The following is a 72,089-nucleotide window of genomic DNA, read 5'->3' as shown; positions in this document are numbered from 1 at the left end:
CCTCTCTGGGAAGATTAGAATACAATCGATATCTCCCACTCATAAATAGGAGAGACTAATACTGTAAGTCACTGTCAAAAAATGGACCAGATGAGCAGGGAAGAGACACAGGCAACATAAAACATAGGTACTGTTCCTGACAAGAAGCAGAAAACAGAGTCGCTAGGAGGGCATTTTGATTTTTATTCAACACCGCATCAGTCTGCGACTGAAAGCAATCAACATGTGAATACTAACTAATCGTTATTGCAGGCATACACAGGAACATAAACCTCAAGTAATACCATCAAAGTGATTAACCGCTTGACGAACATATTAAAGAGATTCTCCAGTTCAAATGGCCAACAGCAACATGTCCTAGAATGTGAGTAGGATTGGTTGCCTCCACTTGCAGAGCTGCTTAGGGGGTTGCGGGGAGGGTCTCACTACACTACTCTACAATAGATGGTAATGATGCAATCCTGCCAATGATATGCCGGTCTTTTATTCCCATCTGTGCATGCGCCTTGTCATAAATTATCTCTTCTTTTTCTATATTTTTTTTTATTCAAATATATGTACAGAAACTGAAAACTGTCAATTATCTTCTGAGATAACTGAAAAAATATATATATAGCAAAATGTAATAATAATAATATAAAAAAGATATAATACAGACAGATGATAGGACTTAGTGCTAAATACCCTTTCCAAAAAATAACCACTATCAAAATAAAACCCCACTTCTGGGTTTTACATACAGTCAGGTCCATAAATATTGGGACATCTACACAATTCTAACATTTTTGGCTCTATACACCACCACAATGGATTTGAAATGAAACAAACACGATGTGCTTTAACTGCAGACTGTCAGCTTTAATTTGAGGGTATTTACATCCAAATCAGGTGAACGGTGTAGGAATTACAACAGTTTGCATATGTGCCTCCCACTTGTTAAGGGACCAAAAGTAATGGGACAGAATAATCATCATAAATCAAACTTTCACTTTTTAATACTTGGTTGCAAATCCTTTGCAGTCAATTACAGCCTGAAGTCTGGAATGCATAGACATCACCAGACGCTGGGTTTCATACCTGGTGATGCTCTGCCAGGCCTCTACTGCAACTGTCTTCAGTTCCTGCTTGTTCTTGGGGCATTTTCCCTTCAGTTTTGTCTTCAGCAAGTGAAATGCATGTTCAATCGGATTCAGGTCAGGTGATTGACTTGGCCATTGCATAACATTCCACTTCTTTCCCTTAAAAAAACTCTTTGGTTGCTTTTGCAGTATGCTTTGGCTCATTGTCCATCTGCACTGTGAAGCGCCATCCAATGAGTTCTGAAGCATTTGGCTGAATATGAGCAGATAATATTGCCCAAAACACTTCAGAATTCATCCTGCTGCTTTTGTCAGCAGTCACATCATCAATAAATACAAGAGAACCTGTTCCATTGGCAGCCATACATGCCCATGCCATGACACTACCACCACCATGCTTCACTGATGAGGTGGTATGCTTAGGATCATGAGCAGTTCCTTTCCTTCTCCATACTCTTCTCTTCCCATCACTCTAGTACAAGTTGATCTTGGTCTCATCTGTCCACAGGATGTTGTTCCAGAACTGTGAAGGCTTTTTTAGATGTCGTTTGGCAAACTCTAATCTGGACTTCCTGTTTTTGAGGCTCACCAATGGTTTGCATCTTGGGGTGAACCCTCTGTATTCACTCTGGTGAAGTCTTCTCTTGATTGTTGACTTTGACACACATATACCTACCTCCTGGGGAGTGTTCTTGATCTGGCTGACTGTTGTGAAGGGTGTTTTCTTCACCAGGGAAAGAATTCTTCGGTCATCCACCACAGTTGTATTCCGTGGTCTTCCGGGTCTTTTGGTGTTGCTGAGCTCACCGGTGCATTCCTTCTTTTTAAGGATGTTCCAAACAGTTGTTTTGGCCATGCCTAATATTTTTGCTATCTCTCTGATGGGTTTGTTTTGTTTTTTCAGCCTAATGATGGCTTGCTTCACTGATAGTGACAGCTCTTTGGATCTCATCTTAAGAGTTGACAGCAACAGATTCCAAATGCAAATAGCACACTTGAAATGAACTCTGGACCTTTTATCTGCTCATTGTAATTGGGATAATGAGGGAATAACACACACCTGGCCATGGAACAGCTGAGAAGCCAATTGTCCCATTACTTTTGGTCTCTTAACAAGTGGGAGGCACATATGCAAACTGTTGTAATTCCTGCACCGTTCACCTGATTTGGATGTAAATACCCTCAAATTAAAGCTGACAGTCTGCAGTTAAAGCACATCTTGTTAATTTCATATCAAATCCATTGTGGTGGTGTATAGAGCCAAAAATGTTAGAATTGTGTCGATGTCCCAATATTTATGGACCTGACTGTATATAGCTATAGACAAGATCCCAGGAATAATGTTAAAATGACTAAGTGTCAAGACATGCACAAGGAAAAGAGAAACTCAAAGTGCCGACATGTGCAGTGAGAAGAGAAAGAAAAATTATAAAGACCAAACATATGCGCAATGGATAGAAGGAAGAGCGATTATTTTTCCAAGTTTCTAACGCAAGCACCAGGTAAGACAATGAATAGGGCAACAAAAGAAATGTCGTCAAATTATCATACCACTGTGACATGATGTTGGAATGAAAAAATGACAAAAGCTAATAAAGATTATATATAAAAAAAAAAAAAGAAATGTCACTGATGCCCACAGCCTCCCATTGGATGAGGAACAAGAAGGGTGAACATCACTGTCAGTAGAAAGATCAGGCGTCCTCAAGTGGCTGCTTAAGAAAGAGGCGGGGAAATCCCCCTTGTAAAACTGGAACTGTAACCCTTGTGTTAGAAGTTCCAATACCCCTGAGGATGCCACATAAGTGGCGAAACATGTTGGGGGAGCTCCGTTCTCTCCATTTTTAAACTAAACGGCAGCATTTAGTGTGTGGATCGTCAGGGCGCACTGCAGTCGTCCCGTAAAACTGATCTAGGCAGGGAAAATATGAAAGACATTGTACAGTGGAGGAAATAATTATTTGACCCCTCACTGATTTTGTAAGTTTGTCCAATGACAAAGAAATGAAAAGTCTCAGAACAGTATCATTTCAATGGTAGGTTTATTGTAACAGTGGCAGATAGCACATCAAAAGGAAAATCGAAAAAATAACTTTAAATAAAAGATAGCAACTGATTTGCATTTCATTGAGTGAAATAAGTATTTGAACCCCTACCAACCATTAAGAGTTCTGGCTCCCACAGAGTGGTTAGACACTTCTACTCAATTAGTCACCCTCATTAAGGACACCTGTCTTAACTAGTCACCTGTATAAAAGACACCTGTCCACAGAATCAATCAATCAAGCAGACTCCAAACTCTCCAACATGGGAAAGACCAAAGAGCTGTCCAAGGATGTCAGAGACAAAATTGTAGACCTGCACAAGGCTGGAATGGGCTACAAAACCATTAGCAAGAAGCTGGGAGAGAAGGTGACAACTGTTGGTGCGATTGTTCGAAAATGGAAGGAGCACAAAATGACCATCAATCGACCTCGCTCTGGGGCTCCACGCAAGATCTCACCTCGTGGGGTGTCAATGGTTCTGAGAAAGGTGAAAAAGCATCCTAGAACTACACGGGAGGAGTTAGTTAATGACCTCAAATTAGCAGGGACCACAGTCACCAAGAAAACCATTGGAAACACATTACACCGCAATGGATTAAAATCCTGCAGGGCTCGCAAGGTCCCCCTGCTCAGGAAGGCACATGTGCAGGCCCGTCTGAAGTTTGCCAATGAACACCTGAATGATTCAGAGAGTGACTGGGAGAAGGTGCTGTGGTCTGATGAGACCAAAATAGAGCTCTTTGCCATTAACTCAACTCGCTGTGTTTGGAGGAAGAAAAATGCTGCCTATGACCCCCAAAACACCGTCCCCACCGTCAAGCATGGGGGTGGAAACATTTTGCTTTGGGGGTGTTTTTCTGCTAAGGGCACAGGACAACTTATTCGCATTAACGGGAAAATGGACGGAGCCATGTATCGTGAAATCCTGAGCGACAACCTCCTTCCCTCTGCCAGGAAACTGAAAATGGGTCGTGGATGGGTGTTCCAGCACGACAATGACCCAAAACATACAGCAAAGGCAACAAAGGAGTGGCTCAAGAAGAAGCACATTAAGGTCATGGAGTGGCCTAGTCAGTCTCCGGACCTTAATCCAATTGAAAACCTATGGAGGGAGCTCAAGCTCAGAGTTGCACAGAGACAGCCTCGAAACCTTAGGGATTTAGAGATGATCTGCAAAGAGGAGTGGACCAACATTCCTCCTAAAATGTGCGCAAACTTGGTCATCAATTACAAGAAACGTTTGACCTCTGTGCTTGCAAACAAGGGTTTTTCCACCAAGTATTAAGTCTTTTTTTGTTAGAGGGTTCAAATACTTATTTCACTCAATGAAATGCAAATCAGTTGCTATCTTTTATTTAAAGTTATTTTTTCGATTTTCCTTTTGATGTGCTATCTGCCACTGTTACAATAAACCTACCATTGAAATGATACTGTTCTGAGACTTTTCATTTCTTTGTCATTGGACAAACTTACAAAATCAGTGAGGGGTCAAATAATTATTTCCTCCACTGTATATACAGACTGATAGATAGGAAAACAGCAGCATGATAAACATATGCTAATGGACAATAAGAGCTGAGCTGATCAGGAAGCCCTACACTCCTATTGTAGCAAAGGATACAGCACTAAGATTAAGCAAAGCCCCAGTAAAAGGAAATAGCGCTGGGGCAGACAAGTTTTAAATGTTAGTAATAGACCTGAGATAGGTCATTTGTATCAGAGTAAATATAAGTTAACTTATTAGCTACTCAGGAATAAATGGCTTCTATGAAGACTATAAACAAGTAAAGTGAAAAAATACAAGTTGCGGTTCAAATAGGCAGAGATAGTGTGAAAACTAATACATCTACTGCCAAAAAACAGTGGAATTAGTATCAGCATCTGAAAAATATATGATAATTACAAAATACTACACTAATGCAGTTGTTTTTTTTTAAATAGTATTTAGGGCTTTATAGATATATATATATTTTTGGGGGGGATTTTAAGAGAAGAGATGTAAGATCACCTGTCTCGCACACCAGTGTGAACAAAAAGGGTCCTCGTGGAGTTGCGGGACAGGTTACGCGTGTTTCCATTGATACACCAGCTCCGACCCCTTTGCGAACCGATGCGGGGATGCGTTCGCATGTGCGCCGGAGGGGAAGACCCAATGGCTTTCGGGGACAGCTTGGCCGGGCTAGTGGCAGTACGCTGCAGGCGAGCTTGTCTCCGGTGCCTATTGCGGATTCCATTTCACGGCCAAATCCAGGGGCCACCAAGCCAGCAGAAGAGCCAATGGAGGTTGGGTCCTCCCATCTTACACAAGCGGAACGAGCTTGTCACCAACAGAAAGGTCTGTGCCTGTTTTGAGGAAAGCAGGACATCTTGTCAAGACCTGTCCCCTCCTGTCGGCGGGAAACAAATGTACCTAGGGGGCATAGAGGAGAACCTCCTAGGTGCTATTATCCCTCCTCCAACTTGAGTGATGGTACCCATTTCACTACAGTGGCAAGACAAAGTCCATGTGTTTTCTGCCCTGATTGATTCTGGAGCAGCAGGGAATTTTATGGACTCAGTCTTGGTGCATCGACTTGGCATCCCGCTTATCCAACCAAAGACCACCCTGTCGGTGACCGCTATTGATGGATCTCCTCTCCAGGATGGTCGTGCCGTGTGGATGACACCCGGGATGCAGGTAACAGTGGGGGCTGATCATCGGGAGACCTTAAGCCTTTTTGTCCTGGACATGCCATCCACTCCTGTGATTTAGGGTCTCCCTTGGTTGAGACTACATAATCCGATAGTGGACTGGCGCTCAGGTCAGATTTGCCGGTGGAGTACTGAATGCCTCACTCGGTGCATATGTCCTGAGTTGCCACTAGCCTCCACGGAAGTATTAAGTACATTACCCCAGTATTACCAGCACTTCCAGGACATGTTCAGTCCACAGGGGGCTGATGTGTTACCTCTCCATAGGTCATATGATTGTCCCATAGATCTGTTGCCAGGTACCATGCCACCCCGGGGACATCTATATAATCTCACTGGGCCTGAGATTCAGGCCCAGCATGATTATATTAAAGAGAATCTCGAGAAGGGTTTCATTCGTTCATCCACTTCCCCCATTGGAGCCGGGTTCTTCTTCGTGGAGAAGAAGGATGGAGGCCCGGATCTTCACCAAACTCGATTTGAGGGGTGCATATAACTTGGTACGCGTCAGAGAAGGTGATGAATGGAACAACGTATTCAACACCAGGGATGGGCATTACGAGTATCTCGTTATGCCTTTTGGTCTCTGTATTGCTCCTGCGGTCTTCCAGAAGTTCATCAATGATGTCCTCAGGGATTTCTTAGGTAGATTTGCATCTGGTGTCTCATCAGAGACACGTGTGTCAGGTTTTCCAGAAACTGAGGGAGAACAGCCTCTTTGCCAAACTAGAGAAGTGTCTGTTTGAGGTAACGGAATTGCCTTTTCTGGGGTACATTAATTCAGAATGGGGACTGGCTATGGATCCATCCAAACTTTCTGCTGTCTTGGATTGGCCTCGGCCTAATGATCTGAAGGGACTGCAGCGATCTGAAGGGACTGCCAACTTCTGCCGCAAGTTTATTAAGAATTTCTCTGCGATAGTGGTACCTCTCATTAACCTCACTAAGAATGGAGCTAATCCTTCAAAGTGCATGAGAGAGGCAGACAGAGCCTTTGAAACGCTAAAGCAGGCCTTTTGCACTGCGCCAATCCTTACTCATCCAGACACTTCCCAACCTTTTGTCCTCGAGGTCAACGCCTCCGAGGTTGGTGTTGGGGCAGTTCTTTCACAGTATTCTGGGGTCCCTGAAAGGTTACATCCCTGTGCCTTCTTCTCTCAGAAGCTCTCTCCAGCCGAGTGTAATTATGACATCGGCAATAGAGAGCTTCTGGAAGTAAAATTGTATTTTCAAGAGTGGGCGACATTGGCTAAAGGGTGGGAAACATCCCATGACGGTTTACGCTGACCACAAAAATTTAGACTACCTAAAGACTGCCAAGAGACTCAACTCCCGACAAGCTCGGTGGGCATTGTTTTTCACCTGCTTCAATTTTCGCCTCATGTATAAGCCAGGTTCTAAAAATGTGAATGCAATAAAATTAAATAAAATGAGTCACTAGGTTTCAACGGTACTTGCGCTGCTGGTCTCCCGAAATGAAGTGACAAAGCTTTATGTGAAACCCGGGTCGGGCTGTGCGGAAAGAATATTATCATATTGATATGCTGAATAACCTTTTTACTTCTGTGAGTATAATAAAACAGAAAGTTTTTACTATGCCGGAGGTACTCTCACTATTGTGTGATTTATGACATCTTGCAGAAAAGCCTTTAACGATCCAGCATAGATTTGCTGAGCTTCAATCTGGGTTGAAGCACACCACTATCCAACTGAAGGGTGTCTGTCTTGAGCCAGAGAAAGTGATTACCTGCATTCCTGGAAAAACGCCTTGTGTGAACAAGGAGCAGCGCGGTCCCACTATATTAACTCTAAAAATGTGAAGGCAGATGCTCTGTCCTGCTGCTTCCCTGAGGCTGCTTCCATCCCGAGCTCTGAGCCAGAGACTATTCTTCCCACTAAATGTTTTCTGGCCGCCCTCGGGACCGCAGAGTTAAAGGGGTTATCCGAGTTAATAAAAAAATAAAAAAAACTCTTAAAACCCATCTGGATATACATATAATTTGGTTAAGCTAGATTTCATCAAGTTAAAACCCATATTTACACCTTTTCATGGTTCTGTCATTGTTTGTTTACATGCTGAAGTACATGCTGAGGGGGCGTATAACAACAAAGCCTGAGCTCTGCCTCATGAATATTTGTGGGCGTGAACAATCTGACCTTCCCCTCACCCTGCTCTGCACATCCAAACTTTGCATAAACCAGTCACATGATCATCTCCTAGCTCACAGAGACAGATCATCCTGTCACATTGCAGAAACACAGGCTCTATGTATCTAAGCTCTATGGCAGCTCTGTGTATCTAAGCTCTATGGCAGCTCTGTGTATCTAAGCTCTATGTATCTAATCTATATGGCAGCTTTATGTATCTAAGCTATATGGCAGCTCTGTGTATCTAAGCTCTATGGCAGCTCTGTGTATCTAAGCTCTATGGCAGCTCTGTGTATCTAAGCTCTATGGCAGCTCTGTGTATCTAAGCTCCATGGCAGCTCTGTGTATCTAAGCTCCATGGCAGCTCTGTGTATCTAAGCTCCATGGCAGCTCTGTGTATCTAAGCTCCATTGCAGCTCTGTGTATCTAAGCTCCATGGCAGCTCTGTGTATCTAAGCTCCATGGCAGCTCTGTGTATCTAAGCTCCATGGCAGCTCTGTGTATCTAAGCTCCATGGCAGCTCTGTGTATCTAAGCTCCGTGGCAGCTCTGTGTATCTAAGCTCTGTGGCAGCTCTGTGTATCTAAGCTCTATGGCAGCTCTATGTATCTAAGCTCTATGGCAGCTCTGTGTATCTAAACTCTATGGCAGCTCTGTGTATCTAAGCTCTATGGCAGCTCTGTGTATCTAAGCTCTATGGCAGCTCTGTGTATCTAAGCTCTATGGCAGCTCTGTGTATCTAAGCTCTATGGCAGCTCTGTGTATGTAAGCTCTATGGCAGCTCTGTGTATCTAAGCTCTATGTATCTAATCTATATGGCAGCTCTATGTATCTAAGCTATATGGCAGCTCTGTGTATCTAAGCTCTATGGCAGCTCTGTGTATCTAAGCTCTATGGAAGCTCTGTGTATCTAAGCTCTTTGGCAGCTCTGTGTATCTAAGCTCTATGGCAGCTCTGTGTATCTAAGCTCTATGGAAGCTCTGTGTATCTAAGCTCTATGGCAGCTATGTGTATCTAAGCTCTAGGGAAGCTCTGTGTATCTAAGCTCTATGGCAGCTCTGTGTATCTAAGCTCTATGTATCTAATCTATATGGCAGCTCTATGTATCTAAGCTATATGGCAGTTCTATGTATCTAAGCTCTATGGCAGCTCTGTGTATCTAAGCTCTATGGCAGCTCTGTGTATCTAAGCTCTATGTATCTAATCTATATGGCAACTCTATGTATCTAAGCTATATGGAAGTTCTGTGTATCTAAGCTCTATGGCAGCTCTGTGTATCTAAGCTCTGTGGCAGCTCTGTGTATCTAAGCTCTATGACAGCTCTGTGTATCTAAGCTCTATGGCAGCTCTGTGTATCTAAACTCTATGGCAGCTCTGTGTATCTAAGCTCTATGGCAGCTCTGTGTATCTAAGCTCTATGGCAGCTCTGTGTATCTAAGCTCTATGTATTTAATCTATATGGCAGCTCTATGTATCTAAGCTATATGGCAGTTCTGTGTATCTAAGCTCTATGGCAGCTCTGTGTATCTAAGCTCTATGGCAGCTCTGTGTATCTAAGCTCTATGGCAGCTATGTGTATCTAAGCTCTATGTATCTAATCTATATGGCAGCTCTATGTATCTAAGCTATATGGCAGTTCTGTGTATCTAAGCTCTATGGTAGCTCTGTGTATCTAAGCTCTGAGGCAGCTCTGTGTATCTAAGCTCTGAGGCAGCTCTGTGTATCTAAGCTCTGAGGCAGCTCTGTGTATCTAAGCTCTGAGACAGCTCTGTGTATCTAAGCTCTATGGCAGCTCTGTGTATCTAAGCTCTATGGCAGCTCTGTGTATCTAAGCTCTATGGCAGCTCTGTGTATCTAAGCTCTATGTATCTAATCTATATGGCAGCTCTATGTATCTAAGCTATATGGCAGTTCTGTGTATCTAAGCTCTATGGCAGCTCTGTGTATCTAAGCTCTATGTATCGAATCTATATGGCAACTCTATGTATCTAAGCTATATGGCAGTTCTGTGTATCTAAGCTCTATGGCAGCTCTGTGTATCTAAGCTCTGAGGCAGCTCTGTGTATCTAAGCTCTTAGGCAGCTCTGTGTATCTAAGCTATGAGGCAGCTCTGTGTATCTAAGCTATGAGGCAGCTCTGTGTATCTAAGCTCTATATATCTAATATAGCTTAGATAGATATAGGTGTCATATATGACACCTATATCTATCTAAGCTATATTACAGCCATATCTATGTTGACTATATACTATGTAGTTACTGTCCCCCCTCCCCCCATACACAATGCAGTGTCCCCCACCCCTCCATACACACAATATACACAATGCAGTGTCCCCCTCCCCCACCCCATACACACAATGCAGTGTCCCGCACCCCTCCATACACACACAATATACACAATGCAGTGTCCCCCACCCCTCCATACACACAATGCAGTGTCCCCCACCCCTCCATACACACAATACACACAATGCAGTGTCCCCCTCCCCCACCCCATACACACAATGCAGTGTCCCCCTCCCCCACCCCATACACACAATGCAGTGTCCCCCCTCCCCCACCCCATACACACAATGCAGTGTCCCCCCTCCCCCACCCCATACACACAATGCAGTGTCCCCCACCTTCCTCTCCCCGGGAAACCTAAGAGCCCAGGCAGAAGCACATGTCTTTACTCTCCAGGGTAAACAGCAGGGAGGGCGGGTCTTTCATCTGATTGGCTGTCCTGACTTGCCTTCTCCCTTTTATTGGCTGAGATGCTTGTCCTTCATTCCTGCTCCTGGATCACAGCAATACAGCGACTGGCAGCACCTGGTAACCCTTTCCTTATCAGAGCTCTCCTGTACACTCTTTCAGTGCAACACAGGAGCTTCTGTTTTGCACAGTAATGACAGCCCTGCTGCTCTATTGATATGCTAATGAGATTGCGGCAGCCAGGGAGAGAGGGGGCGGGCACCAAAGGCTCTGACGTTTCGTTTACAGAGCTGGGCCACTCCCTCAAGCAGAGAGAAGCTTGTAAACGAGACGTCAGCACCAGAGAAGGGTTGATGACGTAGGGGGTCACATGACCCAAATCAGCAGTGTGGAAACAGAGCAAAATCAATAAAGTGAGTACATTAGAAATGTATCTTTAATGATGTATAAAGCACCCCTAACACATATTTTTTTAAGTCGGATAACCCCTTTAATGGAGGACTTGTCCTCTCTTCTCGAGCCTTCACAGGCAGAGAGTCCGCCTAACAAGCCTGAAGGGCGATGGTTTGTAACAGTTAACCTTCGGTTAAAGGTTATCCAACAGCTTCACGACTCCAAGTCTGCAGGGCATCTGGGTGTTAAGAAAACACTTGACCTTGTTAAACGTCATGTTTGGTGGCCCAGTATGTCCGTGGATATTAAGGCCTACATCCAGGCATGTAGTGTGTGTGCTCAATGTAAACCGCCTCGGTCCGCCCCATCTGGTACTTTGCTCCCATTGCCTATTCCTCAGGCTCCATGGACTCACATCTCCATGGACTTCATCACAGATTTGCCAAGGTCCTCTGGAAGTACGGTAATCTGGGTAGTGGTGGACCGTTTTAGTAAAATGCCCATTTTATCCCACTTCCCGGATTGCCCTCGGCCAGAGAATTGGCAGATCTGTTTTTGAATCATGTCTTTCGATTGCACAGAGCGCTGGATGATATTGTTTCAGATAGAGGTGTTCAATTCATTGGTTCTGGCGTTCTTTCTGCTCCCGGTTGGGTATAAATTTGTCTTTCTCTTCCGGTTTTCACCCAGAGACCAACGGTCAGACTGAAAGGACTAACCAGACCCTGGAGCAATATCTCCGGTGCTTCGTGTCAGACTGCCAGGAGGAATGGGCCGCGCATCTACCCTTCACGGAGGTGGCTTATAACAACTCTGAGCATGCTTCCACTAAGATGTCTCCATTCAGGTGCGTGGGGGGCAGGGATCCAAGACTCTCTTCTCTGGCCTGGCCCTCCACTGATTCACCGGTGGTGGATCAATGGTTCGAGGATAGATGTCCCATTTGGTAGTCGGTTCAGCGGAATCTCGGCAGTGCGGTGGCGTAAACAGAAGAAATTTGCTGATCGTCATCGCACTGTAGAGAAAAAGTTTAAGGTGGGAGATCAGGTGTGGGTCTCCACCAGGAACATTCAGCTGCGTCAGCCATCTTCCAAGTTGGGTCCTCGATTCATTGGTCCATGCCCGGTGATGCAGAATATCAACCGAGTTACGTACAAGGTTGCTCTTCCACCGTCGATTCGAGGAGTGAACACCTTTCATGTATTACTTCTCAAATCGGCGGATGACTCCACCCCCGTTGGAGGTCCAAGGGGTGTCAGAGTTCGAGGTGAACAGGATTTTGGGCTCTCGTTTTGTCCAGAGGTCTCTACAATACTTGGTAGACTGGAAGGGTTTTGGTCCAGAGGAGAGATGTTGGGTACCTGCTCGTCAGGTGCATGCGGATGAGTTGATGGCAGCCTTCCACCGGGATAATCTGGGGAAAGCTCCAACCCCTTTGCGAACCATTGCGGGGATGCGTTTGCATGTGCGCCGGAGGGGAAGACCGCGTGGCTTTCGGGGACAGCTTGGCCAAGCTAGTGGCAGTACGCTGCGGGCGATCTTGTCTCCGATGCTTATTGCGGATTCCATTCCGATGTCCATGTCGACGCGCTTGCGCACTCTCGCAGAGCCTGTCGTGCATCCGCATTTACGTTCGAAAACAGGTTCGCAAGGGGATACGCGGTCGCGCTTCTTATGTGCTTCGCCGACCAGCCGAAGGTAATAGCACCTGGCCGCAAGTTCAAAGCAGAATAGGGGGCTGGCGTTGGTCTAATTGACTAATGACCGATCAAAGCCTTGTACACAGGTGTAGGGCAGGATCATGACCTATGGGCAGTGGACACTTGGCGCCCTGGGATTTGTTAGCAGGCACATAAAAGGTGGCCTCCCAGGTCGGTCAGTGCCCACTGTTATCCTTCCTTATCCAGGTGCAGGTCAGTACTGCTAGCTACTGACTGAAGTTTGCTGGGACTCCGTCCATTCCAGTGGGACCCATTACCCGGGACTTTCCGTGACGCATCCGTTTACCTGGCAAGTTGCACAGAGACACGGATCGGGACTACTCCTGGCTTTCCTTAGTTTTTTGTTTGCCTGATGTTGCCCAGTGAAGTTTTCCTGGACTTTGTTTATTTTGTTAATAAACCTCTTTTACTTCATCCTCACTTGTCTGTTTCGTTGGTGCCTTGCATTACAAGAGATAATAAAAGTTATGTCTAAAAAAATTAGGCCAAAAACAGAATCATCATAGCCTATGGCTATTCATTTTCTTTATTATGAATACATTCTGGGCCACTTAGGGTCACTTTTTTTTAATAAAGATTATTATAAATTAGGCACATCTACAGCAATCCATGCATCTGGAGTAAAAAAGAAGTTTATTGCCGTTTCCTAGCATAAATGTTACTAAATTTGCCGGGCCTGGTTCCAGCCTCCTGAACTCCCAAGTGGCAAGGACCGCATAAAAACATCCATAAGACAAAACATTTTTGCACAGGCATTTAAAAAGGTCTTGCTACTTTTTTTTTTTACGACAAAAAATTGGGCTAGGGATGTTAGTAAATGACCCCATCCAGTCTACTGATGAGGGTCAAGTTGTTTATGTTGCTCAGAGACCGACCAAGACAGGACATATAATATCACCCAATATGTTCCACTATAAGCAGGTCCAACAGACTACATAATCAGGGTTCATATAAATATGGTTCTGGGCCTTCATTTTGAAATAAAAGGAAGTCATTTCATGCAGCACAGCACAGAATTAACTCTTTCATTAACTTCTCTACTGACCATATGGTTTATATTATACAATGCAGCAGTTATAATATACAGTATGTGGCATGCATGAGACCACTTGGAAAAAGAATAGGTGAACATATTTCTGACATAACTGGTGCAGGTACACGTAACATGTCTGCAGCATCCAGTCACTTTAATTCATCACATTAAGAAAACATGAACACTATGCAAGTTATAGGTTTGAAGAGGATCTCCAGACCCCCACTAGGTGGCAACTGGGAACACAAATTACATGCAAGGGAGAATTTTTTGATATTGCACCTAAATACTATGGTAGGTCTTCCCTCAAGGTATGAATAGAAGGTGTGATTTCATGTATTTGTATAAAATTTTTGCAATATTCTCTATCACATATATTTCTCTGTCATGGTGCTATCTGATTGATTTATTCATGAGGCTATAGTATTGACATTGTTATCCAAGCCCAATATTGGTCTGTTCTGGATTGTTTTGGGGTAATCTTGTGAAAGCAATCATGCAACCCTTGGTAGCCAAGATTGGTTGTACATTGTTGCGTACTATATTGAGAGCTACGCCACGACTAACAATGACTCCTCGTTTGAAGTGCACAGGTGTCTTTTTTTATTGCTACCATTTGATTTTTGAAGAGGTTTTTAATCATATTGAATGAATAAAGCCCTGGAGAAACTTGCAAATCCTATATGGCTCGCATTTTATGTACTGTAATCTGCTGCCGACGTTAATGAATATGGTTATTCATATGGCCGTATAATTTCTGTCAGTATTTGAAGCCCGCAGAATGTCCAAATTTTATGCATATTTGCTTCCAAATACAGACACTACAGGTGAAACTCAAAAAATTAGAATATCGTGCGAAGTTCATTTATTTCAGTAATGCGACTTAAAAGTAGAAACTAACATATGAGATAGACTCATTACATCCAAAGCGAGATATTTCAAGCCTTTATTTGTTATAATTCGGATGATTATGGCGTATAGCTTATGAAAACCCAAAGTCACAATCTCAGGTACCCTTTGCTCAGGGGGTATGTATTAATTAGCTGACAAGAGTGTGACACTTTGAGCCTAGAATAATGAACCTTTTCACAAAATTCTAATTTTAAGTTGCATTGCTGAAATCAATGAACTTTTGCACAATATTCTAATTTTTCGAGTTTCACCTGTATAGTCTATGGGAGTGCATAAAAATGCAGGAATGAAGGAATGTAAATCCAGATGAATACTGATGACAGTCTGGATGATATATCATCCAGAGTCCGTGTGTATTCCATAGGCAGAATACACACGGATTTCCAAACTCTTGTGTGAAAGCGGCCTTTATTGGAGTATTCCCACCTCCTCCCTGCGTCCATTGCTGAATACAAATGCATGAGGTGAGCTGATTGGGATTTTTTGTAACTTCTGCTGATTTTAAACCTGGACAGAAAAGACAAAATACATACAATACAGGACATATGAATTTTATTTTATACATCAGAAACAAGAATTATTTATTGTATGTAAGATGCTTTAAGACACAAAGTGATTAAACAAAACTATACAATGTAGAGAAAAGGGAGTTGTTATTAACCCCTTAAGGACATAGGACGTACCGGTACGCCCTATTTCCCGAGTCCTTAAGGACCAAGGACGTACCGGTACGTCCTAACTTTTAAATCGGGATTCCGGCGCCCGAGGGGTTAAACGGAACGGGATTTCGGCTGAAATCCTTCAGCCGGCATCCTGTGACAACGCCAGGGGGGGTGATGTGACCCCCCCGTGTCGGCGATCGCAGCAAACCGCAGGTCAATTCAGACCTGCGGTTTGCTGCGCTTTTTGCAGTTTCTGATGCCCGCGGTCCCTGACCGCGGGGATCAGAAACTTTAGAGTGGCTAAAATCTATATTTTTCACCCCCCCCTGCACCCCTGCATGATTTGATGCCGGCGGGTGGTGCGGGGGGGGGGTGTCGCAGGCGGTGGGGGCGTTGCGGGAGGCGGGCGGTGCGGCAGGCGGGATCGCGATCCCCCGCCCGCCTCCCCATGAACGATCGTTGGCTTCTAGTGGGTATACCAGGGTGCCAGCACATTGCTGGCACCCTGGTATAAACGGCTGACATCTGTGCAGATGTCAGCCGTTTAACCCTTTCCATACCGCGGTCCGTACGGACCGCTGTATGGAAAAAGTTAACTGTCATCGGTCAGGGAGCTCCCTCCCTCTCCATCGGGGGGCTGCTGTGCCTTTGCAGCCCCCCGATGGAGAGGGAGAGAGCCCCCAGAGAGCCCCCCCTCAGCCCCGTGCTTACCCTTCCCCGTCTGCGAAGTTCTGAGCAGACGGGGAGGGTTCCCATGGCAACAGGACGCCTGCTCAGGCGTCCTGCTGTCCATGGTGCTGAACAGATCTATGCTGAACAGATCTATGCTGGTCATGTTACTTTCCCCGCACGGTGAACGCCATAAAAATAAAAAAATAAAAACTATGAGAAAATTGAAATTTTGCCCACCTTACTTCCCAAAAAAGGTAATAAAAGTGATCAAAAAAGTCGCATGTACGCCAAAATAGTACCAATCAAACCGTCATCTCATCCCGCAAAAAATGAGACCCTACTCAAGATAATCGCCCAAAAGCTGAAAAAACTATGGCTCTTAGACTATGGAGACACTAAAACATGATTTTTTTTTTGTTTCAAAAATGAAATCATTGTGTAAAACTTACATAAATAAAAAAAAAGTATACATATTAGGTATCGCCGCGTCCGTATCGACTGGCTCTATAAAAATATCACATGACCTAACCCCTCAGATGACCACCGTAAAAAAATAAAAATAAAAACAGTGTAAAAAAAGCCATTTTTTGCCATCTTACGTCACAAAAAGTGTAATAGCAAGCGATCAAAAAGTCATATGCACCCCAAAATAGTGCCAATCAAACCGTCATCTCATCCCGCAAAAAATGAGACCCTACTCAAGATAATCGCCCAAAAACTGAAAAAACTATGGCTCTTAGACTATGGAGACACTAAAACATTTTTTTGGTTTTAAAAATGAAGTTATTGTATAAAACTTACATAAATAAAAAAAAATGTATACATATTAGGTATCGCCGCATCCGCGACAACCTGCTCTATAAAATTACCCCATGATCTAACCTGTCAGATGAATGTTGTAAATAACAAAAAAAAAAAAACGTGCCAAAAAAGCTATTTCTTGTTACCTTGCTGCACAAAAAGTGTAATATAGAGCAACCAAAAATCCTATGTACCCTAAACTAGTACCAACAAAACTGCCACCCTATCCCGTAGTTTCTAAAATGGAGTCACTTTTTTGGAGTTTCCACTCTAGGGGTGCATCAGGGGGGCTTCAAATGGGACATGGTGTCAAAAAAACCAGTCCAGCAAAATCTGCCTTCCAAAAACCGTATGGCATTCCTTTCCTTCTGCGCCCTGCCGTGTGCCCGTACAGCTGTTTACGACCACATATGGGGTGTTTCTGTAAACTACAGAATCAGGGCCATAAATAATGAGTTTTGTTTGGCTGTTAACCCTTGCTTTGTAACTGGAAAAAAAATATTAAAATGGAAAATCTGCCAAAAATTTGAAATTTTGAAATTGTGTCTCTATTTTCCATTAAATCTTGTGCAACACCTAAAGGGTTAACAAAGTTTGTAAAATCAGTTTTGAATAGCTTGAGGGGTGTAGTTTCTTAGATGGGGTCACTTTTATGGAGTTTCTACTCTAGGGGTGCATCAGGGGGGCTTCAAATGGGACATGGTGTCAAAAAAACAGTCCAGCAAAATCAGCCTTCCAAAAACCAAACTGCGCACCTTTCACTCTACGCCTTACTGTGTGCCCGTACAGTAGTTTACGGCCACATATGGGGTGTTTCTGTAAACAGCAGAGTCAGGGCAATAAAGATACAGTCTTGTTTGGCTGTTAACCCTTGCTTTGTTAGTGGAAAAAATGGGTTAAAATTGAAAATTAGGCAAAAAAATGAAATTCTCAAATTTCATCCCCATTTGCCAATAACTCTTGTGCAACACCTAAAGGGTTAACGACGTATGTAAAATCAGTTTTGAATACCTTGAGGGGTGTAGTTTCTTAGATGGGGTCACTTTTAGGGAGTTTCTCCTCTAGGGGTGCATCAGGGGGCTTCAAATGGGACATGGTGTCAAAAAACCAGTCCATAAAAATCAGCCTTCCAAAAACCATACGGCGCACCTTTCCCTCTACGCCCCGCTGTGTGGCCGTACAGTAGTTTACGGCCACATATTGGGTGTTTCTGTAAACGGCAGAGTCAGGGCAATAAAGATACAATCTTGTTTGGCTGTTAACCCTTGCTTTGTTAGTGGAAAAAATGGGTTAAAATGAAAAATTAGACAAAAAAATTAAATTCTCAAATTTCCTCCCCATTTGCCAATAACTCTTGTGCAACACCTAAAGGGTTAATAATGTATGCAAAATCAGTTTTGAATACCTTGAGGGGTGTAGTTTCTTAGATGGGGTCATTTTTGGGTGGTTTCTATTATGTAAGCCTCGCAAATCGACTTCAGACCTGAACTGGTCCCTAAAAATTTAGTTTTTGTAAATTTCTGAAAAATTTCAAGATTTGCTTCTAAACTTCTAAGCCTTATAACATCCCCAAAAAATAAAATATCATTCCCAAAACAATTCACACATGAAGTAGACATATGGGGAATGTAAAGTCATCACAATTTTTTGGGGTATTACTATGTATTACAGAAGTAGAGAAACTGAAACTTTGAAATTTTCTAATTTTTCCAAATTTTTGGTAAATTAGGTATTTTTTTTATGCAAAAAAAATAATTTTTTTGACTTCATTTTACCAGTGTCATGAAGTACAATATGTGACGAAAAAACAATCTCAGAATGGCCTGGATAAGTCAAAGCGTTTTAAAGTTATTAGCACTTAAAGTGACACTGGTCAGATTTCCAAAAAATGGCCTGGTCCTTAAGGTGAAAATGAGCCCGGTCCTTAAGGGGTTAATATTACTTATTTAAAAATTCCATGGCGCTGTACATCAAAAGGGGTTACACATACATAATATAAAAAATACAAATAGAATAAACATGAAACTATGGTATGGTATGGAGACTGGTACAGATGGGAGAGAACCCTGCCCGTGAGAGCTTACATTCTTCAGCAGAGCTAGCTCATTGAAAGACTAGGCTTCATTGTACAAAAATACTCATCACCTAGACATCAAGTCAGTAAAGTACAACCTGGCCATAGGATAACGCCTCAGAATCAGGGGCACAGACAAGGCTACTGGCTCATTTGTACCATAACAGTTTTCCATGCCTTTTCTTTGTCAAAGTCTCTCAGGGAATTGCTGGAAACCTGTAAAAAGAAAAAGTATCTCATTTAACAACTCCAATATTTGTTGCAATAACCAAAGAAATAAAATATACCTGTGTCATGAAATACAGGAATATAAAAATGACCTACTTTACAGTACCATGAATTGGGTAGACCGTAGTGACCCATCTACCACACAATAATTTCTCACATTGCAGCTCATTCGTTCAAATAATCCCTCAGCATGTCAATTTGTGCTTCACATTTCTGCCGCAGATTTCACCCATTGCAATGCATTAGGTGCAATCCACAGCAAAACCCAAGAATGTACGCAACTAAATTTGCACCTTTTGGTGCAAATTTTGCTGCTGCAGAGTTCTATTGAAAACGAATGTAAAAAGATGCGGAATCCACCCCAAAACTGCGTGTTTTCTTCCCTGTGTTTTATGAAGTTTTACATTAAAAGTATTTTTTGCACATATTTTGATGTCTTTTACAGGCCTCCCATTAATTTCAATGGCAATCTCCATGTACGACCTGCATCAAGAATGAACATATTGCTTTTTTATGGGCGACTCAGATTTTAATTTCATATGCGGAAAAAATGCTCTGTTTTGACTACATGTGGGTTTACCACTGAAAACAATTGGAGGTGGATTGAGAATGGATTCCACACAAATTATGGTGAAGAAAACACAGCAAAATCCACAAGGGAAACTCACTGTGAGAACATGGCCTAATACAAAAATCTGCCTCCAAAATAAACTTGGAAAACAATTTGGTTTTTGAGGAAGATTCAGACACTTAATTTAAACTGTGTGAACATAATAGGGGTCCCTACACATAAAAATTCTGTCCTGTATTGTTTTTTTGTTTTTTTTTGTTAATAGTTATTTTGGTCCTTGTGCTTTCTGTCCCATATTTTTTCAAAACAGTGCTTTCACACTAGCGTTTTCTTCATAGTGGTTTTCCGCAGAGAAGTTGATGTGAAAACCCTTGAAAAAATGGCGGGATCTATTGCACACCACCTAATTAGCATAAATACCAGGAGAAAAAAAAAAATTGTGTCCTGCGTTTCATATTTCCTCTAGACCTTCTGCTAAAATCTGGAGATGGCAGGTTTTTTTTTAGCAAAAATGCACACCAAAAAATGCAGGAGCAAAAAACACCACAAAAAATTCAAAAGTGCAGAAAAATGCCAGCAAAAACCTATATGTGAAAGTACTCTAAAGCTGGAATTACACATGCAGGTTCTGATGCAATTTATTTTAGCCAAATTTGGTATAGCACTGAGTTATTCAACATTCAAATAAAACATAACTGTTTAGCGCCACCTGTTGTTTGTTCTTTTTCTAATGTCTCTGACCTGCTCACTGAGATGGTCAGTTCCGTCCTTCAAATGCCACCAGTTCACAACTTCTGAGAAAATGCACATCCACTAAGCTGCATGCTTGAAATAAATCTAGCAAAGCATTTGGAACAATGAATGGAGAGATCTCTGGATCCATGTGAGGGACAGGGCTGGTTCCAAGTTTATTAGGAAGAGACTGTCATATACTATATGATATTGGATTTTCATTTTTCACACAAATCATTGGATAACCCCTTATTGGAGAATTTGGTCAGAGATAAGGTATAATAGAAAGATTTTAAACCGTTCTGTGTTTTTGACCAGCACCTGGTTTTAGCTCACAATCACTGATCAAACACTGACCATACACTGGCATGTGAAAGAGGCCTGAGAAAAATCTCATGCGTAGGCCTCATGCACACGACTGTAGTTATGATCCGCATCCGAGTCGCAGTTTTTGCGGCTCGGATGCGGACCCATTCACTTTAATGGGGCCGCAAAAGAAACAGACAGCACTCCGTGTGCTGTCCGCATCCGTTGCTCCCTTCCGAGGCCCCGCAAAAAAAAAAATAGCATGTCCTATTCTTGCCCGTTTTGCGGACAAGAATAGGCATGTCTACAATGGGCCGCCCGTTCCGCAAATTGCGGAAGGCACACGGGCGGCTTCCGTTTTTGGCGGATCCGCGGTTTGCGGACCGCAAAAAACCTCACGGTCGTGTGCATGAGGCCTTACCAGCAGTGTGAAATAAAAACTGTAGTCATCTATTACTATGTATGACAGTATAGACAATTAATTATATGTACAGCAATCAGCCATAGCTTTAAAAGAGGTGAAGTGAATAACATTGATTATGCCATGTCAATGGCAACTGTTAAGTTGTGGGACATATTACGCAGCAAGTGTACAGGCAGTTCTTGAAGTTAATGTGTTGGTAGTAGATAGAAATGGGCAAGAGTAAGGATCTAAGAGACTATGACAAGAGCCAGACAGTGATGGCATCTCCAAAACAGCATGTCTTGTGGTTACAACCTACGAAAAGCGCCCCAAAGAAGGACAACCAGACCCCCTACCTGCAGATTGCCGCAGACAAAGTTCATCCATGCATGTAAATAGTATCCCCTGATGGCAGCAGAATAATGCATTCTGTTACACTGAAAATAATGTTCATTTGAGGAATATAGAGTTCAAGATGTTTACCTGGCTCCAAATTCCCCATATCTAAATACGATACAATATCTGTAAGATGTGCTGAAAAAACAAATCTGATCCATGGAGACCACACCTTGCAACTTAGACTACTTTGACACTAGCGTTTTTACTGGATCTGGCAGGGTTCAGCAAAAACGCTCCGGTTCTTATTATCTGTAACATTGCCAAGACGGATCAGTCATGAACTTCATTAAAAGTCAATGGAGGACGGATCCATTTTCTATTGTGTCAGAGAAAATACATCCGTCCCCATTGACTTGCATTGGGGGGCATGTCGGATGTGTCTTGCTCCGCATCCCAGGACAGAAAGCAAAATACAACATGTTGCTGTCTGGTATGGGAACGCATCTATACGGAATTAAATGCATTTTGGAGCATTCCGTTCTGTTGAGTTCAGTTTTTTCCCCATTGACAATGAAAGGGTTCAAAACTGAAGCGTTTTTTTTCCGGTATTGAGCCCCTATGACGAAACTCAATACCGGAAAACTAAAACACTAGTGTGAAAGTACCATTACAGGACTTAAAGGATCTGCTGCTCTTTTGGTGCCACTTTCAGAGGTCTTGTGGAGTCCATGCCTTGATGGGTCAGAGCTGTTTTGGCAACACGATGGGGGCCTATACAGTATTAGGCAGGTAACTTTAATGCTATGGCTGATGGCTGTATTATTATTCAAGAAACAAAACTTTACATGTCACATGCATATTTTCTTTCCATGCAGAAGGCCATATGTGCACACGCACACATATTGGAGGAGATTTATCAAAACGAGTGTAAAGGAAAATAGGCCTAGTTGCCCATAGCAACTAGTCAGATTCCACCTTTCATTTTTCAGAGCTGTGAACTCCGATTGGTTGCTATGGGCAACTAAGCCAGTTTTCCTTTACACTTGTTTTGATAAATCTCCCCCACTGTTTTCACTGAAACATTTAGGGCTGTTTCACACGAGCGGATGCCGTGCGTGGCATCCGCTCCGTGAAAGAGTGCCAAGACCCGATGCAGACTGCAGAGGCACTGAGCATTAACATGACTGATAATGCTCCGTGCCTCTCTGTGACCTCTTTACTACGAAATCACAGTTGTCACTGTGATTTCATAGTAAAGAGATCACAGAGAGGCACGGAGCATTATCAGTCATGTTAATGCTCCGTGCCTCTGCAGTCTGCATCGGGTCTTGGCACTCTTTCACGGAGCGGATGCCACGCACGGCATCCGCTCGTGTGAAACAGCCTTTAAATGGTACGAGGTATGTGTCCTTCATTTCACCAAAAACTTACTTCATTACTCCTGTAATCAGACTTATCTAAATTTGACACATTCCACAATGAATCCCGTAATCTTGTTTGAGATTTGTAATGTACACATTGGATGATGGTGACATTTGTGAGCACAGCTTGTATCAGCAGGATCAGCATCAGGAGTAGGAGCAAGACCTCATGAAAATGCTAAAAGAGATAAAGTCCACTAGTCACTGGTCTCAAGAAGACACATAGCCATTGAATATGATTTATATAATAACTTGTAAAGAAAAATCACAAACTAGTTCACATCATGTAACATATATTTATAGATTATATTTTATAGAATATATATATATATGTATATATATATATATATATATATATATATAGATAGATAGATAGATAATATAGTACACTTACCTCGACAGCAAGTGGGTAGGTTTTAAGAAAATCAATAGTCCTCCCAACATTAACAGATAGATAGGCGGATGTAGTAAATAATACCGGCGATGTAACACTGCTAATAGCAATCAGAACTTCCACCTATGAGAATCAACAGAAAAGTCAACTTATTTAATGCACACAGATGGCTGATTTTTGGGAGGGAGGGTCTCAGGCATTTTGAAAATCAACATGACCAAGCCCTTTTTCGAGCAGGACAGAAGCCACTGATAAAGATATCTGAAAGTTTATGGAGGATTTGGGAGAAATGGCTGTAGGGCAAACATGACAGTTTGACACACTGTGGGGGTGGTCATGCCAGCTCATGGAATAAGCATGACTTCCCTTGGGAGAATGACTGATGTTATTCAAGATGCTTCCCTGTTTCATATCTCCCACGTTCAACATTCACCCATCAGAGGTTTATGGCATATCAACAGGATTTGTCATAAATGTTTCAGTGGAAAACCCCTTGAGAAAGGAAAATACAGCTGGCTGACAGGTGTGAGCCAGCAGGAAACAGTATGCCGTAAATGGCCACCAACATCATAGAGTGATGAAGCTGCTTACTGTGCTGGTCATAGTGAGATCACTATATCTGGATGATTAATGACCCTAGATAAGACACAAAAAGAAGGGTGTGGATGGCAGGCACATAGCTAAGTAAAGGGACAGTTATCTGCTGAAGGTTGACGAATTCTCTCTCTGCAGCAGGAGACCAATCTTTTACAGTCAAGTCAACAGACAGAGGAGGGTTCTCACTTACTCTAAGGGGCATCTCCAGAAAGTAATGAAAACAGTTCTTTATATGAACCTTATAAATGAGCAAATAAGGCTAGGAAGGTAGGAATGCAGCCCAGCAATTCTGCAGCCCAGCACCCAGGGGCGGATTGGCCATAGACCTTACAGGAAAATTTCCAGGTGGGCCAATGCTCAAGGGGCCGCCCAAGTTCTCCTCTCTGTCTGTGACCAGGTACATAATGAGCTCTCAGCGGTAATTAAAGCTGTGAGAATCAGGTACTGGCCAGTGACTGCACGTGCCCTCCTGAATTTAACTACTGTAGTCCACACCTCAACCTGTAACCCCCTGCTCGATATCTTAATCAGAGACAACTGAAGGAAGAGGACAAAAAATGGCATCTATTGAAGGACACCACAAAGGGGCAGATTTTGGGGCAATATATTGTGCTGCACTGTGATATATGGTTTTGATGGGACGGTATTTTGCCCTATGGTATTGCTCACCCCATCTACAGGTGAAACTCGAAAAAGTAGAATATCGTGCAAAAGTCCATTTATTTCAGTAATGCAAATTAAAAAGAATTGCATTAATGCAGCTTAAAATTAGAATTTTGTGAAAAGGTTCAATATTCCAGGCTCAAAGTGTCACACCCAAATTATAACAAATAAAATGTTATTTTCACTTTTTAAGTTGGATTACTGAAATAAATGAACTTTGCACGATATTCTAATTTTTCGAGTTTCACCTGTACTTCTGGTGCCCCTCCTATCAGTTTGGACCCGCTTACAACATGGAGCCACTTTTAGTTTTTTTTCCAGGGCTACTTTAAGTTCCAAGTCCATCACTGCCAGCACCGTACTACAGGAAAACTTTTCATACGCATCCTGCTTCCATCTTCTGCAGTGAGGAAAGAGAGCATGCTCTGTGTCAGCACTTTTCTCTCCTCATTCTAGCAATCCCAGGGGTATCCGCAATCAGACCCCCACCAACTTTTGATATGCCACTATAACATATTAAACATTTTTCCAAAGCACAAGACCAGTTTAAGTGGGCTTTATTTGTCGGGATATCAAACTTTAGTCTTCTGTTGTATTCTTACCAAACAATTGCTTGGATACTCTGCTGCAACATGACTGGCGATAGCACTAGGAAAACACTGAAAGAGAACACATTATTAGGTTGTACACAAAGTGAACGTTAGTGCCAAAAAAGTTTGTCTTAAAGAGGACCTTTCACTAGTTTAAAAACTAACTATATCAGTGGGCAGAGCGGCGCCCAGGGGTCCCCCTGCACTTACTAGTATGTCTGGGCGCCGCTCCATTCGCCCGGTATAGGCTCCAGTGTGTGCAGCTCACTCTGTTGTACGGGGCAGAGTTTTTGTATTAGGGTTGTCCCTTGCTGCAGCGCTGGCCAATCGTAGCGCACAGCTTATAGCCTGGGAGTCCCACTTCGAATTACTTTGAATTGGGGTGTTAAAGCAAATCTTTTATGCATTTTTGCAATGCTAAACAGGTGCCAGCTCAGGCTCAGCTCCTTAAGTACAGTACACTGGAGGCAGTGCTTCACTGTGGAGTGGTCTCTGCACTGAGCTGCTTCACATCTCCTCTCTCATGCTCTGAATTGTGGATGCAGCATCCATCCAAGGGACCACTACAACTGTCACTCAGAGCAGAAGGGAGGGGCTGTGAAGCAGACAACACTTCACAGTGAAGCTTCACATCCAAGGCAGAATAAAACTTCATATTCACACTATTATGGTATTGCTGAACTGGGCTACTTGTGTTGCTCTGCCTTCAGTCAATTTGGACCCACCTACAACACTCCTTGCCCTGCTGTTGACCCTCCCAGGCCACCATGTAGAAATGGTACAGGGACACAGGCATCTCAGAACGCAGGCTGGAAAAGACTCGTGGCTTTCACTGGAGACAGTGATTTGGAACAGTATTTTATTTTTTCTTCTTTCCGTAGCCACTTAGCGACCATACTACTGGGGTCCATATAGGGATGATTACTAGGGGACGTCCAGACAGCATGCTGAAGGCAGGGCTGGCTAATTGCTGTGGCCTGCACTCACCTCGTGCTCCATATCTTAAAGGGGTTCTCTGGGAATTAAGAAAATACTTACATATTACTTTATTATAAATATATTCCCAAATACCTTTGATTAGTTATAATGGCTCGTTTTGTCTTGGGAGCAATCATCAGGTAAAATAAAATGGCTGCAGTCCTATTAGTGCACACAAACCTTGTCCTAATCATACCGGAGGACAAGTTACTTCACAACACTGAGCTTAAGAGCTTTAGAACTTTATCTGAATCTCTGTAGGAATGGAGTTAATGAGTAGACATGAAGTACGGACAGGACGGACTGTGGTAATGGAGACTGCATACAATAGCTGCTGCTCATTAGCCACATCCCCACCCTCCTCTATGTATTTCATGTCTCCTCATTAGCTCCAGCCCTACATAGATTCAGCTACAGATCGTATCATCTGTATTCAGGATCTTAATCCCTGACAAGTAGGAGAGGAGAATGAGGCAGCTCTTTGGCTCAGTGTTGTGAAGTAACTTGTGCTGCTGTGTGATTAGGACAGGTATTGTGTGTGGTAATAGGACAGTGGCCATTTTATTTCCCCTGATAATTGCTCCCCAGACAAAATGAGCCATTAGAACTAATATGGGAATATATTTATAATAAAGTAATGTTAAAGTATTTTCTTTTCTTAATTCCTGGAGAACCTATTTAATTAGAGAGAACTAGAGGAGGAGACAGAACGTTGCAGCTATTGATGGCCACCACAGCTTCTGTAGCAGTATATTCTGCTGCACTGTGGTATTTGGTTCTGCTGGGACAGTATTTGCAGCTATTGATGGCCACAGGACAGCTTCTGCTACAGTATATTCTGCTGCACTGTGGTAGTTGGTTCTGCTGGGACAGTATTTACAGCTATTGATGGCCACAGGATAGCTTCTGCTGCAGTATATTATGCTGCACTGTGGTAGTTGGTTCTGCTGGGACAGTATTTGCAGCTATTGATGGCCACAGGACAGCTTCTGCAGCAGTATATTCTGCTGCAATGTGGTATTTGGTTCTGCTGGGACAGTATATGCAGCTATTGATGGCCACAGGACAGCTTCTGCAGCAGTATATTCTGCTGCACTGTGGTATCTGGTTCTGCTGGGACAGTATTTGCAGCTATTGATGGCCACAGGATAGCTTCTGCTACAGTATATTCTGCTGCACTGTGGTAGTTGGTTCTGCTGGGACAGTATTTACAGCTATTGATGGCCACAGGATAGCTTCTGCTGCAGTATATTATGCTGCACTGTGGTAGTTGGTTCTGCTGGGACAGTATATGCAGCTATTGATGGCCACAGGACAGCTTCTGCTGCAGTATATTCTGCTGCACTGTGGTATTTGGTTCTGCTGGGACAGTATTTTGTGCCGGAGTTGGACTATAGTATTGCTGACCCGCCTCCTAATGTTGGGCCCATCTAATTGTGTTGGCCCTGCCTACTTGTGTTGCCCTGCCTTTTGTAAAATTCGATCCGCCTACAACATGGATGAACTTTTAGTTTTTTTCCAGTGCCACTTTAAGTTCCCAGACCACCCCTGAACTTAACCCTTCTGAAGTCTCATATGTGCAAGCAGATCTCTGGAAGCTTGCAATTCGATGACGTAAAGTGAACGACAAATACCACAAGGCAGCCCTTGGGCAAGGTCCATATTTTCCAGGGTCCTCAACCTTAGATCTTTAGAGGCTCAAAATCGCATATGATCATGTTTAAATGAGGGTAGGACAACTGGACAGACATATTGGTGAAAGGTGAAAGTACATGGAAGCACAAATGTGCCATTGTCCTACCTACCATCGATTTAGCAGCATAGAGACCAAGGGGATGAGGACCTTTAAGGGGGTATCATCCTCCCACACCAAGAATAGGAAGATAGGAAGAACTATATATGTACATGTTTTATGGTCCACTATTCCCAGTAAACACCTAAGTGGTCTAGAGGATGTAGGATTAAAGACATTTTACTATAGAAGTGTGTATATAAAAGAAAGGATGACTATATAATAAAACAAGAGCAGTAATAACATACTCACAGCTGCTAGTACCCAAAAAATTGAAATATATAAGTAAGGACTATACATTAAGGCATCAATGTGTAATGCAATAACCCCTCCAAACACAGCAGAAATCCCAACAACCATTTCAACGATCTGGAAAACATAAAAGAATAGGTAAAATCTGAACAGTAGTCAGACACCACTTATTCTGTTCATAAAATGGGAAAGATATACAAAACAACTTCAATTCAACATACAGGTGAAACTCGAAAAATTAGAATATCATGCAAAGTTCATTTATTTCAGTAATGCAACTTAAAAGGTGAAACTAACATATGAGATAGACTCATTACATGCAAAGTGAGATATTTGAAGCCTTTATTTGTTATAATTTGGATGATTATGGCTTACAGCAGGGGTGGCCAACCTTACAGACACAAAGAGCCCAAAAAAATAATAATGTGTGACTATCAGGAGCCACAAGCTATACATTTACACACGAGTCACCGTATTTTTCGCCCTACAAGACGCACCTAGGTTTTAACAAAGAAAGATAAGAGAAAAAAGATTTTTCATCTGATCTGAGGTCTGATAAATATATTATTTTCTTATTATTTATTAGCAGAGAAAAAAAATAAAAAGATATATTTTTCATCAGACCTCAGATCAGGCTCTTAATCAGATCCCCAATCCTCATCTGACCTAAAATAAGATCCCCAAACCTCATCAGACCTCCAAATCAGACCCCCAAAATAAGAACCCCAATGCTCGGATCAGACAACACAAATCAGACTCCCAGCGTCAGACCCTCAGTGTTCAGATCTCCCCCCATGCTCATATCTCCCCCTTCTCAGATCTGACCCCCCCCATGCTCAAACCTGACCAACCCATGCTCAAACAAGACCCTCATGCTCAGATCTGCCCCCCATGCTCAGATCCCCCCATGCTCAGATCTGACCCCCATGCTCAGATCAGACCCCCATGCTCAGAACAGACCCCCATTGCTCAGAACAGACCCCCATTGCTCAGAACAGACCCCCATTGCTCAGATCAGACCCCCATGCTCAGAACAGACCCCCATTGCTCAGATCAGACCCGCATTGCCCAGATCAGGACACCCCCCCATGCTCAGATCAGAACCTCCCATGCTTAGATCAGACCCCCATGCTCAGTTCTATAATTTAAAAAAATCTCTTCCCTCTCCTGATCAGGCACTGGGCTCCTGCTCGGGCACCTGCTACTCTGCAGGTCTAAAACGCTCTCCACTGTGACCTGATGAGCACAATGTCAGGTCATAGTGCGTGTCTCCACGTACTATGTTCTCACACTGTGTGCATCAGGACGTAGTGGAGAGTGAGCTGGAGCTGCAAAGTAGCAACAGTGCCCAATCAGGAAAAGAGATCTGAGCATGGGGTGGAGAGTGAGCCGGCCTGACTGCTTCCCGGCTCCAGAGCTAGAGCCGCACTTGAAGAAGCAAACAGCTCAAGAGCCACAGGTTGGCCACCCCTGGCTTATAGCTTATGAAACCCCAAAGTCACAATTTTGAGGTACCCTTTGCTCAGGGGATATGGATTAATTACCTGACACTTTGAGCCTAGAATATTGAACCTTTTCACAAAATTCGAATTTTAAGCTGCATTAATGCAATTCATTTTAATTTGCATTACTGAAATAAATGGACTTTTGCACGATATTCAAATTTTTCGAGTTTCACCTGTATAAATATGTGAACAACATTGTGCATGTTTTATATACATATGTTCCAATTAAAATATATAATTAGAGATAAGCGAATCAAAGCTGATGAAGTGGAATTCGTTACGAATTTCAGGAAAAATTTGATTTGCACTGAATGCGAATTTCCTCATGCTTCGTAGTAACGAATCGCATTTTTCCTAAAATGGCAGCTGCACGTGTGAGGACATGGAGAAAGGAAGTCTGGGAAGGCGGATCACCCATACTGACATACATGCAGCCAATCAGCAGCCAGCCAGCCCTGTGATGTCACAGCCGTATAAATACGGCAGCCATCTTAGATTCTGCCATTCACCAGCGTACTTAGTGCAGGGAGAGACGTGTCTGCCAGCGCTAGGGACACTGATAGAAAAATCGTCATTGTGGTAAAAAAAAAACGATTTGTGCAGGGAAAGATTATTCAAGGTGTAGGGAATGGATAGGGAGGAATCATTCCACAGCATTTCTGTTGAACAGGGTTCAGTCGGGGAGGTAACAGCCTGGGTAATAGAAACAGTCAGATTACACCGTGCTGCACTGGGGATCCAAATTGCCATTATACAGCTCTGTAATTCCAGAAAACTGTTCATATTAGGGTGCAAATGCTGTTTGATACAGGCATTAACAGGGTGCATTACAAGGAAATATTTCTACATTTTATTTGCCCTTGTGCGGTGCAGTTATATGTTCTAAAGCACTTTTTGGCTTTTTTTTGTGGGAAAAAAGGGGCTTATTAGCCATTGTGTGGTGAAGTGTGAAAATAACAGCCCTTTTTGTCGTGTATTAGTGGCAAAAGTAAAATATATTTTCTGCTCAGTGGTGCACTTATCTGTTTCAAAGTCTTTTTTGCGTGTATTAGGCCTCATGCACACGACAGTATTTTTTCACGGTCCGCAAAACGGGGTTCCGTTGGTCCGTGATCCGTGACCGTTTTTTCGTCCGTGTGTCTTCCTTGATTTTTGGAGGATCCACGGACATGAAAAAAAAGTCGTTTTGGTGTCCGCCTGGCCGTGCAGAGCCAAACGGATCCGTCCTGACTTACAATGCAAGTCAATGGGGACAGATCCGTTTGACGTTGACACAATATGGTGCAATTGCAAACGGATCCGTCCCCCATTGACTTTCAATGTAAAGTCAGGAGTTAATATACCATAGGATCAGAGTTTTCTCCAATCCGATGGTATATTTTAACTTGAAGCGTCCCCATCACCATGGGAACGCCTCTATGTTAGAATATACCATTGGATTTGAGTTAGATCGTGAAACTCATATCCGACAGTATATTCTAACACAGAGGCGTTCCCATAGTGATGGGGACGCTTCAGGTTAGAATATACTACGAACTGTGTACATGACTGCCCCCTGCTGCCTGGCAGCACCCGATCTCTTACAGGGGGCTGTGATCAGCACAATTAACCCCTCAGGTGCCGCACCTGAAGGGGTTAATTGTGCGTATCATAGCCCCCTGTAAGAGATCAGGGGCTGCCAGGCAGCAGGGGGCAGACCCCCCTCCCCAGTTTGAATATCATTGGTGGCCAGTGTGCGCCCCCCCCTCCCCCCTCTATTGTATTATCATTGGTGGCCAGTGTGCGTCCTGGTTGCCATGGTTACCGATCGGAGCCCCAGCGATTAAACTGGGACTCCGATCGGAACTCTCCGCTGCCACCAATGATGGGGGGGGAGGCCGCACACTGGCCACCAATGATATTAAAACAATAGAGGGGGGGCCGGGGGGGGCGCAATAGAGGGAGGGAGGGGGGGCCGCACTGGCCACCAATGATATTAATACAATAGAGGGAGGGGGGGCTGCACTGGCCACCAATGAAATTAAAACTGGGGAGGGAGGGGGGTCTGCCCCCTGCTGCCTGGCAGCCCCCGATCTCTTACAGGGGGCTATGATACGCACAATTAACCCCTTCAGGTGCAGCACCTGAGGTGTTAATTGTGCGGATCACAGCCCCCTTTAAGAGATCGGGTGCTGCCCGGCAGCAGGGGGCAGTCATGTACACAGTTCGTAGTATATTCTAACTAGAAGCGTCCCCATCACTATGGGAACGCCTCTGTGTTAGAATATACTGTCGGATTTCAGTTTTCACGAAGTGAAAACTCAGCTCTGAAAAAGCTTTTATGCAGACGGATCTTCGGATCCGTCTGTATGAAAGTAGCCTACGGACACGGATCACGGACACGGATGCCAATCTTGTGTGCATCCGTGTTTTTTCACGGACCCATTGACTTGAATGGGTCCGTGAACCGTTTCATATTTTTGGACAGGATACACGGATCACGGCCGCGGATGACAAACGGTGCATTTTCCGAGTTTTCAACGGACCCATTGAAAGTCAATGGGTCCGCAGAAAATCACAGAAAACGGAACAACGGCCACAGGTGCACACAACGGTCATGTGCATGAGGCCTTAGTGGAAAAAGCAAAAATATCTTTGCCGCTCAGAGGTGCAGTGAGATATTTTACAGCCCACTTTGCCGTGTATTAGTGGCGAAAATCAAATATATTTGCCGTCCAGCGTTGCACTTATCTTTTGAAAAGCCTTTTGTGTAAATATAGAAAAAAATGATGGCCTAATTGCCGTTCAGCGGTGCGGTGAGATATTTTACAGCCCAGTTTGCTGTGTATTACTGGTGAAATACAAACATTCGCTGTTCATAGTTGTACTTATCTGTAGAAAAGCCTTTTGTGTAAAAATAGAAAAAAACTTGGGCCTAATTGCCTTTCAGCAGTGCAGTGAGATATTTTACAGCCCACTTTGCTGTGTATTACTGGCGAAATCCAAATATATTTGCCGTTCATAGTTGTACTTATCTGTTAAAATTATCTCACAGTCACTATCAAAGTAATTTCCGTCTCTCTCACTAAAAGTATGTTCACTGCCTATTTGGACGGTTAAAATTTTAACTGTCCTAATAGGCAGTGAACATACTTATCTGTTGAAAAGCCTTTTGTGTAAAAATAAAAAAAAACTTGAGCCTTGCTGTTCAGCGGTGCAGTGAGATATTTTACAGCCCAGTTTGACGTGTATTACTGGCGAAATAACAAATATATTTGCCATTTAAGGTTGAAAAGCCTTTCTTGTAAAAATTTTAAACAATTAGGGCTTAATTGCCGTTCAGTGGCGCAGTGATATATTCTAAAGCCCTGTTTGCTGTGTATTAGTGGCGAAATAAAAAATATTTGATCTAACATTTGGTTATTTGATCTAACAGTATGTCAGGCAGAGACGTGCCAGGCCCTGCACAGGGGAGTGGCAGATGCCTAAATGTTTCTGGCGCAGGCATAGGTCGCAGCAGAGCAAAGGGCCGTGGCAGCTGGGTCACTTCCAGTGGCCTGAGACCCAGTGTCAGCTAGCGGTCGTGTCGTGACCAGCAACCCAGCGATTCTTACTTACATCAGACACACCAAGGCAAGAGTCAGTGGGTTCGTCAGACACAACCCTTAGTTGGCATGGCCCGGGAGCAGGCCCTGTGCCCTCACCTGTCTTCAACCTGCCTCTGTACTTTTCTGTTCCCTCACCGCGAGAAGTATTATACGCTTTAGGGCTCTGCTCCACTTTTCAGCGAGGATGAGCTACTAGAGGCCAGTCAGCAGCTACTGCCCAGCCAAGATGTGGAGGAGACACCTGCCGCTTCCTCTGCTAGGCGGGCAAGTAGTGATGAGGAGAGTGGCGTGGGAGCTGGTGTTGAGAGCGGTCAGGCTCCTGATCCAGAGATGGTTGAGGAAGACATCAGTGACGTGCAGACACTACTCGATGATGATGATGTAGCTGATTGCACTTGGGAGCCAGGTGACGAAGGGGCATCATCATCATCAGGAGAAGAGGGTGGCCGCTTGCCCGAGACCCAGCATTGGAGCCAGCAAGTCGCTAGCGTGGCCGGGAGTCAGCAGGGTGGAAGCAGTGGGAGGTCGGGAGCCAAACGCGCCCTCGGTAGAACACCCGCTTCGCGGGAGCCTACCTCCACGAAAAGTAGCGGTGCAGGGGCTCAAGGAGGCAGTGGTGGTAGCAGTCAGTCAGTGCGTAGTGTTGGGGGTAAAATCACCTACTCGGCGGTGTGGCAGTTTATTTTTAAGCCGCCAGAGGTGAACGTGGCCGTATGAAGAATCTGTGGGCAGAGGGTGAAGCGTGGCCAGGGTGCTAATGTTGGCACTACGGCTCTGCGTCAACATATGCAGCGTCGCCATAAAGTGGCCTGGGACAACCGTGGCTCTGATGTGGTGGTCCAGCCTGCCGCAGGAACCACTGCATCACCCACTGGCACGCACCCGGTTTGTGGTAGTCAAGGCTCCACTACCTCAGCTGAAGGGAGCTGTCTGTCCTTCCCATCATCTGCCGGTCCTGATGCTCCAGCTCCTCATACTCCTTGTCACGCAGTGAAGCGATTGCCAAGAGACATCAGTATGCACGGCAGCGCCGACGTGTGGAGCTGTAACTACGGTCAGGGACAATACATGTCCTTTAAGGCACACTGGGTGAATGTGGTTCCTGCACAGCCACACCAGCAACTTGGCCAGGTGACGCCGCTTCCGCCTCCATGTTGCCATGCCATTGGTCCAGCGACAATGTCCGCCTCTGCCTTCTCATCCTCCTCCCTCTCCTCAGCCTCCACTGCAGGGACAATGCACAGTGCCCCCCAGCGTTCCTACCTGTGCAGGGCACAGCGGTGTCACGTTGTTCTGCACCTCGTTTGCCTGGGCGAACTGAGTCACACAGGAGAGGAACTGCTCCATGTCCTATAGCAAGAAATTGAATCCTGGCTTTCTCCGCGACAACTAAAAATCGGAACCATGGTGACCGACAACGGGAAGAACATTGTGTCGGCTCTGCGTCAAGGAGGGAAGAGCCATGCAGCCTGCATGGCACACGTGTTCAATCTGGTTGTCAAGCGGTTCCTGAAGTTTTCCACCCATCTGCAAGACATCCTAAAAATGGCCAGGAAACTTTGCATGCACTTCAGCCACTCGTACACCGCAATGCACACCATCCTTGAGCTGCAGCGGCAGAATGGCATCCCCCAACATAGGCTGATATGCGACGTTTCCACCGTTGGAATTCCATCCTCCATATGTTGAACCGACTGTACGAACAGAGAAAGGCCATCAATGATTTCCTGATGATCCAAGCGGACAGGAGTATTCCCCTGTGTAACGTCGATGTAGGCCAGTGGCAGCTTATGCGTGACACCTGCTGTTTGCTCAGGCCCTTTGAGGAGGCCACGTTATTTGTCAGTCGCCAGGACTACGGGATGAACAATGTCATTCCACTGCTTCATGTCCTGGAACAGATGCTAGTAAATATGGCTGGTCAGTGTACTGGAGACATGGCGCCTAGATCTCATGGCCACATGAGCCCTGTGGGGGCTGAACTGGAGGAGGAGGACATTGGAGCACAAGCAATGTCTAGCAAAATGGGTGGTTTTGCTACACAGGTGACAGGAGAGGAGGAGCAGGAGCAGCCAGAGGAGCTACAGGGCAATGAGGAAGATGAAGCAGAGGACCCAGACACAACGTGGCAGTATGCAGTGGAGATGGAGGCAGGGAGTCTCTCCGAGTCACTTGCGCAAATGGCCCACTGCATGCTTACTTGCTTGGGTAGTGACAGCCGAATTGTCACCATTCGGCAGAGGGATGACTTCTGGATCTCCACCTTGTTGGACCCTCACTATTGGTCCAAAATGGGGCCCTTTTTACACCTGCTGAGAAGGAGAAAAAACTGAACTACTATAGAGACATCCTATATAGTCAGTTGGCCGATGCCTATGTGCGCCATCGCCCATCCTCTCGCAGGTCTGACCGGGGGCCCTCTGCGCTCACGTTCCACTGCCATGACTGCTGGGGAGGGGTGGCAAGAGCAGTACCAACTCTATCAGCAGCCTAAGTCTACAGTCGCTGATGAGCAGCTTTCTTCACCCGCATACTTGGAGTGCACCTTGAAGATCCGCTGGACTACTAGGCAGCCAAACTGGATTTGTGGCCGCAACTGTCCGAGTTTGCCCTGGAAAAGCTGTCCTGCCCGACCAGTGGCATCAGAGCGGGTGTTTAGTGCGGCGGGGGCCATAGTTACCCCAAGAAGAACTCGCCTGTCCAAATGTGGAGAGACTGACCTTTGTCAAGATCAATCAGGCGTGGATCAGCGAGGATTTCCACCCACCAATTCCTAAAGGATCAGACTAGATGATCCATGGTGCCACAGCAACACTTTGAAAAAAAGAGACTGGTTTCTTCTGGCTACCTGCCTCAGCTACTATTCTGATGCTGCCACCCGCCTGATGCCACACATCTGATGCCAAGTGCTCCTTTTTTCACCCACCATCTTCAGCGGGTACTGGTATTGCCATCCACCTTCACACTTTGTCACCTTGCCACTCTGTGGTCTCAAGATGCTGCTCCTACCTCCATTCTGTGTCACCTTGCCACTCTGTGGCCTCCTGATGCTGCCGCCACCTCCAGACTCTGTGATTGGGCCACTCTGTGGTCTCCCCATGCTGCTTTCACCTCACCACTATGTCATCTTGCCACTCTGTGGCCTCCTGATGCTGCCGCCACCTCCAAACTATGTCACCTTGCCACTCTGTGGCCTCCTCATGCTGCTCCTACCTCCACTCTACGTCACCTTGCCACTCTGTGGCCTCCTGATGCTGCCGCCACCTACACACTGTCACCTAGCCACTCTGTGGCCTCCTGAGGTTGCCACCACCTACAGACTCTGTCATTGGGCTACTCTGTGGTCTCCTCGTGCTGCTGCCACCTCGACACTATCTCACCTTGCCACTCTGTGGTCTCCTGATGCTGCCACCACCTCCACACTATGTCACCTTGCCACTCTGTGGTCTCCTGATGCTGTCACCACCTCCACAATATGTCACCTTGCCACTCTCTGGCCTCCTGATGCTGCTGCCACCTCCACACTCTGCGGTCTCCTGATGCTGCTGCCACCTCCACTCTCTGTCATTGGACCACTCTGTGGTCTCCTCATGCTGCTTTCACTTCAGCACAATAGCATAGGGCCACTCTGTGGACTTCTCATGCTGTTCCCACACTCCCTACTTCATGACTGGGCCACTATTGAGCCTTTTTGGCTTGGATGACATCAACATTTATTTGACCCTTCTTCTGATCTGTCAGAAGGAAGGTAAAATGAGATGCACAACGGATCCTGTCTGTGTAGCAGCTGTAAGGCCTGTATAGCCCCATCAGAATTGGCTTGTGATTTGGTAGCCAAAAGCAGGAGTGGGTACAAAACACAGAAGACTTGCAAATATTCAGTTCACGTGTCATCTCTGTTTTGGATCCACTCCTGCTTTTTTTGGCATTAGCAATACTGAAGGATTACTGACCAAATGCTGACCGAGTGAAGGCAGATGCTCCACAGACAGGGTCCGTTTTTTGTGGGTTATTGTTTTGACGGATCAGAGGAAGGGCAAAATAATCAGTGACGTCCACACACACTTACTGCTGACACCCTCTCCCCTCTGTCAGGGGGCTCTACTTGTAGAAGCGTTTAATAGAACAGGTTCTGTAGACATCTATGTGGAATAAGCTGACGACGGTGTAAAAGGAGTGCGCTTCTTCTTGGCGCTAACATCGACCTGTAAGGCTGAGTTCATACTTGAGTTATTTGGTCAGCTTTGGCCCAGTGACTGCCCAAATAAGTGAAGTGTGCAGTGATTCTAACTGCGACGCCTGTCATCTACATGTCATACTGACTGACAGTATTATTTCACTACCAAAGCAGACTCCCTATGCGTGTTAGTGCAAGGCACAGTGTTGTACACCACTATAAAGGCTCTGTGCAGCCAGGAAAAAGCCGTTTAACATAATTCGCCACAAATTTATTCGGATCGAACCTAATTTTTCCCAAAAAATTCGGCGAACCGGCGATTCAAATTTTTACAAAATTCCCTCATCTCTATATATAATGTAGCAAAGTAGACCATTTTAATTAAAAGGTGTTTTCCAAGTGTTTGTTTACTTCTCAGTGGGAGCCCGACACCCAGGATCCCCACCAGTCAGCTGTTTGAGAGGGTAGAGGTGCTCGCAGTAGAGCCACGGCCTTCTCCAGATTTTCCTAGGCAGTGTCACATCACGTTCATCGGTCACATGGCCTAGATGCGGCTTAGCCCCATTAGAATGAATGGGGCCAGGCTGCGATACCAAGCACAGCTGCTATACAATGTACAGCTATACAATGGTAAGCAGAGAGAAGGCCACGGCGCTACCACAAGCACCCGTGCCTTCTCAAACAGCTAATCAGACCCCCAACGATCAGATACTGATGACCTATCCTGAGGATCACTAAAAACACTTGAAAACCCCTTTATTACAATATTTAAACTGTAGGCTTTTTTATAATAAAATCAAGAACAAAAAATCTATATTTTCTACCAATGAATATCATACAAAACATTCATAACAAATCTGTCTTACAGAGTAGGACTTAATTGTTCGAATAGGAAACTGGACATTGCGTAGACTGCTTGAACTTCCGCAGGCAGTACCCTAGGGAATATAAGGTATTTTGACATCACTATAAGTAGAAAACATAACATAATGTCCAAATGTTATTAGAGGGGCCAGTCAGGACTTTAAAATTAATGAACAATAACATTTACAGAGCTGTGGGTGTGATTTCCAGATCACACCAAGATAGCCACTCTGACACTACCCGTGGTAACTTGAAAGCATCAGACGGGAAGATTACACGCCTTTCGGGTAGCTGCCCCCTTGATAAACCAGTGACAGATTTACAAACTAGGCAATAAAATTATTGGAGCTTGGCTCTCGGGAACAGGGAAGGGTAGGGCTAGAAAAAAAAATCCAAAACTCAGCAGAACAGGGGAAATTTGGGCAAGTACTTGATTCACATTTATTAACATGGTGACAGGTCCTTTTTGCCTCATTGCATTCTGTCAGCCATAACTTTTTTTTAAAATCTACATATGTTGCACTTTGTCTTATTCTTTCCAATGAGTCATACTACTGTATGGTAGCATTTAATTTCTAGTTAAGCATGGTGAAATGCACAAAAAAAAGCAAAAAAACTGTAAATCCATCTTTTTTTATTTATTATTTATATACAGGCCAAGTCATGTGCCAGGATGTACCCTATAATATCTATATGTTTCTTGTATTTTTGCATTGTGGTGTGATCATTTAATTTGTCATCTGCCATGAGTATGTGCCTATTAGAGGATTGCAGATTTAAGTCCTACAGTGGGAGTTAAAAAAATACAACATATACAGTATATTATCTGCTACTCCTACTCCTTGAAAAAAAAAAATCCTTTCAAATCCACTTAATGAAAAAATAGTAAATCCCAAAAAACATAGTCAGACTTGTTATTTATCCCCTGTTAATACCACTGAAAATCAACCTTAAAGGGGTTATCTGACTCTTTGTAATTGATGACCTATCCTCTGGATAGGTCATCAGCATCTGATTGGTGGGGTCTGACGCCCAGCAACCTAGATAATCAGCTGTTTGAGAAAGCCCCGATGCTCCTGTGAGTGCTTTGGCCTTCTCGCTGCTTAATCCCTTAGTGACCACCCATATGTGTTTTTACGCTCGGTCACTAAGGGGCCCTAGACTGGGCCACCGCTTTTTTACGGCGGCCCAGTCTAAGCGCTGCACAGGTCCCCCATGCAGCGGGGACCTGGCTCTCACATGAGAGCCGCGGCCCTGCTGTAACAGCCCGGACCGGCAGGAGTGCCGATTCGGGCTGTTTAACACTTTACATGCCGCGGGCAATGGCACCCGCCACATGTAAAGTCCCTCTGTCTCTCATTGGCACACTGCAAATACATGTGTGTGAAGGCTGCCTGGGGTCTGATGTAGGCCCCAGACCAGCCTTCAGTAATTTCCAGCAGACTATGCCTCTCTGGCGCAGCCTGCTGGTCAATGTCAGAATAGCATTGTCATTAAAATGCAATGCACTATAGGGATAGTGCATTGCATTTTAAAAGCAATCAAAAAGTCCCCCTTGTGGGACTGTTAAGTTGTAAAAAAATAAAATAATTTTTACTCACTAAAAAAAATCCCATTAAAAAAATGTACGCTTTTTTCCATTGAAAATAAGAAAAAAAATTGCAAATAAAAAATCTTCCCCATATGTTTGGTATTGCCGCGTCCGTAAAGACCCGAACTACATAAATATCATGTAAATTATCCCCTACGGTGAACACCGTAAAAAAAGACAGAATTGCTAATTTATTCTTAGTTGCCACCGAAAAAACATAATAATAAGCGATCAAAAAGCGCCATTTACTCCAAAATGATGCCGATGAAAAATACAAGTCGTCCCGCAAAAAATAAAGCCCTCACACAACTCCATTGAAAGAAAAATAAAAAAGTTATCGTCTTGGGAAGCGGCAATGCAAAAACATAAAAAATAAAAAAAAGGGGTTTTCTTGCAAAAAAAGTAGTAAAATGTAAAAAAAACTATATGTATTTGGTATCACTGTAATCCTACTGACCCAGAGAATAAAGATATTATTATGTTATTTATACTGAAAAATGAACGCCGTAAAATTTATAACGTAAAAATGTAGTTGCAGTATTGCTGTTTTTCCCATCTCCCTCCCAGAAAGAGTTAATAAAAGTTAATCAGAAAGTTGTGTACCCCAAAATGGCGCCATTAAAAACTACAACTTGTCCCGCAAAAAAAAAGCCCTTATAAAGCTATATAGACGGAAAAATATAAATAAAAGTTAAAGCACTTGGAATGTGACGATGAAAAAAGGAAGAAAAACGCTTGGTCAGTAAGGCTCAAAACAGGTTGGTCACTAAGGCCCCTTTCACACGGGCGAAAATTCTGCGCGGGTGCAATGCGTGAGGTGAACGCATTGTACCCGCACTGAATCCGGACCCATTTACTTCAATGGGGCTGTTCAGATGAGCGGTGATTTTCACGCATCACTTGTGCGTTGCGTGAAAATCGCAGCATGTTCTATATTCACGCAAACCAGGCCCCATAGAAATGAGTGAAATCCGCAAGCAAGTGCAGATGCGGTTCGATTTTCACGCATGGTTGCTAGGAGATGATGTTAGTAAATTGATAAAAGTCAATTTACTGTATTATTTTCCCTTATAACATGGTTATAAGGGAAAATAATAGCATTCTTAATACAGAATGCTTACTAAAATGTGGCTTGAGGGGTTAAAAAAAATATATATAACTAACTCACCTCATCCTCTTGTTCACGCAGCCAGCATCATCTTCTTTCTTCTTCTTTCAGGACCTGCAAAAGGACCTTTGATGACGTAATCGCGCTCATCACCTGGTGAGCGCGGTGACGTCAGCGCGCTAACCACGTGATGAGCGCGATTACGTCATCAAAGGTCCTTTTGCAGGTCCTGAAAGAAGAAGAAAGAAGATGATGCTGGCTGCGCGAACAAAAGGATGAGGTGAGTTAATTATTATTTTTTTACCCCTCAAGCCACATTTTAGTAAGCATTCTGTATTAAGAATGCTATTATTTTCCCTTATAACCATGTTATAAGGGAAAATAATAAAATCTACAGAACACCTAACCCACGTGCATGCAAAACTCATTGCACCCGCGCGATAAAAACTGAACATCGGAACGCAATAGCAGTCAAAACTGACTGCAATTGCATGCCTACTCGTGCGGTTTTCTCGCAATGTACACGCGACGCATCCGGAGCAAACCCAGGACGCCCGTGTGAAAGAGGCCTAAGGGGTTAAAGAGGACCTTTCATGGGTCCAGACATTATGAAATAACTAGCAGGTTATGTAGGGCACTGTGCACGAATGTAATATTGCTTACTACTTTGTCTGGGCGCCACTCAGTTTGCCTGCTGTGCCCCCCTGCAGTTTTCCCGGCTGGTATGCATGCTAATCAATAGCATCGGTACAAGGAGGAGGAGACTGCCCTGTTTCTCAATGGGTGTCTCCTTCTCCCTGGCTGTAGCGCGGTCCAATCACAGCACAGATTAAAAAAGAAAAAAACTCACCTTCTCCCTGGCTGTGAGGCTCTCTGGTGTGATTGGACCGTGCTACAGCCAGGGAGACACCCATTGAGAAACAGCGCTAGGGCTGCAGTAAACGATTATTTTAGTAATAGAGTATTCTATCGATTATTTTTTACGAATAATCGAGTAATCTAATAAGAAAAAATGAATTAATAGACTGTTTTCCTTTATAAAAACTCATCAGACCCCCGCCATTAGTCACCAACACCCTTTGTTCCCCCCTGTGCAATCAGACCAAGTGCATCAGTTCCCCCAGTGCCATCAGCTCCACTATCCCCCCAGTGCCATCAGCCCCCCCCCACACCAGTGCGATCAGCTCCGTTCCCCCAGTGCCTTCAGCTCTCCCACACCCCAGTGCGGTCAGCTTTCCCTCACCCCAGTGCCTTCAGCTCCACTCCCCCAGTGCCATCAGCCCCTCCATGCCATCCATTGCCATGTTCCCCACTCCCCTAGAGCCATCAGATCAGCCCCTCCATGTCCCCCACTCCCCCAGTGCCATCAGATCAGCCCCTCCATGACCCCCAGTGCCATCAGATCAGCCCCTCCATGTCCCCTACTCCCCAGTGCCATCAGATCAACCCCTCCATGACACCCAGTGCCATCAGATCAGCCCCTGCATGTCCCCTACTCCCCAGTGCCATCAGATCAACCCCTCAATGTCCCCTACTCCCCAGTGCCATCAGATCAGTCCCTCCATGTCCCCCACTCCCCCAGTGCTATCAGATCAGCCCCTCCATGTCCCTCAGTGCCATCAGATCAGCCCCTACATGTCCCCCACCCCCCCAGTGCAATCAGTTCAGCCCCTCCATGTACCCCACTGGCATCAGATCAGCACCTTCATGTCCCCACTCCTCCAGTGCCATCAGATCAGCCGCTCCATGTCCCCTACTCCCCCAGTGCCATCACATCAGCCCCTCCATGTCCCCCACTCCCCCAGTGCCATCAGATCAGCCCCTCCATGTCCCCCACTCCCCCAGTGCCATCAAATCAACCCCTCCATGTCCCTCAGTGCCATCAGATCAGCCCCTACATGTCCCCCACTGCCATCAGATCAGCCCCTCCATGTACCCCACTGCCATCAGATCAGCCCCTCCATGTCCCCTACTCCCCCAGTGCCATCACATCAGCCCCTCCATGTCCCTTACTACCCAAGTGTCATCAGATCAGCCCCTCCATGTCCCCCACTCCCCCAGTGCCATCAGATCAGCCTCTCCATGTCCCTCAGTGCCATCAGATCAGCCCCTACATGTCCCCACTGCAATCAGATCAGCCCCTCCATGTACCCTACTGCCATCCGATCAGCCCCTCCATGTCCCCACTCCCCTAGTGCCATCAGATCAGCCCCTCCATGTCCCCTACTCCCCCAGTGCCATCAGATCAGCCCCTCCATGTCCCCTACTCCCCCAGTGCCATCAGATCAGCCCCTCCATGTCCCCCACTGCCATCAGATCAGCCCCTCCATGTCCCTCACTCCCCCAGTGCCATCAGATCACCCCCTCCATGTCCCCCACTGCCATCAGTCAGCCCCTCCATGTCCCTCACTCCCATCTGCCCCTCCATGCCATCCATTGCCGGCTGTCCCCTTCAGTGCCATGTCCCCAGCGCCAGTGAAATTAAATACTTACCTTTCCTGTAGGGTCGCCGCTCCTCAGCTCCTTCCTCTTTTTCTCCGCGCGCTGCACTGGATCCTTACGTGCACTATGACCTGAAAATGTGTCAGGATCTAGTGCAGCGCGGTACAGGCCGGCGGGTGACCACAGAGCGGTAAGTAATAGCAAGAGCTTGACTCCCGCTTTGTGGTCACATGACACAAACGAATCCTTGATGCAGATTATTTTTTATTTATTTTTGACGAATTACTCGATTCAATCGAGTAATCGTTTCAGCCCTAAACAGGGCAGTCGCCTTCTCCCTGTACCGATACTCTTCATTAGCATACCAGCTGGGAAAACTGCAGGGGGCACAGTGGGCAAACTGAGTGGCGCCCAGACAAACTAGTAAGCAATATTACATCCGTGCACAGTGCTCTACATAACCTGCTAGTTATTTCATAATTTCTGGACCCGTGAAAGGTCCTCTTTAACCTACACCAGTGATGTCACGACTATTGGTAACGTGGCCTAGGTGCAGCTCAGACCCATTCACATGACCGATGGCCGTGATGTCACTGGCCTAGGATAAGCAGTGAAAAAGCTACAGTGCTCACAAGAGGGTGGGGCTTTCTCAAGAAGCTGATCAGTGGGGGTCTCAGGTGTTCTACTCCCACCAAATAGATGCTGATGACCTATCCAGAGGACAACTGGAAAATAAAATTCCTGCAACACACACTCATCTGGTTATGTTGATAGAAAAATAAAAAAAAATAAAAAGAAAGAAAGAAAAGTAGGGTTCTCAAAATGTAAAAACACTTTTTTTCCATTAAAAATTGTTTTACTTTGCAAAAATAACATTATACAGGGTGGGCCATTTATATGGATACACCTTAATAAAATGGGAATGGTTGGTGATATTAACTTCCTGTTTGTGGTACATTAGTATATGTGAGGGGGGAAACTTTTCAAGATGGGTGGTGACCATGGCGGCCATTTTGAAGTCGGCCATTTTGAATCCAACTTTTGTTTTTTCAATAATCGGAAGAGGGTCATGTGACACATCAAACTTATTGGGAATTTCACAAGAAAAACAATGGTGTGCTTGGTTTTAACGTAACTTTATTCTTTCATGAGTTATTTACAAGTTTCTGACCACTTATAAAATGCATTCAATGTGCTACCCATTGTGTTGGATTGTCAATGCAACCCTCTTCTCCCACTCTTCACACACTGATAGCAACACCGCAGGAGAAATGCTAGCTCAGGCTTCCAGTATCCTTAGTTTTAGGTGCTGCACATCTCGTATCTTCACAGCATAGACAATTGCCTTCAGATGACTCCAAAGATAAAAATCTAAGGGGGTCAGATCGGGAGACCTTGGGGGCCATTCAACTGGCCCACGACGACCAATCCACTTTCCAGGAAACTGTTTATCTAGGAATGCTCGGACCTAACACCCATAATGTAGTGGTGCACCATCTTGCTGGAAAAACTCAGGGAACGTGCAAGCTTCAGTGCATAAAGAGGGAAACACATCATCATGTAGCTATTTCGCATATCCAGTGGCCTTGAGGTTTCCATTGATGAAGAATGGCCCCACTATCTTTGTACCCCATATACCACACCATACCATCAATTGTTTTATTCCAACAGTCTTGGAGGGATCTATCCAATGTGGGTGTCAGACCAATAGCGGTGGTTTTGTTTGTTAACTTCACCATTCACATAAAAGTTTGCCTCATCACTGAACAAAATCTTCTGCGTAAACTGAGGGTCCTGTTCCAATTTTTGTTTTGCCCATTCTGCAAATTCAGTGCGCCGATCTGGGTCATCCTCGTTGAGATGCTGCAGTAGCTGGAGTTTGTAAGGGTGCCATTTGTGAGTAGCTAATATCCGCCGAAGGGATGTTCGACTAATGCCACTCTCCAGTGACATGCGTCGAGTGCTACGCTGTGGGCTCTTGCTGAATGAAGCTAGGACAGCCACTGATGTTTCTTCAAAGAGAAGATTTCATGCGTCCACATTTTGGCAAATCCAACACTGAACCAGTTTCACGATACTTAGCAAGCAGTTTGCTAACTGTAGCATGGGAGATGGGTGGTCTCGTAGGGTGTCTTGCATTGAAATCTGCTGCAATGACCCGGTTACTGCGTTCACCAGACATTAACACAATTTCTATCCGCTCCTCACGTGTTAACCTCGGCGACATGTCAATGGCTGTAAACAAAGAGAAACTTGGAAATAACTCATGAAAGAATAAAGTTACGTTAAAACCAAGCACACCATTGTTTTTCGTATGAAATTCCCAATAAGTTTGATGTGTCATATGACCCTCTTACTATTGAAAAAACAAAAGTTGGATTCAAAATGGCCGACTTCAAAATGGCCGCCATGGTCACCACCCATCTTGAAAAGTTTCCCCCCTCACATATACTAATGTGCCACAAACAGGAAGTTAATATCACCAACCATTCCCATTTTATTAAGGTGTATCCATATAAATGGCCCACCCTGTACTTTTAGTTTGATTTTACCATTTTCCTATAACACTCCGTCTCCCACTTGCACCAGAGGCAATGGAAGCCCACTCCATCTAACTACACAGATGCCGCATTTGCTACTGACCACAGCATCTGAGGGTTTAAACCTCTGGAATCAGCACCTTCTCAAATTCTGCTGGAGGGAGATGTCATCTGAGTAACATCCACACATTTCCTTGCGACCTATGACATACATGTATGTCATTGGGCATTGGCCTACTGTGCGCTGCCGAACAACAATGTTGAATGTTTTCTATAATAATAAAAAAGGTACTTACTCCTGTAACCAGGCAACAGTCTACACTCGATCGTGCAGAAACAATCACTGTTGTTGCCATAAAAATTTCCATGAGAATAAGAAGAATCACATTGAAATTTATCTATAAAGAAAATCAACATTCAGATAAGGCAGGTAAAATGGATGAGACAATTACACAATTTATTAAGAACTCTTAATAGGGGATATTCTATTTAGATTAAGTCATCCACAAGGGCGTCGTGATCAGTGAGGGTCCCAGCGGTAGGACCCCCACCAATCTAATAGTTATCTCCTATCCTGTAGATAGGGGATAACTTCATCTAACTAGAATACCCCTTTAATAGCAACTTAAGGAATAAACCCAACACACATCATTTGCAACTGATACAAGATTAAGGGGGTTTTACTGCAGTTTTGGTAGCACAAATTTCGGGACAGCTAGAAAAAAAGAATTGTGTTATGTAATTTTTTTTAATCACTAAAATTCTTGTAAAATAATTACCTCTTATTATGTAGCCGTAAAATAAACTTACTTTTCCAGCAATGGGTGATGGTTATAAATCTAATTGCTACTTACATTTATTGCTGTTGGATTAATTGCAAGTTTACATCCAAACCATATAAGACAGGTTGTAGTGATTGAAAAAGTGGATACAAATAAAATCTGATAATGCGAGATCTAAAAGAAAAAAGCATTATATCGTTTTTAAATCTATTAAAATAGAAAAACTCTATATAATAGCAGGAACTACATCACATGACACAAGCATGATAAGTACTGTATTTTCATTAGGGTTATGGGGTTGTCCCAGGCTCTTCTTGACAATCAAAGACAAGGGAGGAGTGTACAGAGGACAGAGGTGTTGACCTACTGGTGCTCCTAGTGCTACGGCCAACCCCTCAGTGCTCCAAATAGGAAATTTGCATTAATATAAAAAATTCGATATATCTCAGCAACTATTCACCTTAAAGAAAAAAGAAATATATAATTTTACTGGGCATGATCAACCCTACCAGGCAATATGCCTGGTTTAATAGGGTTGATCGTGCTGACAAATGCCCGTTAAGTGTACTGCTACCCGAGAGATAAACTGTCATCTTCTTTGCTGATACTCTGATATGCTGCAGATTTCAACCCACAAAATCCAGTTATAAAATTTGCAGCATATTTGACTTGAGTTAACAAACCCTCATCATACACCAGGTAAATAGGAACACAGACTGATACAGGTGCCTGTTATCAGTCACATCTGCCACAACATCTGTACATATATGGTCTGTATCCAGGCTCGAACTGACCCGCCGGGGATGCGGGGGATTCCTCGGTGCGCCCTCAGTTTCCACGCCCGGAGATAAGACGGAGGAGTAATTATTTCTCTTGTTTCTCAGGAGAGATAATTATTGTAGCCACAGTGATGCAGCCTCCTACTGGTGTAAATTGAGGCCCCGCAGTATCTTCTAAACTTCCCAGCTGCTGGCAGTGAACTCCCTGCTGTCAGAAAACTGGCTGCTGGAGAGAAGGACTCCTCTGCGGTGCGGGGCTGATTTCTCAGGTGTGTGACAGTAGTGAGCTGTAGGAGATGTAAGGGGGGAATAGGGGATTTGTTTATAGCAGACACAGATCTGTGTATGTGTGCTGCTCTCTGCAGAGTTCAGAGTGGCATTGGGGGAACTCTGCCCTAGGTCCTCCCAGTGCCTCTGCTTTAGGTGCTCATAAGTGCTCCAGATGCCCCCACTCTAAATGCACTGCTAATATTGCCTCTTCTTCAGTTACCCCTGCTTCAGGATCCCCACTATTACCCTGCCTCAGGTGACCCTAATGCTTCTGACCCTCCGTTTGTGCCATTTTCTCACGTTGCTCCTCTAGCACCTTTGCTTGGGCTTTGTTAAAGGTTATGACCTGCAAAGGGGGTTGGACTTATGACTGAAAATTCTGCACAGTGCATCACATTCTCCAGTATTGACACGTATGGTTTACATGGCGGTAGTGATGATATTCCGTATTTACAGGCATCACTGCTGCCATGTAAAGAGATACTGGTAGAGTGGTGGAGGATTTAAAGGGGTTGTCCAGGTTTTCAAGTTATTCTCTCCACAACATAGGGCATAACTATATGATTGGTGGAGTCCGATTCTGCGACCCCCCCACTGATTTCAGAAACAGGTCCTGTTCCCCCTTTTTGATGGTGTGGCAGGCCACACATATGCCCTGCTGCCCTATTTATTCTCTTTGGGACCACAGGAAATAGCCAGCGCTGTACTCTGCCATCTCCAGTGACCCCATAGAGAATGGATGGAGAGGCAGGGCATATGCTCAACCTGCTACTCAATCAAGAAGGGGGATCAATGGGGGCTCCAGCGTTCAGGCCCCCACGGATCACTTAGTTATCCCTGATCATGTGGATAGAGGATAACTAGAAAAGTGGACACAGGTCCTTTAACAGGTAAGCATTTCTATTTTAGTTTGACACATATTTTGGGCCAGATTTTTAATTTTTTTTTTATACCCAAAGAAAACCTTTAAAGATAGGGAATGTGTAAAGGTCCAAAAGCTATGACACGACAGGTGATAAGTGTTTGATTGATGGGGGTCTGACTGCTGGGACCCCCATGATCAAGGGAACGTGGTCTTAAGACTCTTGTGTACATAGATTGGCGGTAATGTAATTGAATGTCTCAGGACCCCTTTTTTCATGATCAGTGGGTGTTCCAGCAGTCAGACCCCAGCAATCTGATATTTATCACCTATCCTGTAGATAGGCAATAGGTCATTATGGTAGGAGAACCCTTTTAAATATACTGTAGATTATGTGCAATCTGAGGAGGTTAAGATTTGGTAAATTTCATGCCAGATATTTATGCTTAAAGGGGTTAAAGGGTTTGTCTCACTTCAGTAAATGGCATTTATCATGCAGTTAAGATAAGGCACTTGCTAATGTATTGTGATACTCCATATTGCCTCCTTTCCATCCCATTATACATAGCACGTATCCGTGGTTATTACCACCGTGTAATCCAGCAGTGGTGGCCGTGCCTACACACTATAGGGAAAGGGTGGAAGTGTGCATAGGCCAATACCTTTACCTATAGTGTGCAAGCACGGCCACCGCTGCTGGATTGCAGAGTAGTCAAAACCATGGATACGTGCTGTGTATAATGTAATGGAAAAGAGTCAATATGGACACTCACAATACATTAGTAAGTGCCTTGTATTAACTTTCTCTTCATGATAAATGCCAATTGCTGAAGTGAGACAACCCATTTAACCCCTTTAAGTGTCCTACACTAAATAGAGTTAGGCATAAATGTCTTGGTGTGTGCATTGCGTGTTTCCTATGTGTGATATATACACTGCTCAAAAAAATAAAGGGAACACAAAAATAACACATCCTAGATCTGAGTTAATTAAATATTCTTCTGAAATACTTTGTTCTTTACATAGTTGAATGTGCTGACAACAAAATCACACAAAAATTTAAAAATGGAAATCAAATTTTTCAACCCATGGAGGTCTGGATTTGGAGTCCCACTCAAAATTAAAGTGGAAAAACACACTACAGGCTGATCCAACTTTGATGTAATGTCCTTAAAACAAGTCAAAATGAGGCTCAGTAGTGTGTGTGGCCTCCACGTGCCTGTATGACCTCCCTACAACGCCTGTGCATGCTCCTGATGAGGTGGCGGACGGTCTCCTGAGGGATCTCCTCCCAGACCTGGACTAAAGCATCTGCCAACTCCTGGACAGTCTGTGGTGCAACGTGACGTTGGTGGATAGAGCGAGACATGATGTCCCAGATGTGCTCAATTGGATTCAGGTCTGGGGAACGGGCGGACCAGTCCATAGCATCAATGCCTTCGTCTTGCAGGAACTGCTGACACACTCCAGCCACATGAGGTCTAGCATTGTCTTGCATTAGGAGGAACCCAGGGCCAACCACACCAGCATATGGTCTCACAATGGGTCTGAGGATCTCATCTCGGTACCTAATGGCAGTCAGGCTACCTCTGGCGAGCACATGGAGGGCTGTGCGGCCCTCCAAAGAAATGCCACCCCACACTATTACTGACTCAATGCCAAACCGGTCATGCTGGAGGATGTTGCAGGCAGCAGAACGTTCTCCACGGCGTCTCCAGACTCTGTCACGTGTGCTCAGTGTGAACCTGCTTTCATCTGTGAAGAGCACAGGGCGCCAGTGGCGAATTTGCCAATCTTGGTGTTCTCTGGCAAATGCCAAACGTCCTGCACGGTGTTGGGCTGTAAGCACAACCCCCACCTGTGGACGTCGGGCCCTCATATCACCCTCATGGAGTCTGTTTCTGACCATTTAAGCAGACACATGCACATTTGTGGCCTGCTGGAGGTCATTTTGCAGGGCTCTGGCAGTGCTCCTCCTGTTCCTCCTTGCACAAAGGAGGAGGTAGTGGTCCTGCTGCTGGGTTGTTGCCCTCCTACGGCCTCCTCCACGTCTCCTGATGTACTGGCCTGTCTCCTGGTAGCGCCTCTATGCTCTGGACACTACGCTGACAGACACAGCAAACCTTCTTGCCACAGCTCGTATTGATGTGCCATCCTGGATAAGCTGCACTACCTGAGCCACTTGTGTGGGTTATAGACTCTGTCTCATGCTACCACTAGAGTGAAAGCACCGCCAGCATTCAAAAGTGACCAAAACATCAGCCAGGAAGCATAGGAACTGAGAAGTGGTCTGTGGTCACCACCTGCAGAACCACTCCTTTATTGGGGGTGTCTTGCTAATTGCCTATAATTTCCACCTGTTGTCTATCCCATTTGCACAACAGCATGTGAAATTGATTGTCACTCAGTGTTGCTTCCTAAGTGGACAGTTTGATTTCACAGAAGTGTGATTGACTTGGAGTTACATTGTGTTGTTTAAGTGTTCCCTTTATTTTTTTGAGCAGTGTATGATCTATGTATTAGTGGTGTATGTGCAACATGTGACATATGCATCAGTGGCATGTGAGCCATGTATAAGTGTCTTGTGTCCCACATCTGCCCAATGAGTGATTGATGTGTGCTGCATGTGTCTTGTTTCTGACTGACTCAAGTGCAGGATATACATATATGTGTAAATTCTGCCACATGTATGTTTGTGCATGTTGCTGTGAATGTCTGCCATCATACTTAATCTTTAATATTTCTGTTATCACTGTAAATGCTCATGAACACGACCGTTGGATGTTTTGCAGTCCGCAAATTGCGGATCCGCAAAACATGGATACCGGGTGTGTGCATTCCACATTATGCGGAACAGAACAGCCGGCCTCTAATAGAACAGTCCTAGCCTTGTCTGTAATGTGGACAATAATAGGACATGCTCTATCATTTTGCAGAATGACCATGCGGACATACAGACACAGAATGCACACGGAGTAATTTTTTATTTTATTTTTTTGCGGCCCCATTGAAGTGAAGGGAACGGTACTGACATGGAAAAAAAATAAGTTTGTGTGCAGAAGCCCTAAGGTGGGCCCCCAGAATCAGTTACACTGGTGGGCCCTAAGTGCCCCAGCCCCACACTGTTTGTATCAGAAATATTCACACCCACTGATAAAATTACGCATAGATTAAAGAGAACTTGTCACCATGTCAATGCAGTGCAGACAGCATATTATAGTAGGTTTCCTTTAATTATAAGCAAAATACAGGCAGAGTGTTATCTGTTCTCAAGCATAGTTCACTGTTCATAAAGAGGTTGCCTGGTTTAAAAATACATTTTTCATTATTAAATTCTACAGGAACAACCACCACCATGAACCAGCAAACTAGGGCACCAAAACCCCATTCCCCTGACATGCATTTATGGCATTTACTCTTTGAAAATGCCTTACTGTAAAGGATAAAGGGACTGTTTAGAATTTAACAACTGATGGCCTATGGGGACAGTGAATCAATATCTGTTCAGCGGTGGTCTGACACCCTGCACCCCTGCTGATCAGCTGTCCTACAGTAGCTTCGATGTCGGTGCCAGAACTGCACATCTTCCTCCATTGTGTAGTGAAAGGAGCAGCACTGAAGTAACCAACTCCATCTTCTACACAATGGACAAAGATGTGCAGTTCTGGCGCAAAAACACCTAATTGGCGGGGATGTGGGTGTTCAGACTCACGCTGATCTATCCTGAGTACAGGCCATCACTTGTAAAATCCTGGACAATCCCCTTAAGACAGGACTACCCCTTTAAACTGTAACGTCATATTTTTTTTATTTGCTAGTTTATTAGAGCTAGGCATGTATACCTGAGTTAGTCTGTCAATGATTGTCAAAAGATCTGTAATTACCTTATAATAACAGCTTTCATTAATGTCCTCTGTCCCTTTCTACTGCTCCCTTAAAAGACAGTAGCTATGGGTTGTCTGTCTCTGGCTAAGAAGACGGACGGGCGGTCCTTCACACGGCATGCCTGCATTAGGCTTCAGAGTGAGGAGGCGTGTCTCTCAGTAATCAAATCTGATTGGCTGGCAGGGAGCTGCTGGCTACAGCAAGTGTGTATGGGAAGTAAGGGAAGGCAGTTTTGGCCTCAGAGAACTGGCAGAAGAGCCATCTTGAGAAGATCCTCATATTGTAGGATTCAAGACAGCCGTAACTAAGGGGAAAACTCAAGGAAAACAATGGTATGTGAAGAAACTAAATATTGCTTTATGCATAATGCTGCTGCAGCAGTAACATATGCAAAAATAGATTTTTTTTATGAAAACATGACAGTTACCCTTTAAACTATACATTCAGAAAAAAGGGCTAAGACATGTATGAAATTACTTACAACATTATCCTTATTCCTCAGCACTGCAAAATTTACAACAGCCGCAGGTAGACACTGTAATTAAAAATCAAATAAAAAGACTATTAGCAACTAACATAATCATGGATTTGATCATGCTCATGAAGCCTAAATTACAACAAGCTGCCAAGTAGCATGAGAAAAATAACTTGAAGACCCTGGTTTACTAAGTGTTCTTTGTGTTATAGAGTATATTTATAACATGGTATGACCACAGAAATAAAAACCCTTACATACTTGTACTTCTGGGCTCTAGGAGAGCTAGACAACAACCCACGTGTTCACATAGTTCTTTTTCTTCAGCCAAAACAAGGAGTAGATCCTAGAAGAACCACAAGGAAGAACGTCTGCTTCTCCTCTTTTCTGGATCCAATCCAAGTTTTAGCTTTAGTTTTTATTCTAGAGACAAGTGTTCTTTACTATCATTGATTGGTCACATAAAAAGGGTTCACTTGAGTGGTGCTGAGCTGCCAATTATGACTCAGTCCAGTAACGAGAGGAGCTGTTTCTTGGGAAAACAAACCCATAGGATAATGTAACATCACTGACAGACTTAGGCCTCATTTGCCACAAAATTGCGATCCACATTTTTCTCATTTCCATTAACGGAAATTACTATTCTTTTCCGCAATACAGACAAGAATATGACATGATATTTTGCGGAAGAGACACACGGATGCAGACATCATATGGATGATATTTGTATGCTGTATGGTTTATTTTTTTGGCGGACCCATGGAAATTAATAGGACTGTGTGCAATTCGCAAAAATTGGAGATCGGACACAGATACAAAATACAGTTGTGTGCAAAAGACCTTAGGGAAGCTGAAGCTTTGCAAATGGCAAATGATGTTTAATGTGGGTAAATGTAAGGTTCTAGACCTGGGAGAAAGAAAAAAGTTTGACAATTATGTATTATAGAGGACATGTCACTATAAAAATACAGTACAATCTGCAGGCAGCAGGCTATAGAGCAGGCTATAGAGCAGAATCTGTACACTGCAGCGAACGCTGTACTAGCACGAGCACACAAAGCTACTCCCGCCTGTGCCCTCCACTCTGCTGAAACCTCTGCTGTAGAAGATCAGTGCAGGATGCCTTGCATCAATATCCGCTATGGCAGGATATCCTGCGCTGATTTGCTATGCTAAGCTTTCGTGGAGCGGAGCGAGGACAGGCAGGAGAAGCAAAAGACTATGCAGAGCCGCTATGTGTGCTCCTGACTGTACAGCATTCTCTGCAGTGCATATCGTAGAAGTCAGAATCCGTACATCACGTACATGACTGTGGTATACAGATTCTGTATACGCTTCAGGATGGCCCAAACTTCAGGTATCTGTTTGGCTACTAAAACAATAGCATCTATAAATAAAATATATTACACAAAAATCATTATTATGGCACTTGTAACAGTTTAATATAATGTACTTGAAGGTTTAGCTAAACTTTAAATGTAGAAAATACAAGTAGTGTTAATTACTTTATACAGTTTAGAATGGTCTGTAAACAATGATATTTACTGAATCATCCATCTACAAGGTCATTTATAAATATAGTAAAGATAATATATTTGGGCACCTGTATATGGAAAGTACATAACCGAACTAGAGTGGGTATAGAAGATGGTGATCAAAGTAATTAAAGGAATGGATGGATTTCAGTACCAAGAAGTTAAAGGGGTTGTGCAGTGCAAAAATATTGATGACCTCAGGATAGGTCGTTTAAGGGGTTGTCCAAGACACAAGGGGGCAGGTCACCGACACGGCCTGCTATTGGCTGCACCCCCTCCGTCGACAGATGTTAATTTCTGCAGGCAGGTGAGAAATGCGAAAATTACCTTGGCATCGTGTACCAGGTAAGTATGCATAGTGTAGCGGGCCAGGGAATTGCAGCAGGAGTTATTGAGTCTTGGATAACCCCTTTAATATCACATTGTCGGGGGTCCGACTCCCGAAACCCCGCTGATCAGCTGTTCGAAGCGATATTGGCACTTGTGTGCTTGTGCCAGGAGTCTCCCCCGCTGATCAGATATTAATGACCTATCCTGGGTATAGGTCATCAACCCCTTTAATAAACTGATGAACTGGAGGTTATTCAGTTGAGTAAAAAGGTGCGCTCTAATTACAATGTGCAAATTTATGAATAGACAGCAGAGAAATCTTTCTACATCAAGGCATGTTGACAAGGGGTATCTTCTACACTTCTAAAGAAAAGGTTTCACCATCAACATATAAAAGGAGACCATGAAACTCTCTGCCATAGGATGATTCGATGGTTGATTCATTGTACAAGTTCAAGAAGGGCCTAGATGCCTTTCTTGAAAAAATTACTACAAGGTATGGGAACTAGATTTCTGGAGATAGTTTGATTAGTTTTGATAAAGATTTCAACATTTGGAGCTGAGAAGAATTGTCACCTGTGAATCAACACAGCAGGATTATAGGTTAAACCTGATGGACCAGTGTTTTTTTTTTATCCTTATCAACTACAGAACTATGCCAAAGTTTTAGTTTGGAAAAAAATGTTGCAAAGTAACAGGGCAGATACTTATCCATCATGCAATACCATCAGGGAGACGTTTGACTGGCTCCAAATTTATTCTGCAACAGGAGAAGGACTTCAAACATACAGCCAATGTCACTGCCAAGAATTATCTTCAGCGTAAAGAAAAAACAACAAGTCCTGAAAGTCGGGATATGGCCCCAACAGAGCAATGATCTCAATATCGAGTCTGTCTGGGATTACATAAAGAGACCGAAGGATTCGAACAAGCCTATATTCACAGAAGCTCCTTGGTCAGTTCTCCAAGATGTACGGAATAACCTGCCGAGTTCCTTCAAAAACTGTGTGCAAGTGTACCTAGAAGAATTAATGCTGTTTGTAGCCAAAAGGTGGTCACATCAAATATCAATTTGATTTAGATTTCTCTTTTGTTCATTCACTTTGTATTTTGTTGATTGAAATAAATAAATAGAGATGAGCGAATCGAATCCCTACGCTTGTGTGAAACTGGCCTTTTAGCACTACAATCATGGTGTTACAATAGAGTGTAGTAAGTCTACTCCACATCAGTAATACTTACAGACCCTGCTGCACATCTCAAATAGTCCATTTCTGAAGGGAATAGATTTCCTAGGTAAAGTGAAAATCCGGATGTAGCAAGAAGACAACTCTGCAACAAAACAGCAATGCAAAATGTTGAATAATAATGGGAGTATTGATGAGTGCGGAGAAGTGATACCGCCATACTTTTGTTTTCTGTTAAGTTGTTGCAGGAAATGTTTGACTTGTTTGGAAATATGCCAATAGCACATGTAAAAATCATAACTGTGGTTTTTACATTCAGTTTCCTAGAAGAAAGCTACAGTTTCTCCCCAGAAATATATTATAAATATTTAGGTATATAAAAAATAATGCTAAATTTGTTGAAAGCTTAGTGACACTTTACGTTTTGTTTTTTTCACTCAACATTTCTTTCAGCTTTTTTGCTACTTGCATTTTACCGTAGCAGCCAGATGTTACATAGCAGAAAGTATATTAAAAATACTTTTAGCTATGTAACATCTGGCTGCTACTGTAAAATGCAAGTGGCAAAAAAGCAGCAAGAAATGTTGAGTGAAAAACACAAAACTTAAAGTGTCACTAAGCTTTTAACAAATTTAGCATTGTGTTCATGAGGAATAACACTATTTCTGGCAACTATTTCTGGCACTTTTTAGCATTTTTTCTGCATAGTGAATGGCTGGGCCTCCTAGGCTTCTGTCCATGGCAAACTGGGAAGACTTTGTAAGGCTTCTGGCTGCCATAGCAACCATCGGCACCCAAAGATCACATTGCGGGGAGCAGATGGAGTCAGACGGAGTCTCCTTTCTCTGTAAGCTCCTTAGATGCCACTGTCAGTATTAACCGCAGCATCTAATAGGTTAATCTGCCGGGATCTGAGCTTTCAGCAATGCCAGTGGATACAGGAAGAACCTGGCTGTTAGTAAAAGCTAGGCCCCTGTCCTGTTCTGGCAAGCAAAGCTTCTGTGCTCACCCGATCAGAGTGCCCTACATGTATGGCACATTGCGTGAACCTTATGTTTGCTGCGCCGTACATGTATGGCTCATGTCCTCAAAGAGTTAAGGCTGGAAATAGGTGGGTCATTAAAGGGTTAAAAAGGCCCATAAAAAAAGTAAAACATTTTTTTTACTTAATGTGTTATGTTTCCTGCATAAGGTAATTAGGTACCTTTGTGGAACACTGTAAATTTACATATATATGACAGTTTTACCAAGTTCAAGGGATAATACAGGGATTAATGACTCATTCTAGTTATATTAATGCAAATAATGCTGCTCTCCAGTGTAATTTTCTTCCTTTTAGCCACTTTAGTCACCCCTCTGCAGCTTTGGTCTCTTCATTATCTGTGGGTGGGCAGCGACTCACATCCTATGTGATCAAGCACTTGCATTTCCCAGGAGTGCACTGCAGTCAGCTCTTGCTAAACCTCCAGCTGCTGGTTCTGTTCTCCTGTCTTCCTCCCCTGCAAAGAAAATATTCCCCCACACATAGTCCCAGCCATTTCACTAATAAAAAGCACTGTGGTATACAATATACTCCCATTTCCTTCCCCACTGTCTAGAGAGAGTCTGGGATTTTCTGAATGATTCATTGTGAGATCACTAAGAAAAAAAACTGAAAGAGAGCAGAAAACCTTCTGCACACGTGGGTCCATCACTGAATGTAAAGGTAGGTGGACAATAATTTTGACCACAGGAGAAACAGCAGGTGCTGCTATCAGAGTAGGAATGTGAATAGAATGTGTCGGCAGATCAGAATCATTTGGCCCATCTAGTCTGCCCAATATACTAAATACTATGGATAGCCCCTGGCCCTATCTTATATGAAGGATGGCCTTATGCCTATCCCATGCACGCTTAACCTCCTTCACTGTATTTGCAGCTACTACTTCTGCAGGAAGGCTATTCCATGCATCCACTACTCTCTCAGTAAAGTAATACTTCCTGATATTACTTTTAAACCTTTGCCCCTCTAATTTAAAACTATGTCCTCTTGTAGCAGTTTTTCTTCTTTTAAATATTCTCTCTTCTTTTACCTTGTTGATTCCCTTTATGTATTTAAACGTTTCTATCATATTTCCTCTGTCTCGTCTTTCATCCAAGCTATACACTGCGTGCAGAATTATTAGGCAAATAAGTATTTTGACCACATCATCCTCTTTATGCATGTTGTCTTACTCCAAGCTGTATAGGCTCGAAAGCCTACTACCAATTAAGCATATCAGGTGATGTGCATTTCTGTAATGAGAAGGGGTGTGGTCTAATGACATCAACACCCTATATTAGCTGTGCATAATTATTAGGCAACTTCCTTTCCTTTGGCAAAATGGGTCAAAAGAAGGACTTGACAGGCTCAGAAAAGTCAAAAATAGTGAGATATCTTGCAGAGGGATGCAGCACTCTTAAAATTGCAAAGCTTCTGAAGCGTGATCATCGAACAATCAAGCGTTTCATTCAAAATAGTCAACAGGGTCGCAAAAAGCGTGTGGAAAAACCAAGGCGCAAAATAACTGCCCATGAACTGAGAAAAGTCAAGCGTGCAGCTGCCAAGATGCCACTTGCCACCAGTTTGGCCATATTTCAGAGCTGCAACATCACTGGAGTGCCCAAAAGCACAAGGTGTGCAATACTCAGAGACATGGCCAAGGTAAGAAAGGCTGAAAGACGACCACCACTGAACAAGACACACAAGCTGAAACGTCAAGACTGGGCCAAGAAATATCTCAAGACTGATTTTTCTAAGGTTTTATGGACTGATGAAATGAGAGTGAGTCTTGATGGGCCAGATGGATGGGCCCATGGCTGGATTGGTAAAGGGCAGAGAGCTCCAGTCCGACTCAGACGCCAGCAAGGTGGAGTACTGGTTTGGGCTGGTATCATCAAAGATGAGCTTGTGGGGCCTTTTCGGGTTGAGGATGGAGTCAAGCTCAACTCCCAGTCCTACTGCCAGTTTCTGGAAGACACCTTCTTCAAGCAGTGGTACAGGAAGAAGTCTGCATCCTTCAAGAAAAACATGATTTTCATGCAGGACAATGCTCCATCACACGCGTCCAAGTACTCCACAGCGTGGCTGGCAAGAAAGGGTATAAAAGAAGAAAATCTAATGACATGGCCTCCTTGTTCACCTGATCTGAACCCAATTGAGAACCTGTGGTCCATCATCAAATGTGAGATTTACAAGGAGGGAAAACAGTACACCTCTCTGAACAGTGTCTGGGAGGCTGTGGTTGCTGCTGCACGCAATGTTGATGGTGAACAGATCAAAACACTGACAGAATCCATGGATGGCAGGCTTTTGAGTGTCCTTGCAAAGAAAGGTGGCTATATTGGTCACTGATTTGTTTTTGTTTTGTTTTTGAATGTCAGAAATGTATATTTGTGAATGTAGAGATGTTATATTGGTTTCACTGGTAAAAATAAATAATTGAAATGGGTATATATTTGTTTTTTGTTAAGTTGCCTAATAATTATGCACAGTAATAGTCACCTGCACACACAGATATCCCCCTAAAATAGCTAAAACTAAAAACAAACTAAAAACTACTTCCAAAAATATTCAGCTTTGATATTAATGAGTTTTTTGGGTTCATTGAGAACATGGTTGTTGTTCAATAATAAAATTAATCCTCAAAAATACAACTTGCCTAATAATTCTGCACTCCCTGTATATGTTAAGGTCCTTTAATCTTTCCTGGTAAGTTTTATCCTGCAATCCATGTACCAGTTTAGTAGCTCTTCTTTGAACTCTCTCCAAAGTATCAATATCCTTCTGGAGATATGGTCTCCAGTACTGAGCACAATACTCCAAATGAGGTCTCACTAGTGCTCTGCAGAGCGGCATGAGCACCTCCCTCTTTCTACTGGTAATGCCTCTCCCTATACACCCAAGCATTCTGCTAGCATTTCCTGCTGCTCTATGACATTGTCTGCCTACCTTTAAGTCTTCTGAAATAATGACCCCTAAATCCCTTTCCTCAGATACTGCGGTTAGGACTGTATCACTGATTTTATATTCTGCTCTTGGGTTTTTACGCCCCAGGTGCATTATCTTGCACTTATCAACATTAAATTTTAGTTGCCAGATTTTTGACCATTCCTCTAGTTTTCCTAAATCCTTTTCCATTTGGTGTATCCCTCCAGGAACATCAACCCTGTTACAAATCTTTGTGTCATCAGCAAAAAAGACACACCTTACCATCGAGGCCTTCTGCAATTTCGTTGATAAAGATATTAAACAATATGGGTCCCAGAACAGATCCCTGAGGTACCCCACTGGTAACAAGACCATGGTCTGAATATACTCCATTGACTACAACCTCCTGTTGTCTGTCCCTGAGCCACTGCCTAATCCATTCAACAATATGGGAGTCCAAGCACAAAGACAGCAATTTATTGATTAGCCTTCTATGTGGGACAGTATCGAAAGCCTTACTAAAGTCTAGATAAGCAATGTCTACTGCACCTCCGCCATCTATTATTTTATTCACCCAATCAAAAAAATCAATAAGATTAGTTTGACATAATCTCCCTGAAGTAAACCCATGCTGTTTTTTATCTTTCAATCCATGGGATTTTAGATGTTCCACAATCCTCTCCTTAAGTATGGTTTCCATTAATTTCCCCACTATTGATGTCAGGCTTACTGGCCTATAGTTGCCTGATTCCTCCCTACTACCTTTCTTGTGAATTCGCACAACATTTGCTAATTTCCAATCTTCTGGGACGACTCCTGTTACCAGTGATTGGTTAAATAAATCTGTTAATGGTTTTGCTAGTTCACCGCTAAGCTCTTTTAATAGCTTCGGGTGTATCCCATCAGGCCCCTGTGACTTATTTGTATTAATTTTAGACAGCTGACTTAGAACCTCTTCCTCTGTAAAGACACATGCATCAAAAGATTCATTAGTCTTCCTTCCTAACTGAGGTCCTTTTCCTTAATTTTCCTTTGTAAAAGCTGAACAGAAGTATTCATTGAGGCAGTCAGCTAGTTCTTTATCTTGTTCCATATAACGTATTTTTCGCCCTATAAGATGCACCGGCCCATAAGACGCACCTAGGTTTTTGGGGAGGAAAATAAGAAAAAAAAAATTTTTAACCAAAAGGTGTGCTTTTGGTGGGTTTGGAACTAATGGTGGTCTGTGGATGGCACTATTACTGGGGATCTGTGAAGGACACTGTTATGGGGGGATCTGTGGATGACGGACACTTATGGGGGGATCTGTGGATGACGGACACTGTTATGGGGGGATCTGTGGATGACGGACACTGTTATGGGGGGATCTGTGGATGACGGACACTGTTATGGGGGGGATCTGTGGATGAGGGACACTGTTATGGGGGGGATCTGTGGATGACGGACACTGTTATGGGGGATCTGTGGATGACGGACACTGTTATGGGGGGGATCTGTGGATGACGGACACTGTTATGGGGGGATCTGTGGATGACGGACACTGTTATGGGGGGATCTGTGGATGACGGACACTGTTATGGGGGATCTGTGGATGACGGACACTGTTATGGGGGGATCTGTGGATGACGGACACTGTTACAGGGGGGATCTGTGGATGACGGACACTGTTACAGGGGGATCTGTGGATGACGGACACTGTTACAGGGGGGATCTGTGGCTGACACTGTTACAGGGGGGATTTGTGTCTGGCACTGTTACAGGGGGGGATCTGTGGCTGGCACTGTTACAGGGGGATCTGTGGCTGGCACTGTTACAGGGGGGATCTGTGGCTAGCACTGTTACAGGGGGGGATCTGTGGCTGACACTGTTACAGGGGGGATCTGTGGCTGGCACTGTTACAGGGGGGACCTGTGGATGGCACTGTTACAGGGGGGATCTGTAGATGGCACTGTTATATATGTGCCATCCACATACCCCCCCACCCCATAACAGTGCCATCCACAGACCCCCCAGCCCATAACAGTGCCTTTCCACAGACCCCCCCACCCCTTAACTGTGCCATCCACGGATCAGCCCCCCCTCGCCGCCGCCCCCCCCCAGTATACAAATATAAAATGTCTTATTCAATTAAAATTTATTACATATGCCCCCTCACTCCTAAATTCCTAATAGTACCTTACATCCTATTCCTAATAGGTTCTGTACAATGCCGGCAGGCAGGCCGGGCAGCCGGCGCGTCACTCACTGACGTCACATGCCTGCGCCGCCTGCTTCATTCATAAAGTAGGCGGCGCAGGCACGTGACATCAGGGAGTTACGCTGCCGCCCGCCCGGCCTGCCGGCATTGTACAGAACCTATTAGGAATAGGATGTAAGGTACTATTAGGAATTTAGGAGTGAGGGGGCATATGTAAAAAATTTTAATTGAATAAGACATTTTATATTACTATACCGGAGCGGCGGGGCGGGACTATAGTACACTGACTGCACCGCCCCGCCGCTATTCCCGGCCCCCAGCTCCTCCTCCCAGTCCCTCCCCCGGCCCCCGCTCGCTCGTACATCGCATCCAGCGATGTTAAACTGTCAGCATTCGCCCCATAAGACGCAGGGGCATTTCCCCCCCATTTTTTGGGGGGAAAAAGTGCGTCTTATGGGGCGAAAAATACGGTACCTTCCTTCTTTTGTTTTTAATTTGGTAATTCCTTGTTTTAGTTTCCTTTTTTCATTTATGTATCTGAAGAATGTCTTATCGCATTTTTCACTGACTGAGCTAATTTCTCTTCTGCCTGTGCTTTAGAAGCTCTTATAACTTGTTTGGCCTCTCTCTGCCTAATCTTATAAATTTCCCTGTCATCCGTTTTTTTTTTTTAGAATTACTAAATGCTATCTTTTTGTTTTTAATGATTTTGGCCACTTCTGCTGAGTACCACAGTGGTCTCTTCCTTTTTTGAGTAGTCCCATTTCTCCAGGACTCCATTGAAACTGTTCCAATCTGATAGGGACTCGTATACCACTAATCTAATTTTAAAAAAGTCAGTTTTTCTAAAATCTAAAACTTTTGTTTTTGTGTGGTGTGACTCAGTCACTGTACGTATAGTAAACCACACTGACTGCTGATCACTAGATCCCAAGCTTTCCCCTACAGTAATATCAGATACCAAATTCCCATTTGTGAATACTAAATCTAAAATGGCCTTCTTCCGGGTTGGCTCCTCAACTACTTGCTGTAGAGATAATCCCAGTAGGGAATTTAGAATATCTGTACTCCTGGCAGAACTAGCTATTTTGGTTTTTCAGTTTACATCAGGAAGATTGAAGTCTCCCATAATGATAACTTCCCCCTTCAATGTCATTTTAGCTATTTCCTCAACTAGTAGATCTAATTCTTTGACTTGGCCAGGTGGTCTATATATCACACCTACACGAGTTACCTTATGATTATCAAGCTGCAAGGTCACCCAAACAGACTCTTACTATACAATAAAAAAAACAATATTTTTAATGAATGTACTGTATATTACAATACTATTCATTGCACACTTTCATAAGATAACCCATTTAAAACAGACAATGCTGGCATTCTACAACACATAAAAAAGGATTTGAAAATAATTTGTCCACAAATCTGTGGCTTTCGACAACATGGCAAGCATGCTGTGGATTTGAGATTTGCAGCATGCTCATACATATTTCCAGGGCTGTGGAGTCGGAGTTGGAGGCAATTTTGGGTACCTGGAGTCTGAGTCGGAAAAAAATGAACTGACTCCGGATTCTACTAGATTTAAATTGGAATAAAAAAAAAAAAAAAGAAGCAAGTTTAAATGTCCCAATTCACAAAAAGTTATAATTAATTACCGTATTTTTCGCCCTATGAGACGCACCTGCCCATAAGACGCACCTAGGTTTTTGAGGAGGAAAATAAGAAAAAATTTTTTTTTAACCAAAAGGTGTGCTTTTGGTGGGTTTTGAACTAATGGTGTTCTGTGGATGGCACTGTTATGGGGGCATCTGTGGATGGCACTGTTATGGGGGCATCTGTGGATGGCACTGTTATGGAGGCATCTGTGGATGGCACTGTTATGGGGGCATCTGTGGATGGCACTGTTATGGGGGATCATTGTGGGGGCATCTGTGGATTGCACTGTTATGGGGGCATCTGTGGATGACACATATATAGCATCTCATCTTATGTGTCATCCACAGATCCCCCCATAACAGTGTCCCTGTGTAGTGAATGGGGGCCGGCATCTGTTTCTGTAATGGCAGCGGGGCCCGGTGCCTGCTTCATTTATAAAGTGGGCGGAGCAGGCGCGTGACGTAGTGAGGTATGCTACGAGTGCCCACCCGGCCTCCTGACTGCCAAGAAGTTAGTAGTAAGTAGTACAGCGCTAGATTTAAGATGATTGGAATACTTTAACAATACCCACAAGTTAGATATGATTACCGTATACTACAGTGAGCGGGGCCCGGTGTAGTAGAATACAGGGACTGCACCGGGCCCCGCTGCCATTACAGAAACAGATGCCGGCATCCAGGCCCCTCCTCCCTCTCAGCCTATTCACCGGACGGTCGCAGCATCCGCCCCATAAGACGCACTGCTATTTTTCCCCCACTTTTGCGAAAAATACGGTACTTCTCTACTGTAAGAATAAAGGCCAATGCATGCAGTGCGTCACGTTACCGCAAAACGAACACTTTAAGTGACCATGAAGAAGCATGTTTTTCATATGCTTCACTATATGGCACGCAACGCACAGTTAAGGAGTGGCAATACTTATACTTTCCATTGTGTTGTGTTCCGCTGTTACAGGGAACGCAACGCCCATGGTTAACCTAGCCTCTCACTGAGAATATGTTTTTGCAGGACTAGACACTTGTATAAGTGAAGGGAATGGATAGTCAATAGTTCAAGACTGAAGCTGTAAACCATTTGAAAAACTGCTGTCATTCAGCTAAGGCTATAAAAACTTGTAAACTCAGATTGTTAGCTGAAACTTTAAAAGGGTTTCTATCACTTCGTTTCACATAATTAGCTGTCAGACACTAGCGATCCGCTAGTGTCTGCTCTGCCAAACCATCCTAATATAATTGCTTTTGGGGCAGCCGTTTCGCAAAAAAAAGAACTTTTATTGATATGCTAATGAGCCTCTAGGTGCTATGGGGGCGTCATTAGCACCTAGAGGCTCGGTCTACCTTCACAAACTGCCGCCGCCCAGCGCGTCCCTCCAGCCCACCCATCTCCTCCTGAATGCGATCCTCCCTGTGAGCGTATGTATTCGGCGCATGCGCAGTGAATGTCTGACCGCTTCCCTGCTCAGACATCTCCACTGCGCCTGCACGATGACGTCATAGTGCTCCGAGGAACAGGCGCAGTGGAGATGTCTGAGCAGGGAAGCGGTCAGACATTCACTGCGCATGCGCCGAATACATACGCTCACAGGGAGGATCGCATTCCGGAGGAGATGGGTGGGCTGGAGGGACGCGCTGGGCGGCGGCAGTTTGTGAAGGTAGACCGAGCCTCTAGGTGCTAATGACGCCCCCATAGCACCTAGAGGCTCATTAGCATATCAATAAAAGTTCTTTTTTTAGCGAAACGGCTGCCCCAAAACCTATTATATTAGGATGGTTTGGCAGAGCAGACACTAGCGGATCGCTAGTGTCTGACAGCTAATTATGTGAAACGAAGTGGTAGAAACCCTTTAAACATGACTATGGGATTCTACTAGGGAAATCATGTTTTACAATAAATGCCCCGTCCCCTGCCCCTTCCTGGATCCTCTCACTGCCCTATCTTCAGCAGAAGATCAGCGGCTCCTAGCCAGTAGTTCTGTGGTAATGACATGTATGTTGCCTTTCTTTCCTTCAAGGAATGTATAAAATACATTCGCATATTAAATACAGAGGAGTCGGAGTCGGAAGTACCAAAAATTGAGGAGTCGGAGTTCGAGTCGGAGCATTTATCTACCGACTCCACAGCCCTGCATATTTCCATGCAGATTTGATTTGTTATGCGCAAATGGACTTTTGAAGAACTCATTCACAGCCATTGTACAAACAATTGCCACAGATCTGCCATGAAGAATCCACACCAATTCCAACAAAAGGAGACCCAGTCTAATGTTTCCCACTGTGACCAGGGAATATCTGCCTCCATAACCTCTACTTTATGTCACATTTCTCCAAATTACCAGATATATAGGTGAATACCGTAGTTTCAGCATAAGACCTTAAAAGCTTTCTGCTAAAGGTTCAGTGGCCAGTTAATGAATAGGAAAGTAGTTGAAAAACGATTATGCATTGCCTATAGACCAATCTCAATACCTACCCCAATCAGCAGAGAGAAAATCCAGGTTTTATACTTCACGCATGGGTGTACACCATCGGATGAGTGCGGATCTGTATTGTACTTTCCACCTTCTTGCACCCCAAGCTCTAAAGTAGCCATCTTGTCATAACCATATTCCTCACCGTATCTCTCGTCTTTGGTCATACCGACCTAAATTAAAGAAACAGAAGTAATTTACAAGCTGAACAAATGTCACTAACGCTAAACACACAGCCCCAAGGACCACCACTGGTTGCATAACTTAGGAAGGACACAAACAATTTATGGTCTATGAGAACAGTTGTATGCTGGCAACAAACTGAAAAAACGACTGCAGATCACAAATAAAACATACACAAGCGTAATCATGTCAGAGATTTTTTTAGCCTAAAATCTAGAGACGCGGGTTCACTATTTGTGATAGATTTTATACAAACAGACGATATAAGAGCAAGTACAATATTGGTCTTCATAAAAAAAAAGTAAAAAAATAAAGCCCTCTACATATTGCCAAACTGAACAAACAGATACATACCGGTACCTAACTTTGGATGTTTGTCAGACTGAAATAGTGCTGCGTGCAGCCTGGGTGTAGTCTCAGAGACTCGTGGTGTGTTTGAAAAGTTTGCTCTAATGCCTGTGAGACAGCATCTATTCACATGTAGACAAAAGCAGCAAAGAACTGTACTTGGGCCAGAGAACACAAATGCCTCTTGAATTTTAATGAGGAAAGAAGCAGGAAAATGGCTGTTTGAGGTTATTAATCTCCTTCCAAACTGTTCAGTGAAAAGGATATTACGCCAATACCCTGTGCTGCAGGAATAATGTGTCTGCCATGCAAAGGCTCTTTCACCTGAGTAAAACATTGCTGCTAGCATCAGTCTTAGGGCTTGTTCACACAAACGTATGGGTTCTGTTCCATGCATTGGGGCCGGAGAACGTTCGTGAGGCCTCCGGGACGGATCCGGACCCATTCAAATTTAATGGGTCCCGCATTCCTCCGTTCCGCAAAAAGATAGGACATGTTCTATCTTTGTACGGAACGGAAGTATGGAACGGAACCCAACAGAAGCACGCTAGTGCTTCCGTGGGTTTCCATTCCGTGCTTCCGTTCCGCATCTCCGGATTTGTGGACCCATTTAAGTGAATGTGCTTCAACTAGCCCCCTCACAGGATGCAATACATGCGCTGCAGCTTCTGGTCAATACAGGAATCAGTGTGACACAAAAACAGTGGACGTTTTCTAACGTACTCATTAGAGATGAGCATATTTTTCAAAAATTCGATTCGGCCAGTTCGCCGAATTTTCAGAAACAATTTGGTTTGATCCGAATTTATTTGCAGCGTATCGCGTTAAAAAACAGCTATTTCCTGGCTGCAGAGAGCCTTTATAGTGGTGTAGAACACTGTGCCTTGCAGTGACACGCATAGGGAGTCTGCTGTGGTAGTGAAACAATACTGTGAGTCAGTATGACATGCAGATGACAGGTGTCGCACTTAGAATCACTGCATACTTCACTTATTTGGGCAGTCACGGGGCCAAAACTTACTAAATAACTCAAGTATGAACTCCGCCTTACAGTTCGATGTTAGCATCAAGAAGAAACGCACTCCTTTTTTTTCAAAAGTGCTTATTCCCCCTGTATACCTCAAATTGCCCCAATAAGGTTTTATTATGTCTAATATCAGCAGTAAATCTATATTGAATGGCACGACCGCCAGGAATAAATTTGATCCAAATAGGGGTGCTTCGTGAAGGGGCTGTCAAGCCACTATATAGAAAGGAATATTCCACGGCACACTCATGTAGTTTACACAATATATACAGTACAGACCAAAAGTTTGGACACACCTTCTCATTCAAAGAGTTTTCTTTATTTTCATGACTATGAAGGCATCAAAACTATGAATTACCACATGTTGAATTATATACATAACAAACAAGTGTGAAACAACTGAAAATATGTCATATTCTAGGCTCTTCAAAGTAGCCACCTTTTGCTTTTATTACTGCTTTGCACACTCTTGGCATTCTCTTGATGAGCTTCAAGAGGTAGTCCCCTGAAATGGTCTTCCAACAGTCTTGAAGGAGTTCCCAGAGATGCTTAGCACTTGTTGGCCCTTTTACCTTCACTCTGCAGTCCAGCTCACCCCAAACCATCTCGATTGGGTTCAGGTCTGGTGACTGTGGAGGCCAGGTCATCTGGCGCAGCACCCCATCACTCTCCTTCATGGTCAAATAGCCCTTACTTTCAAAGTTTTCCCAATTTTTCGGCTGACTGACTGACCTTCATTTCTTAAAGTAATGATGGCCACTCGTTTTTCTTTACTTAGCTGCTTTTTTCTTGCCATAATACTAATTCTAACAGTCTATTCAGTAGGACTATCAGCTGTGTATCCACCTGACTTCTCCTCAACGCAACTGATGGTCCCAACTCCATTTATAAGGCAAGAAATCCTACTTATTAAACCTGACAGGGCACACCTGTGAAGTGAAAACCATTTGAGGGGACTACCTCTTGAAGCTCATCAAGAGAATGCCAAGAGTGTGCAAAGCAGTAATCAAAGCAAAAGGTGGCTACTTTGAAGAACCTAGAATATGACATATTTTCAGTTGTTTCACACTTGTTTGTTATGTATATAATTCAACACGTGTTAATTCATAGTTTTGATGCCTTCAGTGTGTATCTACAATTTTCATAGTCATGAAAATAAAGAAAACTCTTTGAATGAGAAGGTGTGTCCAAACTTTTGGTCTGTACTGTATGTATTTTATTATTTGCCAACACCAACTTTTATAGTCAATCGTCACTTGAATTCAGGGCCAACGTTTCGGTCCACCCGGGACCTTGATCACGGCCTACGACAATACAAATAAATACATAATTTAAGCTAAATGTTGACTCCACAATATATATGGGAAATAAAAGAATGACAAAGTAAAAAATGGACAGTGATATGTCTAATAGCAAAAAAATTGTAATGACAACCACATCAGAAGGAATCATTCCTTATCTTACTCAAATAAACTAATGAACAAGTAAATACATAACGTAGTCTGTATTATAGAGCCGATGTGCAATATTTGAGTGACAGAGAAATGTCTGTCAGTCTATCAGTTGTATCTATACAGGCATTTGTAGGGAACAAGACAGCTCAGAAGTATATTATATATAGGACCCATATATACAGCTAGACACCATATGAAAAAAGAAAATAGACTATAAGTAGGACCATAGAGAGATTGACCGCAGCCACAATAAATAAATAGTACATTGCTGTGACATTTAACATACCTTGCGCTGGAGAAGTAGTATTTTCTCGTTGGTGGCATGGTGGGAAATGAGGGTAAAACGCCAATTTTTTAATATCAGCAGTAGGTACAATTTATTTTTTTCTCCACCTGGTTTATGTGAATTTCCACAGGGCACCACTGCCGCCCCAGATATAAAAGTCCCATCCCCTGCTCTATCTCTTAATAATACAGCACTAGAAGAAGCAGCCATAACTGTGTCCATTCTTCTGGACATCAGGCTACCATTGCTGATGCCCACATTACAGTGTATGTATATGGCAGAGCAGTTCCATGGACCATTGGCAGGCAGGTGTCACCTGAGGCTTCCATGACCTCTGACCTCACATTACCAGTACACAAACAATATTTACTTTCAACTGTCAGCAGCAACAATTGGACTGAACTTGACAGGAGAAGCAAAAATGTTGTGTACTGGACATAGAGGAGACAGCGAGAACATGAGAAGAACAGGGAGGAGGAAAGTAAGAGCAGATCCAAGGAGATGAAAGAAGAGTGGAAAGAAGGTCAGAGTATTGGAGAATGAGGAGCCAAGAGTGGGCAGCAGCCAGGACCCTTTAAGATCCAGCGCCTACTCCAACTAAAAAAGGCATGTCAGTAGAGGAGAGAGGCTATCTTTAAAGGATAACGGTCACATTTAGACCCTAATTTCAATTTTCATATATGTAGTTACTAATAACATGATATTCCAGAATCAGTTACTATTAGACTGACTTACCCCATATTTAATAAGATTCAGCCCTTAGCAACCAGTCTGCATAAAACTGCAATTTCACTATTCAGTTAAGATGGCCGCCACTGCCCTCACCCTGAGGCTAATGCCGCCTGCCCTCTTAGCCAGTAACAATAGCCCCCCAAAAGTGTCAGTAACCAGAGCCCTCCCCCTAAAGGGTTAATCTCCTGCAGCACAAAGGGGTCCTCTTACCACATGTTCCTTTCATTTATACACTGAGCAGATGGCAGATCTCCCTTCCCTGTTGTGCGCAGCTTCAACTCTGCATTCTCCAGCTCTGCTGAGTGAGGGAGCGTCTGCCAAGTGCAGGAACAGGGAGAAGTGCACACAGCCCAGGCACTGTTATCAGCTGCTGGGGAGGACCTGGCTTTAAACATTTACTTACAGTCCCTGGCTGTCAGTAATGTGACCCTGCACGCTGCTCCGTCTATCAACAGATAGACCATGCCTAGCAAAACGGCAGTACAGGGAACAAAAATGTGGAATTAAGGGGTAATTGAATACACAGTTAAAGTTGAAATAGGGCCACCAAGGTGATATTAATCACCACAATCCAATACTCCCAACAACAAAAAAATACGACAGTTATCCTTTAACCCCTTAAGGACTTAGGACGTACCGGTACGCCATGTTTGCCGAGTCCTTAAGGACCCAGGGCGTACCGGTACGTCCTAACTTTAAAATTACATTGCGGCGCGGCGGGGGTTAATCGGAACAGGATGTCCGCTGAAATTATTCAGCGGGCATCCTGTCACAACGCCGGGGGGAGGTCCTGTGATCCCCCCGCATCGGCCATCGCCGCAAACCGCAGGTCAATTGAGACCTATTGTGTAAAACTTACATAAATAAAAAAAAAAGTATACATATTAGGTATTGCCTCACAAAAAGTGTAATATAGAGCAACCAAAAATCATATGTACCCTAAACTAGTACCAATACTGCCACCCTATCCCGTAGTTTCTAAAATGGGGTCACTTTTTGGGAGTTTCTACTCTAGGGGCGCATCAGGGGGGCTTCAAATGGGACATGGTGTCAAAAAAAACAGTCTAGCAAAATCTGCCTTTCAAAAACCGTATGGCATTCCTTTCCTTCTGCGCCCTGCCGTGTGCCCGTACAGCAGTTTACGACCACATATGGGGTGTTTCTGTCAACTACAGAATCAGGGCCATAAATATTGAGTTTTGTTTGGCTGTTAACCCTTGCTTTGTTACTGGGAAAAATGGATTAAAATGGAAAATTTGCTCAAAAATTTAAATTCTGAAATTTCATCTCCATTTGCCAATAACTCTTGTGGAACACCTAAAGGGTTAACGTTTGTAAAATCTGTTTTGTATACCTTGAGGGGTGTCGTTTCTTCTTAGATGGGGTCACTTTTATGGAGTTTCTACTCTAGGGTTGCATCAGGGGGGCTTCAAATGGGACATGGTGTCAAAAAAACCAGTCCAGCAAAATCTGCCTTCCAAAAACCGTATGGCATTCCTTTCCTTCTGCGCCCTGCCGTGTGCCCGTACAGTAGTTTACGACCACATATGGGGTGTTTCTGTAAACTACAGAATCAGGGCCATAAATATTGAGTTTGGTTTGGCTGTTAACCCTTGCTTTGTAACTGGAAAAAAATTATTAAAATGGAAAATCTGCCAAAAAGGTGAAATTTTGAAATT

General features: G+C 43.9%; 1 protein-coding gene across 2 annotated transcripts; it reads right to left on the bottom strand.

Annotated features, from left to right (window-relative positions):
• Window positions 1-19,034: 19,034 nt before the first annotated feature.
• On the bottom strand, window positions 19,035-66,547 carry MLC1 (modulator of VRAC current 1). 2 transcript variants are annotated; one of them, XM_040415737.1, is made up of 11 exons: window positions 66,383-66,547; window positions 56,164-56,253; window positions 53,063-53,116; window positions 46,858-46,959; window positions 46,300-46,401; window positions 38,325-38,396; window positions 28,190-28,306; window positions 25,180-25,236; window positions 23,318-23,440; window positions 22,934-23,101; window positions 19,035-19,139 (listed from the first exon to the last, which is right to left on the bottom strand). In XM_040415737.1, the coding sequence occupies exons 1-11, from the start codon at window positions 66,545-66,547 to the stop codon at window positions 19,065-19,067; spliced, it is 1,125 nt and encodes a 374-aa protein (XP_040271671.1). In that variant the 3' UTR covers window positions 19,035-19,064. The 2 variants fall into 2 exon arrangements, with proteins under 2 accessions (XP_040271671.1, XP_040271672.1); XM_040415738.1 differs by lacking the exon at window positions 25,180-25,236.
• Window positions 66,548-72,089: the final 5,542 nt, after the last annotated feature.

This window comes from Bufo bufo, chromosome 1 (genome assembly GCF_905171765.1).
Source record: "Bufo bufo chromosome 1, aBufBuf1.1, whole genome shotgun sequence".
NCBI classification, from domain to species: Eukaryota; Metazoa; Chordata; class Amphibia; order Anura; family Bufonidae; genus Bufo; species Bufo bufo.
This window is presented reverse-complemented; position numbering and strand designations above follow the sequence as displayed.

What these genes read in the sequence shown, in the direction of transcription:
- MLC1 (XM_040415737.1), bottom strand. Translation starts at nt 66,547, where the DNA reads ATGACCAAAGACGAGAGATACGGTGAGGAATATGGTTATGACAAGATG. An exon ending in TTTTTTGGGTACTAGCAGCT is followed by an intron (nt 25,237 to 28,189) that starts GTGAGTATGTTA and finishes GTTCTCTTTCAG; the next exon opens with TGTTTTCCTAGTGCTATCGC. An exon ending in CTGATTACAGGAGTAATGAA is followed by an intron (nt 19,140 to 22,933) that starts GTAAGTTTTTGG and finishes TTCTTTTTACAG; the next exon opens with GTTTCCAGCAATTCCCTGAG.